Source organism: Coregonus clupeaformis, chromosome 26 (genome assembly GCF_020615455.1).
Source record: "Coregonus clupeaformis isolate EN_2021a chromosome 26, ASM2061545v1, whole genome shotgun sequence".
In the NCBI taxonomy this organism is placed as follows: domain Eukaryota; kingdom Metazoa; phylum Chordata; class Actinopteri; order Salmoniformes; family Salmonidae; genus Coregonus; species Coregonus clupeaformis.
The window spans coordinates 44,967,091-45,039,179 of record NC_059217.1 but is presented as its reverse complement, the minus strand read 5'-3'; the positions used below and the strand labels follow the sequence as shown (position 1 = coordinate 45,039,179).

General features: G+C 44.1%; 1 protein-coding gene across 2 annotated transcripts; it reads left to right on the top strand.

Moving 5' to 3' along the window:
* Positions 1–11,966: 11,966 nt before the first annotated feature.
* On the top strand, positions 11,967–69,722 carry kcnc1b (potassium voltage-gated channel, Shaw-related subfamily, member 1b). 2 transcript variants are annotated; one of them, XM_041849814.2, is made up of 4 exons: positions 11,967–13,470; positions 49,902–50,886; positions 55,621–55,797; positions 64,089–64,578. In XM_041849814.2, the coding sequence occupies exons 1-4, from the start codon at positions 12,889–12,891 to the stop codon at positions 64,253–64,255; spliced, it is 1,911 nt and encodes a 636-aa protein (XP_041705748.1). In that variant the 5' UTR covers positions 11,967–12,888; the 3' UTR covers positions 64,256–64,578. The 2 variants fall into 2 exon arrangements, with proteins under 2 accessions (XP_041705748.1, XP_041705749.1); XM_041849815.2 differs by lacking the exon at positions 64,089–64,578 and adding an exon at positions 68,959–69,722 and having other exon boundaries at positions 11,968–13,470.
* Positions 69,723–72,089: the final 2,367 nt, after the last annotated feature.

Genomic DNA, 72,089 nt, shown 5'->3' with positions numbered 1-72,089 from the left:
CCACCATCAGAACTGAAACATATCAGCCAGGTCCACCATCAGAACTGAAACAAATCAGCCAGGTCCACCATCAGAACTGAAACAAATCAGCCAGGTCCACCATCCGAACTGAAACAAATCAGCCAGGTCCACCATCAGACTTGAAACAAATCAGCCAGGTCCACCATCAGAACTGAAACAAATCAGCCAGGTCCACCATCAGAACTGAAACAAATCAGCCAAGTCCACCATCAGAACTGAAACAAATCAGCCAGGTCCACCATCAGAACTGAAACAAATCAGCCAGGTCCACCATCCGAACTGAAACAAATCAGCCAGGTCCACCATCCTAACTGAAACAAATTAGCCAAGTCCACCATCAGAACTGAAAAATCAATGTGGCCCCCCTGACAATTGTCAAAGATATTGATGTCGGGCACCCCCCAAGAGATAAAGTACAATTTCAACCCTAAAACAGTCAGCCACACAGAAACAAACCATTAGAAACCTTTTGTTAAGAGACTTGGGAGACTTGGCACGAAGGTGGATTTTCTAAAAACTTTCCCTTGGGCTGCTTTGTTTTGACAAATCACTCTTCAAAGGACTTTGCTGTTCAAAGGACTGTTTACTGCTGTTCAAAGGCTGTTTCAATTAATAACATAAATCACTATTTGTAGTTTTGAAGCAGGCCATGCTGCCTGTTGCTTGACAGTGAACACAGTACAGCATCATCTGTAACACTTTCAGTGCTTCCAATGAGATCAAGGCTTCTTTCATCACAGTCTCTTTCATGTCAGCACACTTCAGTTACGTCCCTAATGGCACCCTATTCCCTATATAGTGCACTACTTTTGACCAGGACTCTGTTAAAAAGTGGTGCACTATATAAGGAATAGGGTGCCATTTGCAACACAGCCCCTCATTCCCAGTAATGTCCTCCTGCCACAGACACAGAGGCTCAGCTCTGACCCTTCTGACATAGTTTAGTTTATCAGCTCGCAGGCAACCAGTGGAGGCTCCTCGGAGGAGGAAGGGGAGGACCACCATCCTCAGTGAATTTCATAAAAATCAAAACTGTAAAATATTTAAAAAGTTATCCTTCTTAGATAAAACTACACTAAATATAGTCACATGTCAACAAATAATTGATTTTAAAAAACACTGTTTTGCAATGAAGGTCTACAGTAGCCTCAACAGCACTCTGTAGGGTAGCACCATGGTGTAGCCGGAGGACAGCTAGCTTCTGTCCTCCTCTGGGTACATAGACTTCAATAGAAAACTAGGAGGCTCATGGTTCTCATCCACTTCCATAGACTTACACAGTAATTATGACAACGTCCGGAGGACGTCCTCCAACCTATCAGAGCTCTTGCAGCATGAACTGACATTTTGTCCACCCAATCAAAGGATCAGAGAATGAATCTAGTACTGAAAGCATAAGCTACAGAGTGCATAAATATGGTGTGTAGTTGTCTCAAAGAGAGAGAAAGACAATAGTCGAACAGTTTTGAACAAATTAATTTCTTCAAAAATGAAGGACAAGCAAGAGAGAGATAGAGAGATTGTCTTTTTTATTTTTACTTTCAGGTTAACTTACTTAGCTAGCAAATGCAGCTAGCTAGTTTAGCCTACTCAAACACCCGGCTCAAACAAATGTGTTGTTAGCTAGCTGGCTATGACTATCCAACACAACACTGGAACTCTTCCAAGTCAAGGTAAGCTTTTTGTTTTACTAATTTATTGCCACCGAGGCCCGCCGGTGTAACTGCTTACTGACTATACAATGTAACGTTACTGCATGATTGTAGCGGGTTTACTAACGCATTAGTTCTATAAGCTATGCTGACTAGGACGTTACTTTAGCTAATATGGTGACAACTATGTAGGCTGTGTGTAGTGGTTATGAAATGGTTTCGCTTCGAATGTTTTTTTCGCCTGGTCACATACAGCTGATGTGTTGTGCATTGAAGTCCACAAACGAAGGGAAAAGGGGCGAGGGGGAGACCTCGTAGATGCGAGAAGGAATACAATGTGGCTGCTATGAAAGTGAACTGTGTTTGCGCTTGATCCGGGGTGTATTCATTCCGCCCATTCTGTTGAAAAACTTTTCTTAAACGGAAGCAAACGGAACGAAACGGGGATAAACATACCTGAATTTGTCCAATAGAAATTATCGTTTGCAACTGTTGATTAACTAATGATTACACCCTAGATCAGCTAGATGCAGGTAAGAGTGTGCAAGGCGGTATTGAATGTGTCACTGTCTGTCCATGTGAGTGTCTGTCACCTCAAAATGTTCTCTCAACCTGTGCGCACCTACGTTGTAAACTTTCATTCATGGGCATACAGTGGGGAAAAAAAGTATTTAGTCAGCCACCAATTGTGCAAGTTCTCCCACTTAAAAAGATGAGAGAGGCCTGTAATTTTCATCATAGGTACACGTCAACTATTTTCTTTCCAGAAAATCACATTGTAGGATTTTTAATGAATTTATTTGCAAATTATGGTGGAAAATAAGTATTTGGTCACCTACAAACAAGCAAGATTTCTGGCTCTCACAGACCTGTAACTTCTTCTTTAAGAGGCTCCTCTGTCCTCCACTCGTTACCTGTATTAATGGCACCTGTTTGAACTTGTTATCTGCATAAAGACACCTGTCCACAACCTCAAACAGTCACATTCCAAACTCCACTATGGCCAAGACCAAAGAGCTGTCAAAGGACACCAGAAACAAAATTGTAGACCTGCACCAGGCTGGGAAGACTGAATCTGCAATAGGTAAGCAGCTTGGTTTGAAGAAATCAACTGTGGGAGCAATTATTAGGAAATGGAAGACATATAAGACCACTGATAATCTCCCTAGATCTGGGGCTCCACGCAAGATCTCACCCCGTGGGGTCAAAATGATCACAAGAACGGTGAGCAAAAATCCCAGAACCACACAGGGGGACCTAGTGAATGACCTGCAGAGAGCTGGGACCAAAGTAACAAAGCCTACCATCAGTAACACACTACGCCGCCAGGGACTCAAATCCTGCAGTGCAAGACGTGTCCCCCTGCTTAAGCCAGTACATGTCCAGGCCTGTCTGAAGTTTGCTAGAGTGCATTTGGATGATCCAGAAGATGATTGGGAGAATGTCATATGGTCAGATTAAACCAAAATATAACTTTTTGCTAAAAACTCAACTCGTCGTGTTTGGAGGACAAAGAATGCTGAGTTGCATCCAAAGAACACCATACCTACTGTGAAGCATGGGGGTGGAAACATCATGCTTTGGGGCTGTTTTTCTGCAAAGGGACCAGACGACTTTTCCGTGTAAAGGAAAGAATGAATGGGGCCATGTATCGTAAATTTAGAGTGAAAACCTCCTTCCATCAGCAAGGGCATTGAAGATGAAATGTGTCTGGGTCTTTCAGCATGACAATGATCCCAAACACACCGCCCGGGCAACGAAGGAGTGGCTTCGTAAGAAGCATTTCAAGGTCCTGGAGTGGCCTAGCCAGTCTCCAGATCTCAACCCCATAGAAAATCTTTGGAGGGAGTTGAAAGTCCGTGTTGCCCAGCGACAGCCCCAAAACATCACTGCTCTAGAGGAGATCTGCATGGAGGAATGGGCCAAAATACCAGCAACAGTGTGTGAAAACCTTGTGAAGACTTACAGAAAACGTTTGACCTGTGTCATTGCCAACAAAGGGTATATAACAAAGTATTGAGAAACTTTTGTTATTGACCAAATACTTATTTTCCACCATAATTTGCAAATAAATTCATACAAAATCCTACAATGTGATTTTCTGGAATATTTTTTCTCATTTTGTCTGTCATAGTTGATGTGTACCTATGATGACAATTACAGGCCTGTCTCATCTTTTTAAGTGGGAGAACTTGCACAATTGGTGGCTGACTAAATACTTTTTTCCCCACTGTACATTGTAGCAACCTCATGATGGGTATAGGGACATTTAGAGTATCATGTAGTAGCCTAAACCTATCAATGTTACATTGAGCTGGATGAATGGAATATGAATGACAGTCATCCAACATGCTGTAATAGAAATAAGCATTGCATTAAGGCATCACTACAGACCCTGGTTGGATTGGATTGGTTGGATCTCGGTCTATGTTGCAGACGACCGGGAGACTCATGAAGCGGCACACAATTGGCCCAGCGTCGTCCGGGTTAAGGGGACGTTTTGGCCGGCCGGGATGTCCTTGTCCCATCGCGCTCTAGCGACTCCTGTGGCGGGCCGGGCGCAGTGCACGCTGACACGGCCGCCAGTTGTACGGTGTTTCCTCCAACACATTGGTGCGGCTGGCTTCCGGGTTAAGCGAGCAGTGTGTCAAGAAGCAGTGCGGCTTGGCAGGGTCGTGTTTCGGAGGACACATGGCTCTCGACCTTTGCCGCTCCCGAGTCCATACGGCACTTGCAGCGATGGGACAATTACCCCCCCAAAAAAAGGGGGTGAAAAATAATAATAATAATTTAAATAAGGCAACAACATAGGGTTATATTACTATATACTATACTATTGTTCGTACACTGCTCAAAAAAATAAAGGGAACACTTAAACAACACAATATAACTCCAAGTCAATCACACTTCTGTGAAATCAAACTGTCCACTTAGGAAGCAACACTGATTGACAATAAATTTCACATGCTGTTGTGCAAATGGAATAGACAACAGGTGGAAATTATAGGCAATTAGCAAGACACCCCCAATAAAGGACTGTTTTGCAGGTGGTGACCACAGACCACTTCTCAGTTCCTATGCTTCCTGGCTGATGTTTTGGTCACTTTTGAATGCTGGCGGTGCTTTCACTCTAGTGGTAGCATGAGACGGAGTCTACAACCCACACAAGTGGCTCAGGTAGTGCAGCTCATCCAGGATGGCACATCAATGCGAGCTGTGGCAAGAAGGTTTGCTGTGTCTGTCAGCGTAGTGTCCAGAGCATGGAGGCGCTACCAGGAGACAGGCCAATACATCAGGAGACGTGGAGGAGGCCGTAGGAGGGCAACAACCCAGCAGCAGGACTGCTACCTCCGCCTTTGTGCAAGGAGGAGCAGGAGGAGCACTGCCAGAGCCCTGCAAAATGACCTCCAGCAGGCCACAAATGTGCATGTGTCTGCTCAAACGGTCAGAAACAGACTCCATGAGGGTGGTGTGAGGGCCCGACGTGCTCTTCACAGATGAAAGCAGGTTCACACTGAGCACATGTGACAGACGTGACAGAGTCTGGAGACGCCGTGGAGAACGTTCTGCTGCCTGCAACATCCTCCAGCATGACCGGTTTGGCGGTGGGTCAGTCATGGTGTGGGGTGGCATTTCTTTGGGGGGCCGCACAGCCCTCCATGTGCTCGCCAGAGGTAGCCTGACTGCCATTAGGTACCGAGATGAGATCCTCAGACCCCTTGTGAGACCATATGCTGGTGCGGTTGGCCCTGGGTTCCTCCTAATGCAAGACAATGCTAGACCTCATGTGGCTGGAGTGTGTCAGCAGTTCCTGCAAGAGGAAGGCATTGATGCTATGGACTGGCCCGCCCGTTCCCCAGACCTGAATCCAATTGAGCACATCTGGGACATCATGTCTCGCTCCATCCACCAACGCCACGTTGCACCACAGACTGTCCAGGAGTTGGCGGATGCTTTAGTCCAGGTCTGGGAGGAGATCCCTCAGGAGACCATCCGCCACCTCATCAGGAGCATGCCCAGGCGTTGTAGGGAGGTCATACAGGCACGTGGAGGCCACACACACTACTGAGCCTCATTTTGACTTGTTTTAAGGACATTACATCAAAGTTGGATCAGCCTGTAGTGTGGTTTTCCACTTTAATTTTGAGGGTGACTCCAAATCCAGACCTCCATGGGTTGATAAATTTGATTTCCATTGATCATTTTTATGTGATTTTGTTGTCAGCACATTCAACTATGTAAAGAAAAAAGTATTTAATAAGATTATTTCATTCATTCAGATCTAGGATGTGTTATTTTAGTGTTCCCTTAATTTTTTTGAGCAGTGTATATAAATCAGAGTACATCAGTGTACAGTGCCTTGGGAAAAGTATTCAGACCCCTTGACTTCTTCCACATTTTGTTACGTTACAGCCTCATTCTAAAATTGATGAAATCGTTCTTTTCCCTCATCAACCTACACACAATACCCCATAATGACAAAGCAAAAACAGGTTTTTAGATTTAGTTTTGCTAATTTATAAAAAATAAAAAACAGAAATATCACATTTACGTAAGTATTCAGACCCTTTACTCAGTACTTTGTTGAAGCACCTTTGGCAGCAATTACAGCCTCAAGTCTTCTTGGGTATGACGCTTCAAGCTTGGCACACATGTATTTGGGGAGTTTCTCCCATTCTTCTCTGCAGAGCCTCAAGCTCTGTTAGGTTAGATGGGGAGCGTTGCTCCACAGCTATTTCCAGGTCTCTCCAGAGATGTTTGATCGGGTTCAAGTCTGGACTCTGGCTGGGCCACTCAAGGACATTCAGAGACTTGTCGCAAAGCCACTCCTGCGTTGTCTTGGCTGTGTGCTTAGGGTCGTTGTCTTGTTGGAAGGTGAACCTTCGCCCTAGTCTGAGGTCCTGAGCGCTTTGGAGCAGGCTTTCATCAAGGATCTCTCTATTCTTTGCTCCGTTCATCTTTGCCTCGATCCTGACTAGTCTCCCAGTCGCTGCTGCTGAAAAACACCCCCACAACATGATGCTGCCACCACCATGCTTCACCGTAGGGATGGTGCCAGGTTTCCTCCAGACGTGACGCTTGGCATTCAGGCCAAAGAGTTGAATCTTCGTTTCATCAGACCAGAGAATCTTGTTTCTCATGGTCTGAGAGTCTTTAGGTGCCTTTTGGCAAACTCCAAGCGGGCTGTCATGTGCCTTTTACTGAGGAGTGGCTTCCGTCTGGCCACTACCATAAAGGCCTGATTGGTGGAGTGCTGCAGAGATGGTTGTCCTTCTGGAATGTTCTCCCATCTCCACAGAGGAACTCTAGAGCTCTGTCAGAGTGACCATCGAGTTCTTGGTCACCTCCCTGACCAAGGCCCTTCTCCCCCGATTGCTCAGTTTGGCCAGGCGGTCAGCGCTACGAAGAGTCTTGGTGGTTACAAACTTCTTCCATTTAAGAATGATGGAGGCCACTGTGTTCTTGGGTACCTTCAATGCTGCAATCCTGTCTCTGAGCTCTACAGACAATTCCTTCGACATCATGGCTTGGTATTTGATCTGATATGCACTGTCAACTGTGGCACCTTATATAGACAGGTGTGTCCCTTTCCAAATCATGTCCAATCACTTGAATTTACCACAGGTGGACTCCAATCAAGTTGTAGAAACATCTCAAGGATAATCAATGGAAACAGGATGCACCTGAGCTCAATTTCGAGTCTCATAGCAATGGGTCTGAATACTTATGTAAATACGTTTTTTATTTGTAATACATTTGTAAAAATGTCTAAAAACCTGTTTTCGCTTCGTCATTATGGGGTATTGTGTGTAGATTGCTGAGGATTTTTTATTTCTTTATTCATTTTAGAATAAGGCTGTTACGTAACAAAATGTGGAAAAAGTCAAAGGGTCTGAATACTTTCCGAAGGAACCGTATATCAGCCCCTTGCGGCCTCAATCCTTAATTATGTTGCAACAGCCACCGAAGCTCAGCTCTAAACCTCTTGATGTTGGAATTGGAATTGGAATTGGAATTGGAATCAGAATTTCAGTTTACTACCTGAATCGACTGAAGTGAAATGGAATTCACCCCAACCCTGATATCATGCAGCTCACATGGCATGCCCGTATATCTTTGCCAGCTCACATGGTCCGTATATCTTTGCCAGGTCATGTAAACAGTAAACATGAACAAGGAGTACAGGAGGGGACTAAACATGGCCCCCTGAGGGGCCCCCCGTGTTGTGGGTCAGCGTGGCGGATGTGTTGTTGCCTACCCACACTACCTGGGGGCGGCCCGTCAAGAAGTCCAGGATCCAGTTGCAGATGGAGGGGTTCAGTCCCAGGGTCCTTAGCTTAGTGATGAGCTTGGAGGGCACTATGGTGTTGAACGCTGAGCTGTAGTCTAATGAACAGCATTCACGCGTAGGTGTTATTTTTGTCCAAGTGGGAAAGGGCAGTGTGGAGTGCAATAGAGGTTGCGTCATCTTCGGGCGGTATGCGAATTGGAGTAAGTCTAGGGTTTCTGGGATAATGGTGTTGATGTGAGCCAAGACCAGCCTTTCAAAGCACTTCATGGCTACAGACGTGAGTGCTATGGGTCGCTAGTCATTTAGGCAGGTTACCTTAGTGTTCTTGGGCACAGGGACTATGGTGGTCTGCTTGAAACATGTTGGACTCAGACAGGGAGAGGTTGAAAATGTCAGTGAAGACACTTGCCAGTTGGTCAGTGCATGCTCTGAGTACGCGTCCTGGTAATCCGTCTGGACCTGCGGCCTTGTGAATGTTGACCTGTTTAAAGGTCTTACTCACATCAGCTACGGAGAGCGTGATCACACAGTGGTCCGGAACAGCTGGTGCTCTCAAGCATGGTTCAGTGTTGCTAGCCTCAAAGCGAGCATAGAAGGCACTTAGCTCGTCTGGTAGGCTCGCATCACTGGGCAGCTCTCGGCTGGATTTCCCTTTGTAATCCGTGATAGTTTGCAAGCCCTGCCACATCCGACGAGCTTCAGAGCCGGTGTAGTAGGATTTGATCTAGAATCGGCTTCCTATTTCGCAACAAAGCCTCATTCACTCATGCTGCTAAACATACCGATCCTTGACTTCGGCGATGTCATTTACAAAATAGCTTCCAACACTCTACTCAGCAAATTGGATGTAGTCTATCACAGTGCCATCCGTTTTGTCACCAAAGCACCATATATTACCCACCATTGTGACCTGTACACTCTCGTTGGCTGGCCCCCACTACATATTCGTCACCAAACCCACTGGCTCCAGGTCATCTATAAATCCCTTCTAGGCAAATCCCCGCCTTATCTTAGCTCATTGGTCACCATAGCAACACCCACCCGTAGTATGCGTTCCAGCAGGTATATCTCACTGGTCATCCCCAAAGCCAACACCTCCTTTGGTCGCCATTCCTTCCAGTTCTCTGCTGCAAATGACTGGAACGAACTGCAAAAATCTCTGAAGCTGGAGACTCTTATCTCCCTCACTATCTTTAAGCATCAGTTGTCAGAGTAGCTTACCGATCACTGCACCTGTACACAGCCCATCTGTAATTAGCCCACCCAACTGCCTCATCCCCATATTGTTATTTACATTGTTATTTATTTTGCTAATTTGCACCCCAGTTTCTCTATTTGCACATCATCTTCTGCACATCTATCACTCCAGTGTTAATACTAAATTATAATTGTAATTATTTTGCACTATGGCCTATTTATTGCCTTACCTCCATAACTTACTACATTTGCACACACTGTATATATATTTTCTATTGTGTTATTGACTGTGTCACGATCGTTATAGGAACCGGACCAAGGCGCAGCGTGATAGGCGTACATCTTTTAATGAGTACTTTACACGAACAACAAAACAACAAAACGATACGTGAAGTCCTAAGGTAAACACAACACAAACCTCTCCGGAACAAGATCCCACAATACTAAAGTGCCTACAGCTGTCTCTGATTGGGAACCACCCTGGCCAATATAGATATAAACGATCTAGAACTGAAACCAAAACATAGAAAATCCACACCCTGGCTCAACATTTAAGAGTACCCAGAGCCAGGGCGTGACAGACTGTACGTTTAGTTTATTCCATATGTAACTCTGTGTTGTTGTTTTTTTTTCCGCACTGCTTTGCTTTATATAGTCCAGTGTGTGCTAAAGAAACAGTCCTGTCGCTTAGCATCGTCTTCATTGGACCACTTCCGTATTGAGCGTGTAACTGGTACAGTGAGGGAAAAAAAGTATTTGATCCCCTGCTGATTTTGTACGTTTGCCCACTGACAAAGAAATTATCAGTCTATAATTTTAATGGTAGGTTTATTTGAACAGTGAGAGACAGAATAAAAACAAAAAAATCCAGAAAAACTAATGTCATAAATGTTATAAATTGACTTGCATTTTAATGAGGGAAATAAGTGTTTGACCCCCTCTCAATACAGGTAACGAGCTGAGATTAGGAGCATTCACTCAGATATCATATTAGCATAAAACATGGCAAAATGTGTAGAATTGCAGGAAATTAATTGTAAAACTGCAACTTTTTTCTCTCCACCCCCATGGCAAAATGAGTAGAATTGCATGAAATGTGTTATACAATTTTATCGATGGCAATTTGAATGCACAAAGAAATGTACTACATTTGCACACACCGTGACGAGATCCTGAGGCCCATTGTCGTGCCATTCATCCGCCGCCATCACCTCATGTTTCAGCACGATGATGGCACGGCCCCATGTCGCAATGATCTGTACACAATTCCTGGAAGCTGAAAATGTCCCAGTTCTTCAATGGCCTGCATACTCACCAGACATGTGATCCATTGAACATGTTTGGGATGCTCTGGATCAACGTGTACGACAGCGTGTTCCAGTTCCTGCCAATATCCCGCAACTTCGCACAGCCATTGAAGAGGAGGGGGACAACATTCCACAGGTCACAATCAACAGCCTGATCAACTCTATGCGAAGGAGATGTGTCGCACTGCATGAGGCAAATGGTGGTCACACCAGAGACTGACTGGTTTTCTGATCCACGCCCCGACACTTTTTTTTAAGGTATCTGTGACCAACAGATGGAAATCTGTATTCCCAGTCATGTGAAATCCATAGATTAGGGCCTTATGAATTTATTTCAATTGACTGATTTCCTTATATGAACTATAACTCAGTAACATCTTTGAAATTGTTGCATGTTGCGTTTATATTTTTGTTCAGTATACAATAGCGCTCTCTGTTGGCTATGGCCATAATGACACCATAATGATTTTATTATAGGCTACCATATGGTGGAGAGAGGTAATTGAATTCAGAGGCTGTTTTGGCATCACTGGCTGTCTTTTTTTTCTTCACCTTTATTTAACCAGGTAAGCCAGTTGAGAACAAGTTCTCATTTACAACTGCGACCTGGCCAAGATAAAGCAAAGCAGTGCGATAAAAACAACAACAACACAGAATTACATATGGGGTAAAACAAAACGTACAGTCAATAACACAATAGCAAATCTATATACAGTGTGTGCAAATGTAGTAAGTTATGGAGGTAAGGCAATAAATAGGCCATCTTTATTCATACAAAATCACGTTGTATGAAAAGTGGAACACATTGCACATTTCCATAAACTCTCTCTATTCATTTATATTCTGTTTTTTGTTTATATTAATTTATAATCGTTTTTCTTTTTTGGGGGGGGGGGTATTTCGTTAAGCACTATGAAACGCATCCCCTGTACGAAATTTGCTCTATAAATAAAGTTACATTTGATTCAAAGGCATAAATTAATTTACGTGTTTTATGTAGGATGGGATGGGGCGTTTAGCCAAATGATTTGATGGTCATATCCAGCAAGACCTCAAAATAAAACCAATTGACTATGTCAGACTGTCGGTTTGGACAATAGTCCAAAAATACTTAGGCTACCGTAAGAAATAACGACGCGGAGGAAGGAAAAGGGCCGGGGCTGCCTGGTGAATGCATTAACTCCATGACAGACAGTCAATTTCAACAAAATAATAGTTATGACTTGGCATGCTCCATTCACTGCTTCATTTGAGACGAGTTAAAACTAAGGAGGTTGGGAAGCAGCTGTCAACAATGATTACTTCCTAGCTCATATTTTTTTTTTTTTGGGACATTTCGTGATTCTAGCCTGACAGTCCTCCTTCCTCTTCTTATACTTTTATTTTTTATTTTTCTTCTTCTTCCACGGTGTTTGCAGAACCAACGCTCTTCGAGTTCGAGGCAATTGTAAAGAGAATCGTTCCCCACAGCGAGCACTAGCTGGTCAGAGCACAAATAAAGAGAACAGAGGACGTGGGCGTGCCTCCTTGCCTTCCGTCGTTTCTTCTCCAGACTTCACACGGTGAACACGGTTGACTGCTCGCCCTCCTGCAGGCTCTAAGCACGAGGGAATCACAGGCATCGGTCCGCCAAATGCATACATCAAAACAACAATTACCGGCTGAAGATAAATATACAGTCACTCACAGGCGTGTCGCCTGATCTATACAGCTATCGGTTTCGTTCAACGGGAAAAATGGATTTTTCTGTGTCGTTTTGGGGAGGAGGTAAGCGAAAGTAGATACATGAGAGGAAGGGTAGCAGTCTGAATAGCAAGGAGGGTGTCTCCGAGAGAGAGAGGGAGGGAGGGAGGGAGAGAGAGAGAAAGAGAGTGACTGGTGCTGTCCTTTCAGAACCACGGAAAGCAGTCACCCCCGGCACAGCAGGCACCTTGCTGCCCGTGGATGTCATAAACTGGTTCTACCCAAACCACCACAACAGGAGGAGAGTTGCGTTGGATTCGGATTTTAAAAAATGAAAAACACCAATTTTATCATCTTCTTTACTTCTCGGATTTATACCACTATGAGTTGACGTCCATTGTTTATGGGAAGCCATTGGCTACAATCATTTTGGATTTAAATGTTACCCTCCAGTAGGTCTGGTTGGTGATTGATTTCCACGACAGGTTGGAGAACCATTGGGGCATCTGGCATCATCAGTGGGCATATGTGCTAAATTAGGCCTATACATTTATTCTTTGAGGATCTGTAGCCTGTAATAGCAGCAGCCTACTCTCTCCCCCCCTCCCCTGGTAATCCCGGGTGTGCATGTGTTGCACTTGCAAGCGTTCTCCCTCCCTCCCGTTGAGGCGTGCGGTGCTCGTAGAGTTGCCGTTGTGATGCCGGGAACTTGCTGGAGACATGCCTAAGGGACGCAATGGGCTTGAGCGATGAAAAGGATCGCATTGTGATAAACGTGGGAGGGATCAAACATCAGACATACCGCGGTACCCTGCGTACCCTGCCCGGCACCCGCTTATCCTGGCTCGCCGAACCCGACGCGCCTAGCCACTTCGACTGGGACGACAAACATGAGGAATTCTTCTTCGACCGCCACCCGGCTGTTTTCGCACATATCCTTAATTATTACCGGACAGGTAAACTGCACTGCCCTGCGGATGTCTGCGGACCACTGTATGAGGAGGAACTGGCCTTCTGGGGCATCGACGAGACGGACGTGGAGCCGTGCTGTTGGATGACCTATAGCCAGCATCGGGAGGCGGAAGAGGCGCTTGATAGTTTTGGTGGGGGGGCACTGCTCGACCTGACTGGTAACGATGATCCAGACCCGGAGGTTGCGGCCGACCAGGGGGACGGGGTTGGTGATGAGGCAGATGAGATGACGAGGAGGCTGGCGCAGGGGGACTCTCCAGACGCCAAGGCAGGGGGACTTTGGGGCCGCTGGCAGAAACGCATGTGGGCTCTGTTTGAAGACCCCTACTCCTCTAAATATGCAAGGGTGAGTAGGAGAGAGATTTCTCTACATGTATATTTTCCTCTCCAGGTGATATGTTTTTAATGATGAATGAATGAGAGATTGACAGAGATGCAGATTGATAGTGTCTCCAGCCATGTAATGTGGCTAAGGTCTGTGTGAGCGTGACCTTGAGATGGTAGGCTAGTCCACTCCCCAGGGAGCTCCACAGCAGGAGACTGTTTTAACAGTGAGGTAGGCAGGAAGAAATATTCACCAATGAATCCTCTGATTTGACAGATGGCATTTATAACCAGGCCATAACGACTAGCCTACTTTAACCCCTACATGTCAGCAAACAGAGAAAGCTGTCTGAATCCTATTGTGACTCTTATATCCCTGCCACACTATTGAGCTGAGCCGAACCAAGCCAAGCTGAGCCGAACCAAGCCAAGCTGAGCCGAACCAAGCCAAGCTGAGCCGAACCAAGCCAAGCTGGCCTGGTTAAGGTTGGCACGATAGTGTGAAAAGGTACTACAGGTCTTTGGACCCAGAACCTCTTGGACATGAGACTACATGGTGTGTTGACATGAATGATGTCCGCAAGCAAACAGAGAAAAACGTGTCTGAATGAATACCATTATGAGCCCAGCAGGTCTTTGGGCTGAGACCTCCTGGACTAGCCTGGTGCCAGATCTGTCTGTGCTGTCTTGCTAAGTGTGACAATGGCCATAGAAGTTTTGCAAGACAGCGCCAACCAGCAGGCTACTCCTGGACATGAGAATAAAATACCTGAGTGGGGTGTGGTTAGAATACCTGGGAGGTGTGGCCTGGGGTGTTTAGCGTTCTATGTACCGGTGCGAGCGTGCGTTTTGAATTCCACCCACTGCTATTCTAACACACCATCTCCTCATACCTTTCCTGTCAGTCGTTCACTGTCCTATCTAATCAAAATTCAAAGAATTAAAAACAAATAAATAAAGGAGTGGGACTGCCCCACTCCTAAAACATAATACAAATAATACCTGGGATGTTGACAGTTTGAGAATACCTGGGGTGTTGACAGTTTTAGAATACCTAGGGTGTTGACAGTTTGAGAATACCTGGGGTGTTGACAGTTTGAGAATACCTAGGTTTTTTTTCAGTTTGAGAATACCTGGGATGTTGACAGTTTGAGAATACCTAGGATGTTGACAGTTTGAGAATACCTGGGGTGTTGTCAGCAGGGTTGGAGTCAATTCTGAATTTAGTTGTGAATTGCTCTTTAATTCCAATTAAAATATTGCATTTTAATTGAATTTTAATTGGCCACACCCCACAGGAATCAGAATTTGAATAGAATTTGAATTAAAGGAAGTAGAATTTGATTCAATGAAATTGAAATAGTTTATTTTTCAACACATCACCATAGTAATGTTTATTTTGATATCATGTATAGGTTACCACTACCACGTAGCATAAGGTTAAAACATTTCATTTTTAAAACGAATTCTCTTAAAACATTTTTAAGTAATTAAAGTGGTCTGGAAATATTCTAAGATCATGTTGTGGGTTGTCTACAATAATTAATAATCCCCTTAATGTTTTAAAATATCAGAATGCATTTTCCAGAATGCATTAGATCAAATAATGCAGTATAGAGGGAATCTAACATCTCATGACAAATAAAAATACAGTGTGACACCTTTGAGTTATTATCAAACTAATATTTGAAATGGTATGTGTATTCTTTTCATTAATAAGTGGCATATGCTTTTGATAAAATATTTGTCAAATGATACTTTCATGTTTCATGTCTTAGTTTAATTGGTTTGAATTGCTTTGAATGAAATTATATTCCTTCAATTCAAATTCTATTACAATTCTGATTCCATTGTTTGAATTGAACTAAATTCTGAAATTCTGAATTGACCCCAACCCTGGTTGGCAATATGAGAATACTTGGGATGTTGGCAGTTTGGTTAGAATACCTGGGATGTTGACAGTTTGAGAATACCTGGGATGTTGACAGTTTGAGAATACCTGGGATGTTGACAGTTTGAGGATACCTGGGATGTTGACAGTTTGAGAATACCTGGGATGTTGACAGTTTGAGAATACCTGGGATGTTGACAGTTTGAGAATACATGGGATGTTGACAGTTTGGTTAGAATACCTGGGATGTTGACAGTTTGGTTAGAATACCTGTCTGAGTGGATGTTGGATATTGGTTAAACAGTTCAGTTCAGCCTATTTAGTGCACCAGATCTTTAGCACCACCAGCAACAGTAGCCTACCTAATGGCAGATCTCCAGACTGATACAGAACGCAAGTTGGGAGAGGTGACAGTCTTGGACCTGTTTTTTTACGGGCAGGCTTCCTTTTGACCTGGCCCTGGTCCAATGCCCCTTGATGTCGATGATAATAAAACACGTTTGCACCTCTTGCTGCTCCTGCAGCTGTGTAACGTGGTGATTGGTCTAATTACAGGATTAAGGAGCCGGGCACACGGCCAATCAACATGCAGTTAACACTCTGATGGAATCACACACTATAAAAATAAGCGTTATTAAGGTCCAAATACAAAAACCCAGTTCAGGTCAGAAATACAGTAGATTATTAAGTGAGTAGCAGTTCATATTGAAATTGCTGGAGTTGTTGATTGATTGGTCATGCCTTACTGGCCGTTGTTGTGTGGTAGACAGGGGAGATGAGTTGATGAGTGATGATTATTAAACAGAGTGAAAGGAGCCTACACCACCCACACAATAACTACGCAGTTTCCATATTTCAGTGTGAAAGCCAATACATATATATTTTTTAAATGATAGGTGCAGTGAAATGTGTTGTTTTACAGGGTCAGCCATAGCAGTACAGCACCCCTGGAGCAAACTAGGGTTAAGTGCCTCGCTCAAGGGCACATGGACCGATTTATCACTGTGTCAGCTCAGGTATTCGAACTAGCGACCTTTCGGTTACTGGCCCAACACTCGAACCGCCCATACATTTCAGTGTGAGCAAGACAAAACCTCAGTAGACTGAAGTTTGACAGAGCTTCACAGAGCACAGCATGTGGTTAATTAGATCAGTGTCTGTTAATTACAGACTGTAGGATTCACATCACAGTGGAACAGCCCCCTACCACTCATTTAGCAGACGCTCTTATCCAGAGCAACTAGGGTTAAGTGCCTTGCTCAAGGGCACATCAACAGATTCTTCACCTAGTCGGCTTGGGGATTCAAACCAGCGACCTTTCAGTTACTGGCCCAACGCTCTTAACTGCTAGGCTACCTGCCGCCTACCACTGTCTGCCCTGTCACTCCTAGAGACATCAACAGCCTGGAATTAGCCAACCAGGACAAAATCATAGAAATATAATCTAGTCATTATCAAATAATTGTATTTCTATAGGCAAAACCTGAATGTTCAGTGAATGGCCTGGCAAATGCTGCTTTATAGCTGTCTCTCCCCAGGGGCATCAACAGGGATTAGCCAATTAGCAAACCAGGGCCAAACAAGCCGCAGTGATCATCACTATAGGCCAGAATCATGTTCATTGTATGTCCTGTCAAAGACAGCTAATGTAGGTGCTGCCTTATGCCTGTCACTCCCAGCTAATGTAAGGGGCTGCCTTATGCCTGTCACTCCCAGCTAATGTAAGGGGGCTGCCTTATGCCTGTCACTCCCAGCTAATGTAGGTGCTGCCTTATGCCTGTCACTCCCAGCTAATGTAAGGGGGCTGCCTTATGCCTGTCACTCCCAGCTAATGTAGGTGCTGCCTTATGCCTGTCACTCCCAGCTAATGTAAGGGGGCTGCCTTTTGAGCTGAAATCAAACCCTAATCACTCTTTGGCCTGTCACTCCCAACTAATGTAAGGGGGCTGCCTTATGCCTGTCACTCCCAGCTAATGTAAGGGGGCTGCCTTATGCCTGTCACTCCCAGCTAATGTAAGGGGCTGCCTTATGCCTGTCACTCCCAGCTAATGTAAGGGGGCTGCCTTATGCCTGTCACTCCCAGCTAATGTAAGGGGGCTGCCTTATGCCTGTCACTCCCAGCTAATGTAAGGGGCTGCCTTATGCCTGTCACTCCTAGGAACATCAACAGGGATTAGCTAGACCGGGTAGTGTTCATTAGGGCATTCATGTTTTAAAACGGAAAACTAAAATGAGTGTTTCCTATTGGACAAGTCCCAGGTAGATCCCTCCCCCTGTTTCAGTCTGTTTGCTTCCGTTTGGTGCCTAATGAACACGAGCCAGGCCAAAACCTCCCTTAGTGATCACCATCAAAGGCCAGAATGTTTACTGTATGACCTGGCAAAGATATACGGGCATGCCATGTGAGCTGCATGATATCAGGGTTGGGTTCAATTCCATTTCAATTCAGTCAATGCAAAATCAAATCAAATCAAATGTATTGGTCACTTACACATGGTTAGCAGATGTTATTGCGAGTGTAGCAAAATGCTTATGCTTCTAGTTCCGACAGTGCAGCAATATCTAGCAAGTAATAATTAACAGTTCCACAACAAATATCTAATACACACAAATCTAAGTAAAGGAATGGAATAAGAATATATAAATATATGGATGAGCAATGTCATTATCAGAGTGGCATAGTCTAAGATGCAATAGATAGTACAGAATACAGTATATACATATGAGATGGGTAATGCAAGATATGTAAACATTATTAAAGTGGCATTATTATAGTGACTAGTGTTCCATTTATTAAAGTGGCCAGTGATTTTCAAGTCTGTATGTAGGCAGCAGCGCCCTTGTGCTAGTGATGACTTGCCCTCATGGGTTGAGGATCAAAGATTCCTGCTAGGCAAAGGTTTGAACACCCCCTTTCCTGGGGGCCAGTTTTATGACTTAACAGCCGGTCATTAACAGTTTGCAGAAAAGTACTCCTTTTGGTCTCTAGGGAATAAAGAATTTCCCTGTGAGACAAAGGAAGTCTTCCGCCAAGACTCCAACATCCAAAAGTGGATAATGAAACAATATTCCTATTTAAAATAATGTGGGAAATGGTCAGTGGGGATCTAAAGAATAATCATGTCATATTGTTTATTATTTTGTGATGTCATTAAGGATGGTATCAAGTAATAAATGTAACTCGGAAAGTGTACATATTCTATCTATCAAGTTTACATCTAAATGTTGTAGAAAATATATGATTAAGTATGAGAGTATTTTGGTGAAGATAGGAATGTGATTTTAGTCTTCTAATGAGATAATAGTTTTTCATATAAACTATAATAATAATAATATGCCATTTAGCAGACGCTTTTATCCAATGCGACTTACAGTCATGTGTGCATACATTTTTAAGTATGGGGGATCCCGGGGATCGAACCCACTACCCTGGCGTTACAAGCGCCATGCTCTACCAATTGAGCTACAGAGGACCACAACTATGCACAGTGACTAGCCACGCCCCGAGTGACATCAGAGATCGTGTAAACATGATGAAATGCCCCTTTTACCCGAGTGCATAAAAAGCCTTGAAAAACAAATCATCCTTTAGACCAGCAGATGTGAAGCGTGAGCCAAACGTTGCAAATGGTTGAATTTCTACAAGACCAAGAAGCGTGAAGCTGAAGCTACACGTTACAAAATGGTTAGACCAGAAAGACCAGAAAACGTGAGACGTTAGTCCACACGTTTGAAATGGAGAAACTCTGAAACTCTCAACCTCTACACGAGGTGAAGAAGAAGACAATGCACTAGACCTTATCATCTCAGTCTGCAGCTGGCATGTATAGTCGTCTAGAGAACTTTCACTAAAGACACGAGAGAGGAGAGGACAATCCCTCTCAGACAACCGCTGGTACATCTGAAGTATCTATTCTAACAGATCAACTCTATGAACTACAGGGTACGCTGAAGTATACGTTTTAACCACCACTACGACCAGAAACTCTACCAAGGACATTGGGATCTCTGGTGGGCAAACCAGAGTCCTACATCATCAACTCAACTATCGAGGACAGCTACACGTAAATACATGTTGCATTTCTAATCTGAATTAGCGATTATTAGGGTGCATAAGTATTATGATTACTTTCCAAAGTAACTACGATAGTTTGAATCTCTGTCTCTCCCTTCCACTCTGACCCTGCTTCTACCCAAGCAGTCATGCGATTGTGTATGTGTATTTGTATTGTGTTATTATTTAGTTAGTTAGTAAATATATATTTAAGCCAATTTGTGTATTGCTGATTAATCAATAAGGTTAGGGTTCTTGCAGGTTCAAGGATTATGCGACATTCAGAATGAGACTGATAAGCGGTAATTATTTAATAAGTGACTGTTATCGATATATATATAACATACAGTTGAAGTCGGAAGTTTACATACACCTTAGCCAAATACATTTAAACTCAGTTTTTCACAGTTCCTGACATTTAATCCTAGTAAAAATTCCCTGTTTTAGGTCAGTTAGGATCACCACTTTTTTTTAAGAATGTGAAATGTCAGAATAATAGTAGAGAGAATGATTTATTTCAGCTTTTATTTATTTCATCACATTCCCAGAGGGTCAGAAGTTACACTCAATTAGTATTTGGTAGCATTGCCTTTAAATTGTTTAACTTGGGTCAAACGTTTTGGGTAGCCTTCCACAAGCTTCCCACAATAAGTTGGGTGAATTTTGGCCCATTCCTGCTGACAGAGCTGGTGTAACTGAGTCAGGTTTGTAGGCCTCCTTGCTCCCACACGCCTTTTCAGTTCTGCCCACAAATGTTCTAAAGGATTGAGGTCAGGGCTTTGTGATGGCCACTCCAATACCTTGACTTTGTTGTCCTTAAGCCATTTTGCCACAACTTTGGAAGTATGCTTGGGGTCATTGTCCATTTGGAAGGACCCATTTGCGACCAAGCTTTAACTTCCTGACTGACGTCTTGAGATGTTGCTTCAATATATCCACATAATTTTCCTTCCTCATGATGCCATCTATTTTGTGAAGTGCACCAGTCCCTCCTGCAGCAAAGCACCCCCATAGCATGATGCTGCCACCCCCGTGCTTCACGGTTGGGATGGTGTTCTTCGGCTTGCAAGCGACCCCCTTTTTCCTCCAAACATAACGATGGTCATTATGGCCAAACAGTTCTATTTTTGTTTCATCAGACCAGAGGACATTTCTCCAAAAAGTACGATCTTTGTCCCCATGTGCAGTTGCAAACCGTAGTCTGGCTTTTTTATGGCGGTTATGGAGCAGTGGCTTCTTCCTTGCTGAGTGGCCTTTCAGGTTATGTCGATATAGGACTCGTTTTACTGTGGATATAGATACTTTTGTACCTGTTTGCTCCAGCACCTTCACAAGGTTATTCTGGGATTGATTTGCACTTTTCGCACCAAAGTACGTTCATCTCTAGGAGACAGAACGCGTCTCCTTCCTGAGCGGTATGGCGGCTGCGTGGTCCCATGGTGTTTATACTTGCGTACTATTGTTTGTACAGATGAACGTGGTACCTTCAAGGCGTTTGGAAATTGCTCCCAAGGATGAACCAGACTTGTGGAGGTCTACCATTTTTTTCTGAGGTCTTGGCTGATTTCTTTTGATTTTCCCATGATGTCAAGCAAAGAGGCACTGAGTTTGAAGGTAAGCCTTGAAATACATCCACAGGTACGCCTCAAATTGACTCAAATGATGTCAATTAGCCTATCAGAAGCTTCTAAAGCCATGACATCATTTTCTGGAATTTTCCAAGCTGTTTAAAGACACAGTCAACTTAGTGTATGTAAACTTCTGACCCACTGGAATTGTGATACAGTGAATTATAAGTGAAATAATCTGTCTGTAAACAATTGTTGGAAAAATTATTTGTGTCATGCACAAAGTAGATGTCCTAACCGACTTGCCAAAACTATAGTTTGTTAACAAGAAATTAGTGGAGTGGTTGAAAAACAAGTTTTAATGACTCCAACTTAAGTGTATGTGAACTTCAGATGGTAACTCCTTAAACAACTTCTTCCGTGGTGCCCCAAATTCCTAATGAGTTAATTGTTACATGATTAATTTAATCGAGTGACAATTAAACATAGTTAGGTGATTCGATAAATAACAGTCATACATTAAAATAAGTCACGTCACGACAGATGGCTGTTTAACAGTCTGATGTTCTTGAGATAGAGGTTGTTTTTCAGTCTCTCGGTCACAGCTTTGATGCGATTCAGGTAGTAAACTGAAATTCTGATTCCAATTCCAATTCCAATATCAAGAGGTTTAGAGCTGAGCTTCGGTGGCTGTTGCAACAGAATTAAGGCTTGAGGCCGCAAGGGGCTGATATACGGTGCCTTTGGAAAGTATTCATACCCTTTTACTTATTCCACATTTTTTTACGTTACAGACTTATTCAAAAATTTATAAAATATTTAAAAAACTCAGCAATCTACACATAATACCCCATAATGACAAAGCAAAAACAGGTTTTTAGACATTTTTACAAATGTATTACGAATAAAAAACATATTTACACAAGTATTCAGACCCTTTGCGCTGAGACTTGATGGAGTTGACAGTACATGTCAGAGCAAATACCAAGCCATGAGGCCGAAGGAATTGTTCGTAGAGCTCCGAGACAGGATTGCAGCATTGAAGGTCCCCAAGAACACAGTGGCCTCCATCAATCTTAAATGGAAGAAGTTTGTAACCACCAAGACTCTTCCTAGAGCTGGCCGCCCGGCCAAACTGAGCAATCCGGTGAGATGGCCTTGGTCCAGAAAGGTGACCAAGAACTCGAAAAGTCACTCTGATAGAGCTCCAGAGTTCCTCTGTGGAGATGGGAGAACATTCCAGAAGGACAACCATCTCTGCAGCACTCCACCAATCAGGCCTTTATGGTAGTGGCCAGACGGAAGCCACTCTTCAGTAAAAGGCACATGACAGCCCGCTTGGAGTTTGCCAAAAGGCACCTAAAGACTCTCAGACCATGAGAAACAAGATTCTCTGGTCTGATGAAACGAAGATTCAACTCTTTGGCCTGAATGCCAAGTGTCACGTCTGGAGGAAACCTGGCACCATCCCTACGGTGAAGCATGGTGGTGGCAGCATCATGTTGTGGGGATGTTTTTCAGCAGCAGGGACTGGGAGACTAGTCAGGATCGAGGCAAAGATGAACGGAACAAAGAATAGAGAGATCCTTGATGAAAGCCTGCTCCAAAGCGCTCAGGACCTCAGACTGGGGTGAAGGTTCACCTTCCAACTGGACAACGACCCTAAGCACACAGCCAAGACAACGCAGGAATGGCTTCGAGACAAGTCTCTGAATGTCCTTGAGTGGCCCAGCCAGAGTCCAGACTTGAACCCGATCGAACATCTCTGGAGAGACCTGAAAATAGCTGTGCAGCAACGCTCCCCATCCAACCTGACAGAGCTTGAGAGGATCTGCAGAGAAGAATGGGAGAAACTCCCCAAATACAGGTGTGCCACGCTTGTAGCATCATACCCAAGAAGACTTGAGGCTGTAATTGCTGCCAAAGGTGCTTCAACAAAGTACTGATTAAAGGGTTTGAATACTTACGTAAATGTGATACTTCTGTTTTTAATTTTTTATAAATGAGCAAAACAAAATCTAAAAACCAATGTTTGCCTTCATTATGGGGTATTGTGTGTAGGTTGAAGAGGGGGAAAAACTATTTAATCAATTTTAGAATAAGGCTGTAACCTAACAAAATGTGGAAAAAGTCAAGGGGTCTGAATACTTTTCCGAAGTCACTGTACACTTTTGTACTCTGATTTATATACAAACAATAGTATAGTATGTTATACACTAATATAACCCTATGTTGTTGCCTTATTTAGATTTTTTATTTATTTTTTCACCCCCGTTTTTTGGGGGGGGTAATTGGTAGTTACAGTCTTGTCCCATCGCTGCATGTCCCGTACGGACTCGGGAGCGGCGAAGGTCGAGAGCCATGCGTCCTCCGAAACACGACCCTGCCAAGCCGCACTGCTTCTTGACACACTGCTCGCTTAATCCGGAATCCAGCCGCACCAATGTGTTGGAGGAAACACCGTACAACTGGGGACCGTGTCAGCGTGCACTGCGCCCGGCCCGCCACAGGAGTCGCTAGAGCGCGATGGGACAAGGACATCCCGGCCGGCCAAACCTTCCCCTAACCCGGACGACGCTGGGCCAATTGTGTGCCGCCTCATGGGTCTCCCGGTCGTCTGCAACATAGACCGGGATCGAACCCGGGTCTGTAGTGATGCCTTAATGCAATGCATGAATGCGATGCAGTGCCTTAGATCGCTGCGCCACTCCGGAGGCCCCGGCAAGGCCTTATTTCTATTACAGCATGTTGGATGACTGTCAGGTTTAGGCTACTACATGATACTCTAAATGTCCCTATACCCATCATGAGGTTGCTACAACCTAGCCCATGAATGAAAGTTCACAACGTAGGTGCGCACAGGTTGAGAGAAAGATTTGAGGTGACAGACACTCACATGGACAGACAGTGACACATTCAATTCCGCCTTGCACACTCTTGCCTGCATCTAGCTGATCTAGGGTGTAATCATTAGTTAATCAACAGTTGCAAACGATAGTTTCTATTGGACAAATTCAGGTATGTTTATCCCCGTTTCATTCCGTTTGCTTCCGTTTAAGAAACGTTTTTCAGCAGAATGGGCGGAATGAATACACCCCGGATCAAGCGCAAACACAGTTCACTTTCATAGCAGCCACATTGTATTCCTTCTCGCATCTACGAGGTCTCCCCATCGCGCCTTTTCCCTTCGTTTGTGGACTTCAATGCACAACACATCAGCTGTATGTGACCAGGCGAAAAAACCATTCGAAGCTAAACCATTTCATAACCACTACACACAGCCTACATAGTTGTCACCATATTAGCTAAAGTAACGTCCTAGTCAGCATAGCTAATATAACTAATGCGTTAGTAAACCCGCTACAATCATGCAGTAACGTTACATTGTATAGTCAGTAAGCAGTTACACCGGAGGGCCTCGGTGGCAATAAATTAGTAAAACCAAAAGCTTACCTTGACTTGGAAGAGTTCCAGTGTTGTGTTGGATAGTCATAGCCAGCTAGCTAACATAGCATCTCTTTGTTTGAGCCGGGTGTTTGAGTAGGCTAAACTAGCTAGCTGCATTTGCTAGCTAAGTAAGTTAACCTGAAAGTAAAAATAAAAAAGACAATCTTTCTATCTCTCTCTTGCTTGTCCTTCATTTTTGAAGAAATTAATTTGTTCAAAACTGTTCGACTATTGTCTTTCTCTCTCTCTTTGAGACAACTACACACCATATTTTATGCACTGCAGTGCTAGCTATCTGTAGCTTATGCTTTCAGTACTAGATTCATTCTCTGATCCTTTGATTGGGTGGACAAAATGTCAGTTCATGCTGCAAGAGCTCTGATAGGTTGGAGGACGTCCTCCGGACGTTGTCATAATTACTGTGTAAGTCTATGGAAGTGGATGAGAACCATGAGCCTCCTAGTTTTCTATTGAAGTCTATGTACCCAGAGGAGGACAGAAGCTAGCTGTCCTCCGGCTACACCATGGTGCTACCCTACAGAGTGCTGTTGAGGCTACTGTAGACCTTCATTGCAAAACTGTGTTTTTTTAAATCAATTATTTGTTGACATGTGACTATATTTAGTGTAGTTTTATCTAAGAAGGATAACTTTTTAAATATTTTACAGTTTTGATTTTTATGAAATTCACTGAGGATGGTGGTCCTCCCCTTCCTCCTCCGAGGAGCCTCCACTGGTTGCCTGCGAGCTGATAAACTAAACTATGTCAGAAGGGTCAGAGCTGAGCCTCTGTGTCTGTGGCAGGAGGACATTACTGGGAATGAGGGGCTGTGTTGCAAATGGCACCCTATTCCTTATATAGTGCACCACTTTTTAACAGAGTCCTGGTCAAAAGTAGTGCACTATATAGGGAATAGGGTGCCATTAGGGACGTAACTGAAGTGTGCTAACATGAAAGAGACTGTGATGAAAGAAGCCTTGATCTCATTGGAAGCACTGAAAGTGTTACAGATGATGCTGTACTGTGTTCACTGCCAAGCAACAGGCAGCATGGCCTGTTTCAAAACTACAAATAGTGATTTATGGTATTAATTGAAACAGCCTTTGAACAGCAGTAAACAGTCCTTTGAACAGCAAAGTCCTTTGAAGAGTGATTTGTCAAAACAAAGCAGCCCAAGGGAAACTTTTTAGAAAATCCACCTTCGTGCCAAGTCTCCCAAGTCTCTTAACAAAAGGTTTCTAATGGTTTGTTTCTGTGTGGCTGACTGTTTTAGGGTTGAAATTGTATTTTTATCTCTTGGGGGGTGGCCGACATCAATATTTAGGGCCACATTGATTTTTGAGTTCTTATGGTGGACCTGGCTGATTTGTTTCAGTTATGATGGTGGACCTGGCTGATTTGTTTCAGTTATGATTGTGGACCTGGCTGATTTGTAATGTGAACCCTGCATGACTCTTTGTGATGGATAACAACGAATCAGACAGAATGGAATGGATGTCCAGAAGACTCCGTCTAACTAGGATTGTGTCCCAAATAGCAGCCTATTCCCTATATAGTGCACTGCTTTTGACCAGAGCCCACAGGGTGCCGTTTGGAACGCATCCTAGGCCTACCGCTCGGTTCCATCTGGTCCATCGACAGAAGAGAAACAGACACAGAAGCTGTAGAGATGTTTCTTTCAGAGTGTGTGTGTGTGTGTGTGTGTGTGTGTGTGTGTGTGTGTGTGTGTGTGTGTGTGTGTGTGTGTGTGTGTGTGTGTGTGATGAATGGTTGATGTTGATGGGTTCTCCTGATTAATAGATGCGGTGCTGCTTCCTAACCCCATAAGCAGAGAAATATAATGACTGGAACTGACAAACCCCATCAGACCAAGGCAATTTGACTGGAACACTCGTGCGTCCCAAATGGCACCCTATTCACTTACTAGGGCCCGATTCCGACCCGAGATAAGCGCGCATAAATGGAACCTAATTCCCTTTTTATGCACTTTTCTCTCTATGCGTATTCTGACCTTCCAATTTAAGCATGAGAATAGCATGCTATTCACCCACTATTCGTTTGGGGTGGAGATCTAATAAATGAAGGTGGTGGAGGTGTGTCTACAGATATGCCGTATTCTGACCTTGAATTGATTCCATCATAATTCCACCACCTTTACACGCGATGAAACAAGGTACTCAGGCTATAGTGATGTAAACCATCCATGGTACTCAGGCTATAGTGACGTAAACCATCCATAGTACTCAGGCTATAGTGACGTAAACCATCCCATGGTACTCAGGCTATAGTGACGTAAACCATCCCATGGTACTCAGGCTATAGTGACATAAACCATCCCATGGTACTCAGGCTATAGTGATGTAAACCATCCATGGTACTCAGGCTATAGTGATGTAAACCATCCATGGTACTCAGGCTATAGTGACGTAAACCATCCATGGTACTCAGGCTATAGTGACGTAAACCATCCCATGGTACTCAGGCTATAGTGACGTAAACCATCCTATGGTACTCAGGCTATAGTGACGTAAACCATCCATGGTACTAAGGCTATAGTGACGTAAACCATCCATGGTACTCAGGCTATAGTGATGTAAACCATCCCATGGTACTCAGGCTATAGTGATGTAAACCATCCATGGTACTCAGGCTATAGTGATGTAAACCATCCCATGGTACTCAGGCTATAGTGACGTAAACCATCCATGGTACTCAGGCTATAGTGATGTAAACCATCCCATGGTACTCAGGCTATAGTGACGTAAACCATCCCATGGTACTCAGGCTATAGTGATGTAAACCATCCATGGTACTCAGGCTATAGTGATGTAAACCATCCATGGTACTCAGGCTATAGTGATGTAAACCATCCATGGTACTCAGGCTATAGTGACGTAAACCATCCATGGTACTCAGGCTATAGTGACGTAAACCATCCATGGTACTCAGGCTATAGTGATGTAAACCATCCCATGGTACTCAGGCTATAGTGACATAAACAATGATGTGTATAAACCCTAGATTGACGATGCTATGTATTGGTCATTGAGAGGCTTTGAAGCCACCGGTCGGCCATATTGTCTCTCCCCAGTAGGAGCAGTTTTCCATAAGAATGAATGGAATTCTACAGTATTTCAATTAAATGTTTCAAGGACTAAATTACATGCATTTAATTTTTGTTGTTGTTATAGTGGGGACAGTACCATTATTACTCTCTAAAAAAAATACTTTATGGAAAATTATATATATTTATATATTTTTTTGTTATGTTTAGCTAACATAATATAATTAAAATATACGCATTAAGGTGTCTGTAATAGAATAAATGTGTCAAAAACGAATGTAGACATGAAAAAATATACCAAAATGGCTGCGCGGTGGCTTCATCCAGGGCTTATATACATCATTTGATGTAAACGATCCATGGTACTTACTGTAAGTGACCGTATGCTAAAGTTAAGCGGGTGATTTGCATGGTATTTACTAATAGTGACCGTATGCTAAAGTTAAGCGGGTGATTTGCATGGTATTTACTGTGTGTTAATATGCAAAATGTGACTCATTTTCAGTAGCATTTTTATAGTACCTAGTGAATGACCTTATGCTAAAGACAAGGGGGTAATTTGCATGTTATTCTCTGTACTGTATGTAATGCTAATTGTCAGGGTCTGATGACTGTGCGTGTGTTGCATTTACTCCCTGGAGTATGAAGCACCACTCAGCTTCACTCATACCCTGACTTGTCTCACTTAGCAACACACACACAAAACCCTCCCAGATGTATCATTAATTCCATTAGTCAGCCCTTAACCAACAGTGCATTTATTTTTAATAAAAAAAGTAAAATAAAACAAACAAAAAAAATTGTTGAGAAAAAAAAGAGCAGAAGTAAAATAAAATAACAGTAGTGAGGCTATATATACAGGGGGGTACCGGTGCAGAGTCAATGTGCGGGGCACCGGCTAGTTGAGGTAGTTGAAGTAATATGTACATGTGGGTAAAGTTAAAGTGACTATGCATAAATAATTCACAGAGTAGCAGCAGCGTAAAAATATGGGGTGGGGGGTGGGGGGTCGGGGTGGGGGGCAGTGCAAATAGTCCGGGTAGCCATGATTAGCTGTTCGGGAGTCTTATGGCTTGGGGGTAGAAGCTGTTGAGAAGTCTTTTGGACCTAGACTTGGCTCTCCGGTACCGCTTGCCGTGTGGAAGTAGAGAGAACAGTCTATGACTAGGGTGGCTGGAGTCTTTGACAATTTTGAGGGCCTTCCTCTGACACCGCCTGGTATAGAGATCCTGGATGGCAGGAAGCTTGGCCCCAGTGATGTACTGGGCCGTACGCACTACCCTCTGTAGTGCCTTGCGGTCGGAGGCCAAGCAGTTGCCATACCAGGCGGTGATGCAACCAGTCAGGATGCTCTCGATGGTGCAGCTGTAGAACTTTTTGAGGATCTGAGGACCCATGCCAAATCTTTTCAGTCTCCTGAAGGGGAATAGGCTTTGTCGTGCCCTCTTCACGACTGTCTTGGTGTGTTTGGACCATGATAGTTTATTGGTGATGTGGACACTAAGGAACTTGAAAGGTCTCAACCTGTTCCACTACAGCCCCGTCGATGAGAATGGGGTCGTTCTCAGTCCACTTTTTTTCCCCCTGTAGTCCACAATCATCTCCTTTGTCTTGGTCACGTTAAGGGAGAGGTTGTTAAAGTTAAGCGGGTGATTTGCAATGGTATTTACTGTAAGTGACCGTATGCTAAAGTTAAGCGGGTGATTTGCATGGTATTTACTGTGTGTTAATATGCAAAATGTGACTCATTTTCAGTAGCATTTTTATAGTACTTAGTGAATGACCTTATGCTAAAGACAAGGGGGTAATTTGCATGTTATTCTCTGTACTGTATGTAATGCTAATTGTCAGGGTCTGATGACTGTGCGTGTGTTGCATTTACTCCCTGGAGTATGAAGCACCACTCAGCTTCACTCATACCCTGACTTGTCTCACTTAGCAACACACACACACACACACACACACACACACACACACACACACACACACACACACACACACACACACACACACACACACACACACACACACACACACACACACAACCCTCCCAGATGTATCATTAATTCCATTAGTCTGCCTGGTTGAAGCATAGACATATCTATCTCTATGGGTACCAGGTTTGGGTTCAGTTACTATCTGAAATCTTTCAAAGACTTTGAGTGTTTTAGCCTGTCTGGCATGGCAGATGGGAGAGGTTAATGACTATTCTAGTAGTTCCATATGTTACAGGCTTTGGTTTTTACCATTTTTTAAAGTATTTTTTGTTTGGACTTTAGCACGTATAGCTCCTTATCACGTAGGGACGCACTGATTGGTGTCACCTCGTTAGTCAGTATGTGTTACAGCTGTGCTGGTTGCCATCTCATTAGTGGGAAGGTGTTACATCTTTCGTTGCCCTATTTTGATTTCTAGAAAAAACATTCCCTTTTGATTTCATTTTGTTCCACTTTGTGGTTTTGCTTCTTGTCTTTCAGTTTTGATGTGGGGGTCTATTGTGTTTGCCTCCTCTGGCGTCTTTTAGGTAACAGTTGTTGTTGCTAGTCAACTTTCAGTGGACACCCCCACGAGTGTCTTTCAGAACCCCTCCTAAAACCCTGTCTATTTCGTTTTGGTTGTTGCCAATGACTCTTTGTTAGTTCCTCCTTCTGTTTGAGTGCCATTATTTGGTGTTCTTGCTGGGGAACGTAACAATGGGGGCTCGTCCGGGATCTTGTTTCCCATGAGTATGGTAGTCGCTCTAATCACCTACTCTGAAGCTCTGCTGTGTCCAGGTATTTGAGTGTTCAGAATACACTTTTGTGGTAGAGTTTCTGTCACTGACATCCACCCTGAGGGGTTATAAGATTGGGAGAATAATTTTTGAAAGTTCCATATGCACAGGCTAATTATCACACAGGCTAATTATCACACAGGCTAATTATCACACAGGCTAATAAAATAAAGCCAGGGACTTTAAGTTGGAAACATTTGTGGAAGAACTCTACATGGGAGATGCTAGATAAATGTACGAAGGTGAATCTGCTCGTCATTGCAAAGCATAATGACATCAAGGTGGCGATCCAAAAGCAGTAGTCAAAGAGTTGATCGGAACTGCTCTGGTGGAGGAGGAAATCCTTCCAGAGAGGGAGGATGATGAAAAGGGTCCTACGGGAAGTAGGGTGAGTCCTGTAGACGTGCAACTGCCGGAGGTAGAACTAAAGGCAAAAATGGGAACAACAGACATGAGAGCTCGAGCACAAGGAAAGGGAACAGGAATGTGAGCATGCCATTCGATTGAGAGATAGATCTGGAAGCACTTCGAATCCAGTCTGGCCATCCTGCACTCTCAACAGAGTTTGGTCTTGGTCGGAACAGCCGACTTGTACCGCCTGTCAATGAAAGGCGCAGGAGAAGATGGCTTCCGTTTTACAGCCCTCTAACCAACTATTGTACTATTATGTGTTTTTTTTGTAATTTATTCTGTAAATAAGATTTCTGCCACCGTCTCTTATGACCAAAAAGAGCTTCTGGATATCAGGACAGCGATTACTCACCTCGTATTGGACGAAGATTTTTTCTTCAACGAGTCGGACGCGAAGGATATTCTACAGACACCCGACAAGGCCCAAATCCCAGTGATTCGCATGAGAAAGAGACAGAGATATCGTGGACGTAGGTCGGGGTGCCTTGTAAGGAACCGACGGCGAGCGAGTATACCTACGAACGGGACGTTCAAAACTGTAATATCTTATGTTTCACCGAGTCGTGGCTGAACGACGATATGGATAGCATATAGCTGGCGGGATATATGCTACATCGGCAGGATAGAACTGCTGACTCCGGTAAGACAAGAGTTGGCGGTCTGTGTATATTTGTAAACAACAGCTGGTGCATAAAATCTAATACTAAGTCTCAAGGTTTTGCTCGCCTGAGGTAGAGCATCTCATGATAAGCTGTAGACCACACTATTTACCAAGAGTGTTTTCATCTAAAAAACTCTAGACCACTGTTCCAGGGATTCTTCCCAGACAGTCTTGAAGAGGGCACGACAAAGGCTATTTCCCCTCAGGAGACTGAAAAGATTTGGCATGGGTCCTCAGATCTTCAAAAAGTTATACAGCTGCACCATCGAGAGCATCCTGACTGGTTGCATCACCGCCTGGTATGGCAACTGCTCGGCCTCCGACCGCAAGGCACTACAGAGGGTAGTGTGTACGGCTCAGTACATCACTGGGGCCAAGCTTCCTGCCATCCAGGACCTCTATACCAGTCAGTATCAGAGGAAGGCCCTAAGAATTGCCAAAGACTCCAGCCACCCTAGTCATAGACTGTTCTCTCTGCTACCGCACGGCAAGCGGTACCGGAGCGCCAAGTCTAGGTCCAAAAGGTTTCTTAACAGCTTCTACCCCCAAGCCATAAGACTCCTGAACAGCTAATCATGGCTACCCGGACTATTTGCATGCATTGCCCCACCACCCCACCCCCAGCCCCTCTTTTACGCTGCTGCTACTCTGTTTATTATCTATGCATAGTCAGTTTAACTCTACCCACATGTACATATTACCTCAATTACCTTGACTAACCGGTGCCCCCGCACATTGACTCTGTACCGGTACCCCCTGTATATAGCCTCCCTACTGTTATTTTATTTTACTGCTGCTCTTTAATGATTAGCTATTTTAATTTTTTTTACTTAGCTATTTTTTACTTAACACTTTTTTTTTTAAAGTAAGCATTTCACTGTTGTATTCGGCGCATGTGGCAAATAAAATTGGATTTTATTTCTATTTTACTCTGTTTGAGTGGATTGTGACATTCCTAAAATGGCCGAGAGATGCCATATCTCTAAAATGGCCGCTGCTCCTCCATAGTGTTCTTGTGGGGAAAAGCTCAGAAAGTGTTTGCTGCTTTGTCTCTTAACCAGAGTTCAGATTATGACACTGTTAAAGCTGCTATCCTTCGGGCTTACGAGCTGGTCCCAGAGGCATACAGACAACAGTTCCCTAAATTACGAAAAGACAGAATAACAAAGCCATGTTCAGTTCGCAAGGGAACAAGCATGCCTTTTTGATCGGTGGTGTGTTTCTCAAGAGGTCAAGGACCTTGAGGATTTAAAGACTTCTAGAGCAGTTCAAGAATTGCCTTCGTGAAAGGGTTGCGACCTACAGTTATGAGCAAAAGGATCTCACTCTTGAGAAAAGCTGCAGTTCTTGCAGATTAGTTTGTGTTGACACATAAAACTACCTTCACAAACAAAGCACCCAGTAGTTCTCCCTACGCAAAAAGCAACCCAGAGAAGTCAGCTCCTACTGCGAGGTTTCAGTCCATTTCTACAGTGCCCAAAGATAAAGATCGGCACAAAACTGTTTTTTTTTCCGTATCCGCCAGTTTAACTCTCTGGTTGGGACTGGTGTATCTCCTAAACAAGATTTTGGATCAGATGTGTATGAACCCTTTGTTTTCAGATGGGTTAGTGTCTCTGCAGAGTGGTGATGCTGTTAAACACCCGGTGAAGATACTGGGAGACACTGGGGCAGCCCAGTTCTTCATGTTTTTGCCGTTGTCTGACACTTCAGCAACTGGTTACAGTGTGTTAGTAGAAGGCGTGGAGATGGGGTTGCATGGAAGTTCCTTTGTATAATGTGGAACTCTAGTCTGATCTTATTTCTGGTTCCGTTGTCATGGCAGCGAGGCCTAGCCTTCCGGTGAATGATTTGACTGGAGGGAAGGTCGTGCCAAATCCTGTCGTTTGTAAGGAATCCAGAGTAGAGGATCCTGATGGGGTTATCAGAAAAGTACCCTAGTGTGTTCCCACAGTGTGCCGTTACATGTGCTATGTCTAAGAAAGTTGCCAGGAGCAAGTCTAGTGTTGAGGAGGATGTCAGTGATCCCACCATGGTCGATCTGTCTTAAGACGTTTATGTGTGATCCTGATTTCGGTAAACATCCTGAGTTGACCTCTCCTTTGAAAACCCCAAAGGTGAGCGAGTTTGTAGGACCGCTGAAGGAAGAGAAGGTCCCTACAGTTGACACTTTGATGTCTAGGAATCAGCTAATTGCTGAACAGAGATACATCCATAGGAGGAGTTTCATGAAGTTCGTGTAGGTTGCTTTGAGAGAGATGGTGTTCTGATGAGGGGAATGGCGTTCCCTGCGGCACTTCTGGGCAAGACGATTGGCCCAGTGTATCTGAAATTGACGTTCCAGTTACACTTCGACAAGAGATACTGAGGTTGGCTCACGATGGTAGTGCGGCAGGCCATTCTTTGGGTCAACAAGACGTACGACCGTATCTTGAATAACTTCTTCCGGCCTGGTCTGAAAACAAGATGTTGTGGCTTACTGTAAACCCTGTTGCGTTTGCCAGCGGACGGCTAAACCAAATCAACCTTTGCACCCTATTACTGCGTATTTAGGAACCTTTCAGCAGGGTTCTGGTGGCTTGTGTTGGTCCTTTGCCCAAAGCCAAGAGTGGTAACCAGTTTCTCTTGACCATCACGTGTGCTGCCACTCATTTCTCTGAGGCCATTCCACTGAGGAAAATCACGGCCTCCCAGTATTGTCAAGGCCATGGTGAAATTATTTTCAACGTTTGGACTTCTGCGGGTAGTGCAGTCGGACCACGGTTCGGATTTCATGTCAAAGGTCTTCCAAGTGCTACAACAGTTGGGTGTAACCCACTGCCCCTCCAGTGCCTACTTCCCAGAGTCTCAAGGTGCTCTTGAGAGATTTCATCAGACTTTGAAGTCTATGTTGAGAGTTTACTGCTTTGAGTTTGAGAGAGACTGGAATGAAGGGGTCTTGTGCTGTTTGCAGTGCGTGAGGTTGTTCAGGAATCTCTCAGTTTTAGTCCGAATGAGCTCGTGTTTGGACATCATGTCAGAGGTCCTTTGAGCTTGCTGAGAGAGAGGTTGTTGTTGGAGGGCGACACCTTAAACACAAAAACAAATCTGTTGTTAGTGCTTTTCGATACAGATTGCACCGCGCCGGTGAGTTTGCCAGTGAGAATCTGGAGAGGGTGCAAATGAAAATGAACGTTTGGTACAATCGAAAGGCCCGAGACTGCACTTTCGATGTAGGTGACCAAGTCCTGGTTTTATTGCCCGTTCTGGGGTCACCGTTGCAGGCTCGCTTTTCAGGCTCTTACCCCCATAGTGAAAAAGATTGCTAATCTGGATTACATCATCGGCACACCGGAGCGCAGGAGAGAATCCTGGTTGTGTCATGTCAACATGTTGAAACCATACTTCACCCGCTACGATCGGGCGGCGAACACGGTGGAAACCATAGTGATGTTCTGCCTGTGGATACTGCTGTCACCGTTGACTATAGTCTTCCTCTAGAGCATGAGGAAAGCCCAATACACCCTGTGCCGGTTGGACAGTTGAGTAACCTGAGTAACCTGCTTGGGACAAGAAACACGAGCAATGGACATTAGACTGGTGGAAATGTGTCCTTTGGTCTGATGAGTCCAAATTTGAGATTTTGTGAGACGCGGTGTGGGTGAACGGATGATCTCCGCATGTGTGGTTCCCACCGTGAAGCATGGAGGAGGAGGTGTGATTGTGCTTTGCTGGTGACACTGTCTGTGATTTATTTAGAATTCAAGGCACACTTAACCAGCATGGCTACCACAGCATTCTGCAGCGGTACACCATCCCATCTGGTTTGCGCTTAGTGGGACTATCATTTGTTTTTCAACAGGACCATGACCCAACACACTTCCAGGCTGTGTAAGGGCTATTTGACCAAGAAGGAGAGTGATGGAGTGCTGCATCAGATGTCCTGGCCTCCACAATCACCCCACCTCAACCCAATTGAGATGGTTTGAGTCGAACCGCAGAGTGAAGGAAAAGCAGCCAACAAGTGCTCAGCATATGTGGGAACTCCTTCAAGACTGTTGGGAAAGCATTCCAGGTGAAGCTGGTTGAGAGAATGCCAAGAGTGTGGAAAGCTGTCATCAAGGCAAAGGGTGGCTATTTTGAAGAATCTAAAATCTATTTTGATTTGTTTAACACTTTTTGGGTTACTACATTATTCCATATGTGTTATTTCATAGTTTTGATGTCTTCACTATTATTCTACAATGTAGAAAATAGTAAAAAATAAAGAAAAACCCTTGAATGAGTAGGTGTGTCCAAACTTTTGACTGGTACTGTATATGAACAAAATATAAACGCAACATGTAAAGTATTGGTCCCATGTTTCATGAGCTGAAATAAAAGATCCCAGAAATGTTCCTAATGCACAAAAAGCTTCTCAAATTTTGTGCACAAATTTGTTTACATCCATGTCAGTGAGCATTTCTCCTTTGCCAAGATAATCATCCACCTGACAGGTGTGGCATATCAATAAGCTGATTTAAACAGCAGAATCATTACACAGGTGCACCTTGTGCTGGGGACAATAAAAGGCCACAAATGTGCAGTACTGTCACACAACACAATGCCACAGATGTCTCAAGTTTTGAGGGAGCATACAATTGGCATGCTGACTGCAGGAATGTCCACCAGAGCTGTTGCCAGACAATTTAATGTTCATTTATCTACCATAAGCCACCTCCAATGTCGTTTTAGAGAATTTGGCAGTACGTCCAACCGGCCTCACAACCGCAGACCACGTGTAACCACGCCACCCCAGGACCTCCACATCCGGCTTCTTCACCTGCGGGATCGTCTGAGACCAGACAGTTGATGAAACTGAGGAGTATTTATGTCTGTAATAAAACCCTTTTGTGGGGAGAAACTCATTCGGATTGGCTGGGCCTGGATCCCAAGTGGGTGGGCCTAAGCCATCCCAGGCCCACCCATGGCCTAATAAATTTATTTCAATTGACTGATTTCCTTAAATGAATTGTAACTCAGTCAAATTGTTGAAATTATTTTTGTTCAGTATAGAAATAATCATGCTCAAATTGAAAAATCATTAAACTAAATAATGAGGACTTCTATCATCCTAATGGAGGCGTAGATTACATCTCACATTCCAGTGTTCCAACTTGTAGCCAATGGCAATGTTCGCTTTAGGTATAACGCCAGGAACAGCTTGTGGATTTGACAGTTCTATCGCAGTTCCACCTCCGACACGGACAAAACAACCGCTATGCGGATGTCGGCTAAAGGTCATCTGATTGAATAGAGCCCCTAAATTGTGTCCCAGATGGCTTTTGACTAGAAAAGTATCGCACTATGTAGGGAGTAGGGTACCATTTGAGATGCAGGCATACTGTACACACACCTCATGCTGAACTGCAGAACGCCTCCTACTGTCAATTATTGATTAGGTGATCAGGTTTCATGACTGTTGGTTTGTGATAGGCTTTCAGCCCATAATGTCTGGAAGAAGGCGATGTTGTATATTAGCTATTGATCAGGACTCCTCCACTCTTCCTCAATATAATATAAGTACTTTATTAATCTCCCAAAGGGGACATTGTATTTATTATTACTTGTATTATTACTCGTCTAATATTTCTCTGTTTTCTCTCCTTCTGCATTGCTGGGAAGGACCCGTAAATAAACATTTCACTGTTAGTTTACACCTGTTGTTTACGAAGCATGTGACAAATAAAATTCGATTTTGATTTGATTTTTCACCTCTCAATATAAGATAGTACTTTATTAATCCCAAAATGGGACATTTCCTCTCTCTCTCAATATAAAATAGTACTTTATTAATCCCAAAATGGGACATTTTCTCTCTCTCTCAATATAATACACCTCATACTGAACTGCAGAACGCCTCCTACTGTCAATTATTGATTAGGTGATCAGGTTTCATGACTGTTGGTTTGTGATAGGCTTTCAGCCCATAATGTCTGGAAGAAGGAGATATTGTATATTAGCTATTGATCAGGACTCCTCCACTCTTCCTCAATATACGGTGGGGAAAAAAAGTATTTAGTCAGCCACCAATTGTGCAAGTTCTCCCACTTAAAAAGATGAGAGAGGCCTGTAATTTTCATCATAGGTACACGTCAACTATGACAGACGAATTGAGAAAATAAAATCCAGAAAATCACATTGTAGGATTTTTTATGAATTTATTTGCAAATTATGGTGGAAAATAAGTATTTGGTCACCTACAAACAAGCAAGATTTCTGGCTCTCACAGACCTGTAACTTCTTCTTTAAGAGGCTCCTCTGTCCTCCACTCGTTACCTGTATTAATGGCACCTGTTTGAACTTGTTATCAGTATAAAAGACACCTGTCCACAACCTCAAACAGTCACACTCCAAACTCCACTATGGCCAAGACCAAAGAGCTGTCAAAGGACACCAGAAACAAAATTGTAGACCTGCACCAGGCTGGGAAGACTGAATCTGCAATAGGTAAGCAGCTTGGTTTGAATAAATCAACTGTAGGAGCAATTATTAGGAAATGGAAGACATACAAGACCACTGATAATCTCCCTCGATCTGGGGCTCCACGCAAGATCTCACCCCGTGGGGTCAAAATGATCACAAGAACGGTGAGCAAAAATCACAGAACCACACGGGGGGACCTAGTGAATGACCTGCAGAGAGCTGGGACCAAAGTAACAAAGCCTACCATCAGTAACACACTACGCCGCCAGGGACTCAAATCCTGCTGTGCCAGACGTGTCCCCCTGCTTAAGCCAGTACATGTCCAGGCCCGTCTGAAGTTTGCTAGAGTGCATTTGGATGATCCAGAAGAGGATTGGGAGAATGTCATATGGTCAGATGAAACCAAAATATAACTTTTTGGTAAAAACTCAACTCGTCGTGTTTGGAGGACAAAGAATGCTGAGTTGCATCCAAAGAACACCATACCTACTGTGAAGCATGGGGGTGGAAACATCATGCTTTGGGGCTGTTTTTCTGCAAAGAGACCAGGACGACTGATCCGTGTAAAGGAAAGAATGAATGGGGCCATGTATCGTGAGATTTTGAGTGAAAACCTCCTTCCATCAGCAAGGGCATTGAAGATGAAACGTGGCTGGGTCTTTCAGCATGACAATGATCCCAAACACACCGCCCGGGCAACGAAGGAGTGGCTTCGTAAGAAGCATTTCAAGGTCCTGGAGTGGCCTAGCCAGTCTCCAGATCTCAACCCCATAGAAAATCTTTGGAGGGAGTTGAAAGTCTGTGTTGCCCAGCGACAGCCCCAAAACATCACTGCTCTAGAGGAGATCTGCTTGGAGGAATGGGCCAAAATACCAGCAACAGTGTGTGAAAACCTTGTGAAGACTTACAGAAAACGTTTGACCTGTGTCATTGCCAACAAAGGGTATATAACAAAGTATTGAGAAACTTTTGTTATTGACCAAATACTTATTTTCCACCATAATTTGCAAATAAAATCATAAAAATCCTACAATGTGATTTTCTGGATTTTTTTCTTCTCATTTTGTCTGTCATCGTGTACCTATGATGACAATTACAGGCCTCTCTCATCTTTTTAAGTGGGAGAACTTACACAATTGGTGGCTGACTAAATACTTTTTTTCCGCACTGTAAGATAGTACTTTATTAATCTCCCAAAGGGGACATTGTATTTACTATTACTTGTATTATTACTCGTCTATTATTTCTCTGTTTTCTCTCTTTCTGCATTGCTGGGAAGGACCCGTAAATAAGCATTTCACTGTTAGTTTACACCTGTTGTTTACGAAGCATGTGACAAATAAAAATCGATTTTGATTTGATTTTTCACCTCTCAATATAAAATAGTACTTTATTAATCCCAAAGTGGGACCCTCTCTCTCTCAATATAAAATAGTACTTTATTAATCCCAAAATGGGACATTTCCTCTCTCTCTCTCTCTCTCTCTCAATACAAAATAGTACTTTATTAATCCCAAAATGGGACATTTCCTCTCTCTCAATATAAAATAGTACTTTATTAATCCCAAAATGGGACATTTCCTCTCTCTCAATATAAAATAGTACTTTATTAATCCCAAAATGGGACATTTCCTCTCTCTCAATATAAAATAGTACTTTATTAATCCCAAAATGGGACATTTCCTCTCTCTCAATATAAAATAGTACTTTATTAATCCCAAAATGGGACATTTCCTCTCTCTCTCAACATAAAATAGTACTTTATTAATCCCAAAATGGGACATTTCCTCTCTCTTAATATAAAATAGTACTTTATTAATCCCAAAATGGGACATTTCCTCTCTCTCAATATAAAATAGTACTTTATTAATCCCAAAATGGGACATTTCCTCTCTCTCAATATAAAATAGTACTTTATTAATCCCAAAATGGGACATTTCTCTCTCTCTCTCTCTTCCTCAGTCTATCCCTCTCAATATAAGATGGGCCGTGGTCAAAAGTAGTGGACCATAAAGGAAATAGGCTGCTATTTAGGACGCAGCCATGGTAACGAGAGATTACACTAGTAGCCATGGTAATGATAGATTACACTGGTAGCCATGGTAACGAGAGATTACACTAGTAGCCATGGTAATGAGAGATTACACTAGTAGCCATGGTAATGAGAGATTACACTAGTAGCCATGGTAACGAGAGATTACACTAGTAGCCATGGTAACGAGAGATTACACTGATGTGGACTGGACAGACTGTATTATAGCCTTCCTGTTGTTACACTGATGTGGACAGACTGTATTATAGTCCTCTGACCTCCCCTGTCTCTCTCCTCCCCCCTCTCTCTCTCTCCTCCCCCTCTCTCTCTCTCCTCTGTCTCTCTCTCTCCTCCTCTCTCCTCCTCCCCCCTCTCTCTCTCCTCCACTCTCTCTCTCCTCCCCCCTCTCTCTCTCCTCTGTCTCTCTCCGCCCCTCTCTCTCTCCTCCTCTCCCTCTCTCTCTCCTCCTCTCTCGCTCTCTCTCCTCCACTCTCTCTCTCCTCCCTCTCTCTCTCCTCTCTCTCCTCTGTCTCTCTCCGCCCCTCTCTCTCCTCCTCCCTCGCTCTCTCTCCTCCCCCCATCTCTCTCCTCCCCTCCTCTCTCTCTCCTCCCCTCTCTCTCCTCCCCTCTCTTTCTCATCCCCCTCCTCTCTCCTTCCCTCTCTCTCTCCTCCATCTCTTGCTCTCTCTCTCTTCTCTCTCTCTCCTCCCCCTCTGTCTCCTCCTCTCTGTCTTTCTTTCTCTCTCTCTCTCTTCCCCTCTCTGTGGTTTTTCACCCAGTAGATAAGGGTGTTTATCAAAATTGGATTTGTTTTCTAATTCTTTGTGGTTCTGTGTAATCTGAGGGAAATATGTGTCTCTAATATGGTCATACATTTGGCAGGAGGTTAGGAAGTGCAGCTCAGTTTCCACCTCATTTTGTGGGCAGTGTGCACATAGCCTGTCTTCTCTTGAGAGCCAGGTCTGCCTACGGCGGCCTTTCTCAATAGCAAGGCTATGCTCACTGAGTCTGTACATAGTCAAAGATTTCCTTAAGTTTGGGTCAGTCACATTGGTCAGGTATTCTGCCACTGTGTACTCTCTGTTTAGGGCCAAATAGCTCTGTGTTTTGTTAATTATTTCCAATGTGTCAAGTAATTCTCTTTTTGTTTTCTCATGATTTGTTTGGGTCTAATTGTGTTGCTGCCTTGGGGCTCTGTGGGGTCTGTTTGTGTTTGTGAACAGAGCCCCAGGACCAGCTTGCTTAGGGGACTCTTCTCCAAGTTCATCTCTCTGTAGGTGATGGCTTTGTTATGGAAGGTTTGGGAATCGCTTCCTTTGAGGTGGTTGTAGATTTGGATAATTAGCGGGTATCGGCCAAATTCTGCTCTGAATGCATTATTTGGTGTTTTACGTTGTACACAGAGGATTCTTTTTTTGCAGAATTCTGCATGCAGAGTCTCAATTTGGTGTTTGTCCCATTTTGTGAATTCTTGGTTGGTGAGCGGACCCCAGACCTCACAACCATGAAGGGCAATGGGTTCTATAACTGATTCCAGTATTTTTAGCCAGATCCTAATTGGTATTGTGACGCCCCTCCCACTCTGTCTGCCGTATTCTCTCTCTTTGCTCTTGTTTCCTTATTAGGATGCCGGTGGGCGGAGTTGGGAGGGTCGTCAGCTACATGGGAAACACCTGGGCCGGGTGTGTCCCAGGATAAATGGACCTCTTCCACATTCATTGAGGAGACTCTCTCCATGCAGACACCTTGATTGATTTTTTGTGGCTTTTTGGTTGTTTGCGTTGGCACCTTTCAACACCTTGCATTATTACATTTAGGCAAAACACTCACTTACACTACTGATTACTGATTACACACACCATTGTTCATTATACTTAGTTTACTTTAGTTAATAAATATATATTTTGGTATTCCTTGTCTCCACGGTGTCTCCCCTTTTGTTACGAACTTTGAGCCGGTTCGTGACAAGTGGGGGCTCGTCCGGGATCTTGAAAGTGTTGTGTTTGGGAGAAAACGTGGAGTTAATGTTAAATTCTGTAGGTGCATTGGTTGTATATTTTTTTTTAGGTTGGTTGAGTTTGATAGGCCCAGTATTGGTTGCCTTTTGTTTTTTTGGGTTGTGTACTGCGTTGGAGAGAGTACATTGGTTAGTTTCCAGGCCCTGCCCAGCCTGGAAACTCTTGCTCTACTCGCTGTGGTCCTCTGTAGCTCAGCTGGTAGAGCACGGCGCTTGTAACGCCAAGGTAGTGGGTTCGATCCCCGGGACCACCCATACACAAAAATGTATGCACGCATGACTGTAAGTCGCTTTGGATAAAAGCGTCTGCTAAATGGCATATTATATTATTATTATTATACATCGGTCTGAGGAGGTGAGTACAATCGGCTGTGTACCTCAGTGGGAGATTTGGATAGGGTAGTGACATTTGCTACCCGGAGCTATAGCCTTTTCCCCTGATAGGCTTAGTGACGTGTTATGTTTTGGAATAAGTTGGGCATGGTTAAATGTTTGTTAGTTTTGTGTGGTGTCTGTGGACTGAGCAGTTGTCTCGGGGGCACATCCGTGGCTTGGTGGAATCTACCAGCGTGCTGGGGGGTTTAATTCCTTGCCAGCGGGCTACAGTGCGTAATTACCCACCGCGAATCCGCACGAAGACTAGGGTTGAGTTATTGTAGGTTTTGGGGAAGCTCCATATCCCATCTCTCTTCTGTGGTGCTCGGTGTGATTGTCATTTCTCTTGTTGTGTCTGGCGTGCTCAGCAGAGGGTTTGAGCGAGATTATTATAATATATATATTTTTTTCTTCTCTTGATTATGGCGTCTAATGTAGATGAGTTCATTCGCTTTCCATCAGATGAACTGTTAGAATTATGTACTAAAGAACAGCTGTTGAAGGTTGCTGAACACTACAAGGTTGAAATTAGTGATAAACGTCTATAAAATTCTATTAGGTTAATATTGAAGGCCAATTTGATGGATGTTACCACTGGGGCAGCCTCTGCTGAGGACTCGTCGTATCCCTGATATGTTACAATGACTGCTCCATCGGTTAGTCAGAGTAGTCTTCTTTTTGAACAGCAGAAATAACTACTTCTGTTACAGCTAGGGCATGATCGTGTAAAATATGAAAGGGAATTGGAATTTAAATATATGCTAAAATCAAGCTGCAACAAGAGCGACTAGAGTTGGTTAGGGAAGGAAAGCTCTCAGGGGAGAGTTTGCTCTGGGAAGGTGACCCAGAGTTACCTAGGGGACGTTCCTCTTTTGGTCGTAACCCAGACACATTTGATATTGTTGGGAACTTACGGTTGTTGCCTCAGTTTTAATGAAAAGGACCCGGAGACATTCTTTTCGTTGTTTGAGCGTGTTGCTAACGCTAGGAGTTGGCCTGATTCTGACCGCACTTTGATGTTGCAGTGTGTGCTGACTGGTAAAGCGCAAGAAGCATATTCAGCTCTTAGTGTAGCCGACAGTGTCAGTTATGATAAGGTTAAAACGGCTGTGTTACAGAGTTACGAATTGGTCCCTGAGGCTTACCGCCAACGATTTAGAACTTTAAAAAGGGAGGATCAGCAGACTCATGTTGAGTTTGCGCGAGAATCATCTTCACAGTTTAATCGCTGGTGTTCCGCCTCTGCAGTTATGACTTTCCAAGGGCTGTGTGATCTGATTATGTTAGAGCAATTTAAGGACACAATCCCTGATCGTATAGCGACGTACGTTAACGAACGAAAAATAAAGACTGTTGCTGAAGCTGCGGTTTTGGCGGATGAATATGTTTTGACTCACAAAAATGTTTTTGCAGAACCCCCGTATTCGGAGTGAGTGGGGGCGTTCACAGAGATTTGGGCCTCGCTCACCGAGATACTTCGGTTCACGGGCAGAGTTTCATTCAACTAGGGTTGAGCCCGATTCCCGTGGTAAAACTGACTTTGGTCAAGAGTGTCACTACTGTCAAGACTTAGGTCATTGGAAAAACGAATGTCCGGTTCTCAGGTCTAGGGGTAAATTCAGTACAGGTGCTTATGTTAAATCTAAGCCTACGGCGTTAGCTGCGCCTGTTCCACATCAGTTCACTCCTGACACATTGTCTCATGCCCAGGGGCATGTGAAAGGCCATATTGATCCAGACTATTTACCTTTCATTACGGAGGGTTTTGTGTCTATGTTAGGAAGTAAGAACCTAGTGCCAGTGAAGATCCTAAGAGACACAGGTGCCTCTGAATCGTTTGTGTTGGAATCTGTGTTACCCTTCTCTGCGGAGACTGATTTGGGGAATAGTGTTCTAATTAGGAGAATAGGTTTGAACACTCTGTCAGTTCCATTGCATAAACTGATGTTGGATTGTGGACTGGTGAAAGGTGAGGTTGTTGTGGCAGACACTGATATGTCTGCCAGACATGCAGAGATGCGATTCGCCACCTGGTAATCAGAAGGGGGAAAGGAGAAGATTAGTTGTGTGTCGTCTGCATAGCAATGATAGGAGAGGCCATGTGAGGATATGACAGAGCCAAGTGACTTGGTGTATAGCGAGAATAGGAGAGGGCCTAGAACTGAGCCCTGGGGGACACCAGTGGTGAGAGCACGTGGTGCGGAGACAGATTCTCACCACGCCACTTGGTAGGAGCGACCTGTCAGGTGGGATGCAATCCAGGAGTGAGCCGCGCCGGAGATGCCCAACTCGGAGAGGGTGGAGAGGAGGATCTGATGGTTCACAGTATCAAAGGCAGCAGACAGGTCTAGAAGGACAAGAGCAGAGGAGAGAGAGTTAGCTTTAGCAGTGCGGAGAGCCTCCGTGACACAGAGAAGAGCAGTCTCAGTTGAATGACCAGTCTTGAAACCTGACTGGTTTGGATCAAAAAGGTCATTCTGAGAGAGATAGCAAGAGAGTTGGCTAAAGACGGCACGCTCAAGAGTTTTAGAGAGAAAAGAAAGAAGGGATACTGGTCTGTAGTTGTTGACATCGGAGGGATCGAGTGTAGGTTTTTTGAGAAGGGGTGCAACTCTCGCTCTCTTGAAGACGGAAGGGACATAGCCAGCGGTCAAGGATGAGTTGATGAGCGATGTGAGGTAAGGGAGAAGGTCTCCGGAAATGGTCTGGAGAAGTGAGGAGGGGATAAGGTCAAGCGGCAGGTTGTTGGGCGGCCGGCCGTCACAAGTCGCAAGATTTCATCTGGAGAGAGAGGGGAGAAAGAAGTCAAAGCATAGGGTAGGGCAGTGTGAGCAGGACCAGCGGTGTCATTTGACTTAACGAGGATCGGATGTCGTCAACCTTCTTTTCAAAATGGTTGACAAAGTCATCCATTTTGAGAGGGAGGAGGGGGGGGGGATTCAGCAGGGAGGAGAAGGTGGCAAAGAGCTTCCTAGGGTTAGAGGCAGATGTTTGGAATTTAGAGTGGTAGAAAGTGGCTTTAGCAGCAGAAACAGAGGAAGAAAATGTAGAGAGGAGGGAGTGAAAAGATGCCAGGTCCGCAGGGAGTCTAGCTTTCCTCCATTTCCGCTCGGCTGCCCGGAGCCCTGTTCTGTGAGCTCGCAATGAGTCGTCAAGCCACGGAGCAGGAGGGGAGGACCGAGCCGGCCGGGAGGATAGGGGACATAGAGAGTCAAAGGATGCAGAAAGGGAGGAGAGGAGGGTTGAGGAGGCAGAATCAGGAGATTGGAGGGAGAAGGATTGAGTAGAGGGAAGAGATGATAGGATGGAAGAGGAGAGAGTAGCGGGAGAGAGAGAGCGAAGGTTGCGACGGCGCATTACCATCTGAGTAGAGGCAGAGTGAGTAGTGTTGGAGGAGAGCGAGAGAGAAAAGGATACAAAGTAGTGGTCGGAGACATGGAGGGGAGTTGCAGTGAGATTAGTGGAAGAACAGCATCTAGTAAAGATGAGGTCAAGCGTATTGCCTGCCTTATGAGTAGGGGTGAGAGGGTGAGGTCAAAAGAGGAGAGGAGTGGAAAGAAGGAGGCAGAGAGAAATGAGTCAAAGGTAGACGTAGGGAGGTTAAAGTCACCCAGAACTGTGAGGGGTGAGCCATCCTCAGGAAAGGAACTTATCAAGGCGTCAAGCTCATTGATGAACTCTCCAAGGGAACCTGGAGGGCGATAAATGATAAGGATATTAAGGTCATTCAAAGTGATCAAGGATCTAATTTCACCTCTAATCTCTTTGGTCAGGTTCTCCAACAGCTCCATATTAAACACAACTTGTCTAGTGCCTATCATGCGCAAAGTCAAGGAGCACTGGAACGTTTCCATCAAACACTTAAGTCTTTGTTGACAGCTTATTATACTGAGATGGATTGGGAGGAGGGGTTGCCTTGGTTACTGTTAGCCGCTAGGGTGGTTTCACAGGAGAGCACAGGTTTTAGTCCAAATGACCTTGTGTTTGGACATAGGGTGCGTGGGCTTTTATCTGTTCTCCAGGATGACTGGAAGTCTCCCGAGCCTCCTCAGTCCCTGTTATCATATGTGTGTGATTTTCGGCGACGCTTGTATGCCGCTGGTGAAATGGCTAAATAGAAGCTATCATCTTCACAGGACAGGATGAAGAGCATATATGATCGCCGAGCTGAGCCTCGTCACTTTAGTCCAGGTGATCAGGTTCTGGCTCTGCTGCCAATTGTTGGTTCTCCTTTTCAAGCCAAGTTTCAAGGTCCATATACAGTGGTGCGCCAGTACACTGAGCAAAATTATCTAGTTGCCACTCCAGAACGGAGGAAAGCACACCAACTGTGCCATGTAAATTTGTTAAAAACCTATTATGCACGTTCCTCTGAGACTGAACAGTGGGAGTCTACAGAGGACGGTAAAACTGTTGTTTTGGCTGATACTGTTATTTCCCTGGGTTCTGGTCATGCTAGGTCTTTGCATGAGGAGGAAGATGTTCCTGGTCCCGACGATTGCATACTGCAGGGTAGATTGAAAAATTCAGAGACACTGGAGATTTTAGATAGCCTTCTTACTCTACCTGTTGATGGGCGGAAAGAGATGGTTGGTCTGATTCTGAGATTTCCAGGGTTGTTTTCTGATACACCTACACGTACAAATGTAATAGAACATGATATTGACATTGGAGATGCTGACCCCATTCGTCAACAGTTCTATAGAGTTTCTTCAGAGAAACTGCGTTGTCTGGATGCTGAGGTCAGGTACATGCTGGAGAGTAAAATAGCAGAGCCTTCTTTCTCCAGTTGGGCTTCTCCCTGTATCTTGGTCAGTAAATCGGATGGAACAAACAGATTTTGTACGGACTACCGTAAGGTAAACGATGTCACTGAGTTTCGGCCTGCGTAATGCACCTGCCACTTTTCAGCGACTTATGAACAGGGTTGTCTCTGGTCTGGCCGGGTGCGCTGTTTATCTGGATGATGTAGTGATATATGCAGATACTTGGGAGGAACACCTGTCCCGTATTCAAGCCTTGTTCGGACGTCTGGCTGCGGGTCGCCTCACGATACATTTGGCTAAATGTGAGTTTGCTCAGGCGACTGTTACATACCTTGGAAAGGTGGTTGGGCAGGGTGAAGTGCGTCCTGTTCGGGCTAAAGTGGTAGCTATTGATGCTTTTCCACCACCAACTACTAAAAAGGAACTGATGCGTTTCTTGGGAATGATTGGGTATTATCGTGGTTTTTGTAGGAACTTCTCTACTGTGGTCTCTCCCTTGACAGATTTGCTGAAAGCTAAGGCTGTGTACGTATGGTCTTCTCGTTGTCAACAGGCTTTCGAAGATGCAAAGAGGTTGCTTACCTCAACTCCGGTGCTGGCTGCTCCTCGTGTGGATTTGTCATTTACCTTGCAGGTGGATGCTAGTCATGTGGGGGCAGGTGCAGTTTTGCTGCAAGCAGATGTGTCTGGGGTTGAGAGGCCTGTTAGTTTATTTTCCAAAAAGTTTAACCATTTATCAGTTGAACTATTCGGTCATTGAAAAAGAAGCGCTAGCACTCATATGGGCGCTGCAACACTTCGAAGTGTATGTCGGGTCGGGAGTAGTACCTATTGTGGACCATAACCCTCTCACCTTTTTGAGGTCCAATGATGTGTCCTAATCAGAGGATAATGAGATGGTGTTTATTTTTACAATCCTTCCATCTAGATGTGCGGCACATCCGGGGGACTGATAACGTGATTGCTGATGCGCTCTCTCGTGCGCCCTGTTCCTGAATGTTTAGGATGCTGAGGTCTGGGGAGGAGGATGTTGGCTGGGGCAAGTGGAGGTGTGAACATGTAACAACTTGTTAATTTGGGACGCAGAGGCTGGTACGTTGTTCCGGGGTCCTTGTTGGTCCCCGGTTTTATGTCTCAATTTGGTGATTGTCCCATTTTGTGAATTCCTTGTTGGTGAGCGGACCCCAGACCTCACAACCATAAAGAGCAATGGGTTCTATAACTGATTCCAGTATTTTTAGCCAGATCCTAATTGGTATTGTGACGCCCCTCCCAGTCTGTCTGCCGTATTCTCTCTCTTTGCTCTTGTTTCCTTATTAGGATGCCGGTGGGCGGAGTTGGGAGGGTTGTCAGCTACATGGGAAACACCTGGGCCGGGTGTGTCCCAGAATAAATGGACCTCTTCCACATTCATTGAGGAGACTCTCTCCATGCAGACACCTTGATTGATTTTGGTTGTGGTATTTTTGTGGCTTTTTGGTTGTTTGCGTTGGCACCTTTCAACACCTTGCATTATTACATTTATGCAAAACACTCACTTACACTACTGATTACTGATTACACACACCATTGTTAATTATGCTTAGTTTACTTTAGTTAATAAATATATATTTTGGTATTCCTTGTCTCCACGGTGTCTCCCTTTTGTTACGAACTTTGAGCCGGTTCGTGACAGTATGTCAAATTTTATGTTCCTTTTGATGGCATACCTTGTCTCTCAGATCGTTCACAGCTTTGTGGAAGTTACCTGTGGCGCTGTTATTTAGGCCGAGGTATGTATAGTTTTTTGTGTGCTCTAGGGCAACGGTGTCTAGATGGAATTTGTATTTGTGGTCCTGGCAACTGGACCTTTTTTGGGAAACCATTATTTTTGTCTTTCTGAGATTAACTGTCAGGGCCCAGGTCTGACAGAATCTGTGCAGAAGATCTAGGTGCTGCTGTAGGCCCTCCTTGGTTGGGGACAGAAGCACCAGATCATCAGCAAACACTAGACGTTTGACTTCAGATTCTAGTAGGGTGAGGTCGGTGCTGCAGACTGTTCTAGTGCCCTCGCCAATTCATTGATATATATGTTGAAGAGGGTGGGGCTTAAGCTGCATCCCTGTATCACCCCACGGCCCCTGTGGAAAGAAATGTGTGTTTTTTGCCAATTTTAACCACACACTTGTTGTTTGTGTACATGGATTTTATAATGTTGTATGTTTTTCCCCAACCCCACTTTCCATCAATTTGTATAGCAGACCCTCATGCCAAATTGAGTCAAAAGCTTTTTTGAAGTCAACAAAGCATGAGAAGACTTTGCCTTTGTTTTGTTTGTATGTCAATAAGGGTGTGCAGGATGAATATGTTGTCTGTTGTACGGTAATTTGGTAAAAAGCCAATATGACATTTGCTCAGTACATTGTTTTCACTGAGGAAATGTACAAGTCTGCTGTTAATGATAATGCAGAGGATCTCCTCCACTCTCTCTCTCCCCTCTCCTCCTCTCTCCTACTCTCTCTCTCCCCTCTCCTACTCTCTCTCTCTCCTGCCCTCTCTCTCTTTCTCTCCTCTCTCTCCCTCTCTCTCTCCTCCCTCTTCCCCTCTCTCTCTCCTCCCCCCTCTCTCTCCCTCTTCCCCTCTACTCCCCGCTCTCCCTCTCTTCCCCCCTCTCTTTCCTCCACTCCCCTCTTTCTCTCCTCCACTCCCCTCTCTTTCTCTCTCTTTCTCTCCTTTCTCTCTCTCTCTCTCTCTCTCTCTCTCTCTCCCTCTCTCTCTCTCTCCCTTCTCTCTCTCCCTCCTCCACAGTGGATAGCCCTGTTCTTCATTCTTCTGTAGTTCTATGTACTTCTCATTAATGTGTTCTCAATGTGTTATTAATGTATTAGGAATGTGTTTTAACGGTACCCTTCAAATAAAGTGAACTCTATCCCCCGTTCTCTCTCTCTCTCTCCCCTCCCCTCCTCCACAGTGGATAGCCCTGGCCTCTCTGTTCTTCATCCTGGTGTCCATCTCCACCTTCTGCCTGGAGACCCACGAGTTCTTCAACCCCATCGTGAACCGCACCGAGCTGGAGCTGGTGGATAACGTGACGGTGGAGCATGTCTACCAGGAGACGGAGACGGTGGTCTACCTCACCTACATCGAGGGCGTCTGCGTGGTCTGGTTTACCTTTGAGTTCATGATGCGAGTCATATTCTGTCCGGACAAGATGGAGTTCATGAAGAAAGCTCTCAACGTTATCGACTTCGTGGCTATCTTACCGTTCTACCTGGAGGTCGGGCTGAGCGGGCTTTCGTCTAAAGCGGCTAAGGATGTTCTGGGGTTCCTGAGGGTGGTGAGGTTTGTCAGGATCCTGCGTATCTTCAAGCTGACCCGTCACTTCGTGGGCCTGAGGGTTCTGGGTCACACGTTACGAGCTAGCACCAATGAGTTCCTCCTCCTCATCATCTTCCTCGCCCTGGGAGTCCTCATCTTCGCCACAATGATCTACTACGCCGAACGGATGGGAGCAGACCCGACCGACCCGCGCGCCAGCGAGCACACGCACTTCAAGAACATCCCCATCGGATTCTGGTGGGCCGTTGTTACCATGACGACCCTTGGCTACGGCGACATGTACCCCCAGACGTGGTCGGGCATGCTGGTCGGCGCACTGTGCGCCCTGTCGGGTGTACTGACCATCGCCATGCCCGTCCCCGTGATCGTCAACAACTTTGGAATGTATTACTCCCTGGCCATGGCGAAGCAGAAGCTACCAAAGAAGAAGAACAAGCATATCCCCCGAGCACCCCAACCGGGATCACCCAACTACTGTAAGTCCAGCATCAACTCTCCTCCGACGCCCCATAAAGCACCGCTCCTTCCTGAAAGCCCGAACTTAGTCCACCCCGTTTTGGCTCTGGCTCAAAACATGGCTCTGACACACGACGACGTCTTCGAAGTAAAGTTTCCAGGTAAGAAACCATGAAAGATGTGTTTGTAAACTGTAAACTAAAGGTTGACAGTCTGTCTTATAGAGTTACCCGTTGTATCTCTTTTTCTGTCCACCTTCCTTTCTTCTCTGTTCTCCTGCAACTCCATCGTTCTCACTGTTAAGTCTGTAGACGCCCTCCCCTCTCCTACCAGTGTCTCAATCATGTGACTCGGCCACATCCGATTAAACAAATGAAATCTCTCATTCAAGGATCAATAAGCTGTATGACTTAACAGAATGATACTCTTGAGAAAGGGAGAAAAGAGGGAGATGGAGTGTGACCATGAGTAATCCCCCTATTGATTCTCTCAGTCCTCCTGGCCCTAATGGCACCCTTTTCCCTATAGTCCTATGGGCCCTGGTCAGAATCAGTGCACTATGTAGGGAATAGGGTGGAGTTTGGGACGAATAGACAACTCCCAGAGCAAGCTGTGCCACTAGAGATCCTGGTTCGAATCCAGGCTCTGTCGCAGCCGGCCGCGACCGGGAGACCCATGGGGCGGCGCACAATTGGTCCAGCGTCGTCCAGGGTAGGGGAGGGAATGGCCGGCAGGGATGCGAAACAAACAAAAAAACATGTATGCACTCACTAACTGTAAGTCGCTCTGGATAAGAGCGTCTGCTAAATGACTAAAATGTAAATAGGGTGCAGTTTGGGACGCAGCCAATGACTCACTGCCGCCTTCCTAGCACTCACACAACCTGTCTGGCATCTGCACCAGCGTCACACACACCCCTATAGATCTGTCACGGGTGATTATGTAAAGTCATGATTATGTAATGATAATGCATAGATTTGTAAGGCTTATGTAAAGATATGTAAGGGATTCCATAAACTAAAGTTCTGGTACAAAGTTAATGATTGTTACCATGTAATCATTTGGCATCGATAACAACAATGTTGTTACTGTAGGAAATTACAGAGGTTCCTGGATAGCTACCGTTCTGTAGGTTTTACCCCAACCCTGTTCCTGGATAGCTACCGTTCTGTAGGTTTTACCCCAACCCTGTTCCTGGATAGCTACCGTTCTGTAGGTTTTACCCCAACCCTGTTCCTGGATAGCTACCGTTCTGTAGGTTTTACCCCAACCCTGTTCCTGGATAGCTACCGTTCTGTAGGTTTTACCCCAACCCTGTTCCTGGATAGCTACCGTTCTGTAGGTTTTACCCCAACCCTGTTCCTGGAGAGCTACCGTTCTGTAGGTTTTACTCCAACCCTGTTCCTGGAGAGCTACCATTCTGTAGGTTTTACTCCAACCCTGTTCCTGGAGAGCTACCGTTCTGTAGGTTTTACTCCAACCCTGTTCCTGGAGAGCTACCGTTCTGTAGGTTTTACTCCAACCCTGTTCCTGGAGCGCTACCGTTCTGTAGGTTTTACCCCAACCCTGTTCCTGGAGAGCTACCCTCCTGTAGGTTTTACCCCAACACTGTTCCTGGATAGCTACCGTCCTGTAGGTTTTCACTCCAACCCTGTTCCTGGAGAGCTACCCTCCTGTAGGTTTTACCCCAACCCTGTTCCTGGAGAGCTACCGTTCTGTAGGTTTTCACTCCAACCCTGTTCCTGGAGAGCTACCATCCTGTAGGTTTTACCCCAACCCTGTTCCTGGAGAGCTACCGTTCTGTAGGTTTTAACTCCAACCTTAATCCATCACACCCGATTCTGATAATTAGCTGGTTGATAAACTGAATCAGGTTAGTTACAACTGGGGTTGGATTGAAAACCTACAGGAGAGTATCTCTCCAGGAACAGGGTTGGACAGCCCTGTCTTAGAGGTGTTGTTGAGAAATGTACTGGACACTATACTTAGTAACTGTATGACACATTAGTGCTGACCATTGATTACATTCACAGGCTACTACTGAGGTACTAGGCTGCTACTGAGGTACTAGGCTGCTACTGAGGTACTAGGCTGTTTCTGAGGTACTAGGCTACTACTGAGGTACTAGGCTGCTACTGAGGTACTAGGCTGCTACTGAGGTACTAGGCTGTTTCTGAGGTACTAGGCTACTACTGAGGTACTAGGCTGCTACTGAGGTACTAGGCTGCTACTGAGGTACTAGGCTGCTACTGAGGTACTAGGCTACTACTGAGGTACTAGGCTGCTACTGAGGTACTAGGCTGCTACTGAGGTACTGGGCTGCTACTGAGGTACTAGGCTGCTACTGAGGTACTAGGCTGCTACTGAGGTACTAGGCTGCTACTGAGGTACTAGGTTACTACTGAGGTACTAGGTTACTACTGAGGTACTAGGCTGCTACTGAGGTACTAGGCTGCTACTGAGGTACTAGGCTGCTACTGAGGTACTAGGCTGCTAGAGGTACTAGGCTACTACTGAGGTACTAGGCTGCTACTGAGGTACTAGGCTGCTACTGCGGTACTAGGCTGCTACTGAGGTACTGGGCTGCTACTGAGGTACTGGGCTGCTACTGAGGTACTAGGCTGCTACTGAGGTACTAGGCTGCTACTGAGGTACTAGGCTACTACTGAGGTACTAGGCTACTACTGAGGTACTAGGCTGCTACTGAGGTACTAGGCTGCTACTGAGGTACTAGGCTGCTACTGAGGTACTAGGCTGCTACTGAGGTACTAGGCTACTACTGAGGTACTAGGCTACTACTGAGGTACTAGGCTACTACTGAGGTACTAGGCTACTACTGAGGTACTAGGCTACTACTGAGGTACTAGGCTGCTAGAGGTACTAGGCTGCTACAGACGTAATAGGCTGCTACTGAGGTACTAGGCTACTACTGAGGTACTGGGCTACTAGAGGTACTAGGCTGCTACTGAGGTACTAGGCTGTTAGAGGTACTAGGCTACTAGAGGTACTAGGCTGCTACTGAGGTACTAGGTTACTACTGAGGTACTAGGCTGCTACTGAGGTACTAGGCTACTAGAGGTACTAGGCTGCTACTGAGGTACTAGGTTACTACTGAGGTACTAGGCTGCTACTGAGGTACTAGGCTACTACTGAGGTACTAGGCTGCTACTGAGGTACTAGGTTACTACTGAGGTACTAGGCTGCTACTGAGGTACTAGGCTACTACTGAGGTACTAGGCTACTACTGAGGTACTAGGTTACTACTGAGGTACTAGGCTGCTACTGAGGTACTAGGCTGCTACTGAGGTACTAGGTTACTACTGAGGTACTAGGCTACTACTGAGGTACTAGGCTGCTACTGAGGTACTAGGCTGCTACTGAGGTACTAGGTTACTACTGAGGTACTAGGCTGCTACTGAGGTACTAGGCTACTACTGAGGTACTAGGCTACTACTGAGGTACTAGGCTGTTAGAGGTACTAGGCTACTACTGAGGTACTAGGCTGCTACTGAGGTACTAGGCTGCTACTGAGGTACTAGGCTACTACTGAGGTACTAGGCTGCTACTGAGGTACTAGGCTGTTACAGGTACTAGGTTACTACTGAGGTACTAGGCTACTACTGAGGTACTAGGCTGTTTCTGAGGTACTAGGCTGCTACTGAGGTACTAGGCTGCTACTGAGGTACTAGGCTGCTACTGAGGTACTAGGCTGTTTCTGAGGTACTAGGTTGCTACTGAGGTACTAGGCTACTACTGAGGTACTAGGCTACTACTGAGGTACTAGGCTGTTTCTGAGGTACTAGGCTGCTACTGAGGTACTAGGCTGCTACTGAGGTACTAGACTGCTACTGAGGTACTAGGCTGCTACTGAGGTACTAGGCTGCTACTGAGGTACTAGGTTACTACTGAGGTACTAGGCTACTACTGAGGTACTAGGCTGCTACTGAGGTACTAGGCTACTACTGAGGTACTAGGCTGTTACTGAGGTACTAGGCTGCTACTGAGGTACTAGGCTGCTACTGAGGTACTAGGCTGCTACTGAGGTACTAGGCTGCTACTGAGGTACTAGGCTGCTACTGAGGTACTAGGCTGCTACTGAGGTACTAGGCTGCTACTGAGGTACTAGGCTGCTACTGAGGTACTAGGCTGCTACTGAGGTACTAGGCTGCTACTGAGGTACTAGGCTGCTACTGAGGTACTAGGCTACTACTGAGGTACTAGGCTACTACTGAGGTACTAGGTTACTACTTGTCAAGAGGGTTGATGTTTTAGGCTAACATATTTTTTTCACATTGACACTATCCCACGTACCATACTAAAATACCATCCATACACCCACCACTACACCCACTAACCATCTGAGTCCATGCACCATCACGCACCAATACTACTGTACACACTGTAGTATCCTAATGCTTCAGATCCTACTGTTGACTGTCGAAATCAGCGATATTATAATTCATTTAGTCAGTAATATTTGATTTGAAGCATGCTAGGATATGTGCAGTACAGAATGTAGCACTTGACATAAAGCTATTGTACCCCATCTTCTAAGATTTTCAAAGTGGGATAATTAAACTGGCAAAGTAGTGGTTTGTTACTAAACCTCATGATTAAACTTTAGCCAGAGCTCAGCACCGATTGAAGGGAGGTTAGCTTCCCAGGGAATACATCAAGTTGTATTGAATTGGATCCCCATATCTCTACTTTCATCTTCTCTAGTCTTTTGTTTGGCAGTTGGACAAGCAGCATTTCAAATGCTTTTTTTGATCAGTGTTTGATTGTGTTGTCTGGATCTCCCAGAGAGATTTTCTAAATTTAAATAATAATAATAATGTTCTTATAGGTGTTCTAATTCTATTTCTGTTGAATCTCTTGTGTCTGTCTGTCTGAAGATTCCAAGCTGAATGGGGAGGCGGCCAACGCAGCACTAGCCAATGAGGACTGTCCTCATATAGACCAGGCCATCTCGCCAGAGGAGATCTTCAGCCCCAGTGAGCGAGAACGGCCTTGTTGTCTCGTCACCACAGCTGCAGAACGACCCAACCACACGGGGGGAAGAGTCAGGAGGGGTACGTACACCTACAGTAACAGCCAAACACAGCCCAACCACACAGGGGGAGGAGGGAGGAGAGTTACGTACTGTAACAGCCAAACACAGGCCACTATCAAACGTGTTGCGTTCCCTACGACTTGATTATTCACAACCACAGACACAACGTCAACCTGTGGTCTGACACACACAGACCGCAGGTTGACGTTTATTGTCATGAGTCTTGTCCTGGAGCCAGAACTGAGCGATTTCCCCTTAGATTGGCCAGCTGCAAAGTTAAAATTGGCTATTTTGTAAAAATGTATGAAAACAAAAATGTGCTTTTTTTGGTCTTAATTTAAATAAATAAAAATCTACTTCATTCATCTCCAGCACCATCCCAACATCAACAAATGTGAAAATGGCGCGTTTCTAAGTTTTTGTAGTAAATAATATAGTGTTTCCAATGACATCATCAACCAATTAGTAGGCAATTAGTAGGCAATTAGTAGGCAATGCCCACTCACAATTGGTTAAAATCACACAATGCACACAGATGATGTCATCGGTAACACTTATCTTCCTCTTATCTTTTTTTTACTACAAAACAGATTTTTTTTTCACACACGTTGATGTTGGGGTGGTGCTGGAAATGATGAATTTGAAGCTGAACATTTTTTTTTAAATTTCCCTTTAAAGGTTAGGGTTGGGCATTAGGTTTAGCAGTGTGGTTAAGGGTAGGGTTAAAATCTGATTTTACTAGCTAGTAATTCAGCAGAGCTGCCTCCAGAACAAGATACATGATGAAAAACGCTAACCTGACACACAGACGCACGTGCATGTACACACACACACACACACACACACACACACACACACACACACACAACCACCTCTGTAGCTCAATTTGTAGAGCTTTGCGCTTGTAACGCCACCCATACGTAAAAATGTATGCGCACATGACTGTAAGTCGCTTTGGATAAAAGCGTCTGCTAAATGGCTTATTATTATTATTACACACACACACACACACACACACACACACACACACACACACACACACACACACACACACACACACACACACACACAGGGCTTGGCAATATACAGCTGCGGAAAAAATTTAAGAGACCACTGCAAAATTATCAGTTTCTCTGGTTTTACTATTTATAGGTATGTGTTTGGGGAAAAATAACATTTTTGGTTTATTCAATAATCTACTGACAACATTTCTCCCAAATAAAAATATTGTCATTTAGAGCATTTATTTGCAGAAAATGACAACTGGTCAAAATAACAAAATATGCAGTTTTTGTCAGACCTCGAATAATGCAAAGAAAATAAGTTATGTTCATTTTTTAAACAACACAATAGTAATGTTTTAACTTAGGAAGAGTTCAGAAATCAATATTTGGTGGAATAACCCTGATTTTCAAACACAGCTTTCATGCGTCTTGGCATGCTCTCCACCAGTCTTTCACGTTGATGTTGGATGACTTTATGCCACTCCTGGCGCAAAAATTCAAGCAGCTCGGCTTTGTTTGATGGCTTGTGACCATCCATCTTCCTCTTGATCACATTCCAGAAGTTTTCAATGGGGTTCAGGTCTGGAGATTGGGCTGGCCATGACAGGGTCTTGATCTGGTGGTCCTCCATCCACACCTTGATTGACCTGGCTGTGTGGCATGGCGCATTGTCCTGCTGGAAAAACCAATCTTCAGAGTTGGGGAACAATGTCAGAGCAAAAGGAAGCAAGTTTTCTTCCAGGACAACCTTGTATGTGGCTTGATTCATGCGTCCTTCACAAAGACAAATCTGCCCGATTCCAGCCTTGCTGAAGCACCCCCAGATCATCACCGATCCTCCACCAAATTTCACAGTGGGTGCGAGACACTGTGGCTTGTAGGCCTCTCCAGGTCTCTGTCTAACCATTAGACGACCAGGTGTTGGGCAAAGCTGAAAATTGGACTCATCAGAGAAGATTACCTTACTCCTCTACGGTCCAATCCTTATGGTCTTTTGCAAACCTCAGCCTGGCTCTTCTTTGCTTCTCATTGATGAAGGGCTTTTTTCTAGCTTTGCACGACTTCAGCCCTGCCCCTAGGAGCCTGTTTCGAACCATCCTCGCCGTGCACTTCACTCCAGCTGCCGTTCGCCATTCTTTTTGTAGGTCACTTGATGTCATCCTACAGTTGTTGAGTGACATTCGAATGAGTTGGCGGTCATCCCGGTCAGTAGAGTTGTTTTCGCCCTCTGCCGGTCTGTAGCTTTGTTGTCCCCAATGTCTGCTGCTTGACCTTGTTTTTATGAACCGCCGTCTTTGACATTTTAAGGATGGAAGCAACCTGACGCTCACTGTATCCCTCTGCCAGTAAAGCCAGAATTGACCCCTTCTTTTCCTCACTCAAAACTTTCCTTTTCAACTCTTTTGGCATGGTCAATAGTTATTTTTTGATTCATATTACTTTTGAGGTACTATTAGCACTGTTTTTGCCATCCAGCTGGTGCTATTGCAAGAGGATAGTGATGACCACAGCAGTGGTTTTTATACTTTTCCTCGTTAAATAAGATTTGGTTCAGGTGATCACCTAATCAGTACCTAATTCAGTAGAATGAGGTGTGCCTGTGTTGGAATTCAACAGACACTGGAATGGAATGGCTGTCATACATGTAGAGATGCTGATTTAAGAAAAATTTGCAGTGGTCTCTTAATTTTTTTCCACAGCTGTATATAACGATATTTTCATACAGTGCTAAATTAAATGAAAAGTTGTACAAATTGTTGTACTTCACTGTCAGCTTTGTCCTAGTTTGGTTGAGGAGAAAACTATCAGAATTTAGAACGATATTAAAACTACTTAGAACTCATTTGTTGCCCTATAAGGGTCATGCACTACTCATAAAACATATTCCAAACTTTTATTATTCCGAAACATAAAATACCACCACACTGTCCAAAATGAGAAAAATATTGGGATATTATGTTTTGGCGATATCACCCAGCCCTACACCCGCACCCACCCAACCACGCACACACACCCACCCACACATACCCACCCACCCACACACACCCACCCACACCCACCTGCATTCTGGGAAGTCCCAGGGTCTCGTTCTCAAGGGTTCCCTGATCACAGTAAAACAACAATCAAAATACAATGTGAAACAAAACAACAATCAAAATACAATGTGAAACAAAACAACAATCAAAATACAATGTGAAACAAAACAACAATCAAATACAATGTGAAACAAAACAACAATCAAAATACAATGTGAAACAAAACAACAATCAAAATACAATGTGAAACAAAACAACAATCAAAATACAATGTGAAACAAAACAACAATCAAAATACAATGTGAAACAAAACAACAATCAAAATACAGCCCAACACAAAATGTAAGAAAAGCAGTTAAATTCCTCAGCCACGAGGTCCTCAGCCACGAGGTCCTCAACTACTAGGTCCTCAGCCACTTGGTTCTCAGCCACGAGGTCCTCAGCCACTTGGTTCTCAGCTACGGGTTCCTCAGCCACGAGGTCCTCAGCCACGAGGTCCTCAGCCACGAGGTCCTCAGCCACGAGGTCCTCAGCCACTAGGTCCTCAGCCACTAGGTCCTCAGCCACTAGGTCCTCGGCCACTAGGTCCTCAGCCACGAGGTCCTCAGCCAATACGTCCTCAACTACGAGGTCCTCAGCCACTAGTCCTCAACTACGAGGTCCTCAGCCACTAGTCCTCAGCCACTAGGTTCTCAGCCACGAGGTCCTCAGCCATGAGGTCCTCAGCCACGAGGTCCTCAGCCACTAGTCCTCAACTACGAGGTCCTCAGCCACTAGTCCTCAGCCACTAGTCCTCAGCCACTAGGTCCTCAGCCACTAGTCCTCAGCCACGAGGTCCTCAGCCACGAGGTCCTCAGCCACTAGTCTTCAACTACGAGGTCCTCAGCCACTAGGTCCTCAACTACTAGTCTCTCAGCCACTAGTCCTCAGCCACTAGGTCCTCAGCCACGAGGTCCTCAGCCACGAGGTCCTCAGCCACGAGGTCCTCAGCCACAAGGGACTCAACCAACTCTTTAAACTGCCAGAGCGGCACCACAACATCCAACTGTAATGAGTTTTGTAAATTGTTCCAGCAAATCTCCATTCTGGTTTGACCTCCTTTTATAGATCTGCATTCTGGTTAGACGTCTCACTCCTAACAATAGATAGCAGTCACTTTACAAAGGTTTTGTCTGACTTTTGACCAACGTCTTTTTTTAAAGGCTTTGTAGATTCAACTTGTACTTCCTGTAGCTCTGGAGACGAGGGCTCTGACCTCCTTAGAACATAACGGGTCATTGAAGACGCACTCCAGCTATGTTTTTACTTTTCCCGTTGAAAAGCGATATCCCAGTATAAATATAGTAATGTACACACACTTAAGCGTAAAAAATAATGTTTTGAGCTTAACACATTTTGGGGGGGACTCTATTGCGAAAGCCAGGGACTTCTAAAAAATACTTTGGCAAAAACCGATGGTCAGGACATTACTGGGCATTATTGAATAGCCCATGAGGCCATCAGATTGAGTTTTGTATCCAAATAATATAATAATAATATAATATGCCATTTAGCAGACGCTTTTATCCAAAGCGACTTACAGTCATGCGTGCATACATTTTTGTGTATTTGTGGTCCCGGGGATCGAACCCACTACCTTGGCGTTACAAGCGCCGTGCTCTACCAGCTGAGCTACAGAGGACACAAATGGCACCATATTCTCTTTATAGTGTATTACTTTTGATCAGGGCCCATTTTGTCCTATATATATATATATTTTTTTTTAACCCCAGCCCCTGTCCCCGCAGGAGGCCTTCTGCCTTTTGGTAGGCCGTCACTGTAAATAAGAATTTGTTCTTAACTGACTTGCCTAGTTAAATAAAGGTTACATAAAAAATAAAATGTATATAATAGACCAATCAGACGGGAAGATTCCCTTAGGCAGGCCTGAAGGTGTAATGGTTGGTTTAATGTCTTATAATCCTGACATTGGATAGAATAAAGCACTTTTATTTGAACGTGATCCTTTTGGAAGTTGCGTTGCAGCTATGATGTAGAGCCTAACTATCTTGGTGGACAGGCTTTCATGAAAAAGAGTCAACAATGTACAGTATATACTTGCAGTTATATCTCAGGAGAGCACCAGGATACATATAGCTGTAGGGATATAGAACCATCAACACCTCAATCAGCCGTTTCAATTTTGCAAAACAAACATCTTAAAATATTACGTTAAAACCTCCAGATCAACATGCTCTCTTAAACACTGACAAACAGTATTATATAATATCCTATAGTTCACACTGACAAACAGTATTATATAATATCCTATAGTTCACACTGACAAACAGTATTATATAATATCCTATAGTTCACACTGACAAACAGTATTATATAATATCCTATAGTTCACACTGACAAACAGTATTATATAATATCCTATAGTTCACACTGACAAACAGTATTATATAATATCCTATAGTTCACACTGACAAACAGTATTATATAATATCCTATAGTTCACACTGACGGAAACAGTATTGTATAATATCCTATAGTTCACACTGACGGAAACAGTATCGTATAATATCCTATAGTTCACACTGACGGAAACAGTATTGTATAATATCCTATAGTTCACACTGACGGAAACAGTATCGTATAATATCCTATAGTTCACACTGACGGAAACAGTATCGTATAATATCCTATAGTTCACACTGACTGAAGCTTAAACTCAAGCACAATCACCATATCTTATCTTCTCTAGAAGAAGCCCAATCCCTCTATATGTTGTTGGCAGCAGACTGCCAACAATATATATATCATACATAATGTAGCTACCATATTTTACACAAGACAACCAATTGTATAATTTTTCTATGAAATAAAATGTGCTTGTGAAGAAAGTGTTGATGTATGTTTTGTTTGTGTTTTACTGGGCTGTATCATGTCTGTTTGTGTTTTACTGGCCTGTATCATGGATGTCTGTGTTTTACTGGCCTGTATCATGGATGTCTGTGTTTTACTGGCCTGTATCATGTATGTTTGTGTTTTACTGGCCTGTATCATGTATGTTTGTGTTTTACTGGCCTGTATCATGAATGTTTGTTCTACTAATGATAATCATGTTGACTATGAATCAGCTTGTCATTATGGCGCATGCCCTGTCTTGCTGATGGGTGTTATTAGTGTGGTGATGGTGGAGCAAACACAAAAGGAGTACAGGGTTATGAGGTTACTCAAGAACAACATTTAAATAATACCAACTGATTTGTATATTTATATATTTTTTAATTTAACCAGATTTGCAATGACAACCTGAAATTGTAGCATTTATTTGATATTGCATGACTACGCCAACTCTAATCCAGACTATTTTAACTGGTATCTAAAAGATATTGTGCTATTGGGGTTAGATCCAACAGTGACCTAACAAATCTCCTATTGCCATCGATGCATCATTTATGCAAAACCTCAAATTAGGAGATTCATCTCTTGGCTTTTAGTAAATATAGATCTAGTGAAATTGGAACACAAGACGAAATCCCAAAGTATACAGGGAGAGTAACAATATACTGTAGCAGACTGCCAACATATTCTCCAATATACTGTAGCAGACTGCCAACATATTCTCCAATATACTGTAGCAGACTGCCAACATATTCTCCAATATACTGTAGCAGACTGCCGACATATTCTCCAATATACTGCAGCAGACTGCCAACATATTCTCCAATATACTGCAGCAGACTGCCAACATATTCTCCAATATACTGTAGCAGACTGCCAACATATTCGCCAATATACTGTAGCAGACTCTCAACATATTCTCCAATATACTGTAGCAGACTGCCAACATATTCTCCAATATACTGTAGCAGACTGCCAACATATTCTCCAATATACTGTAGCAGACTGCCAACATATTCTCCAATATACTGTAGCAGACTGCCAACATATTCTCCAATATACTGTAGCAGACTGCCAACATATTCTCCAATATACTGTAGCAGACTGCCAACATATTCTCCAATATACTGCAGCAGACTGCCAACATATTCTCCAATATACTGTAGCAGACTGCCAACATATTCTCCAATATACTGCAGCAGACTGCCAACATATTCTCCAATATACTGCAGCAGACTGCCAACATATTCTCCAATATACTGTAGCAGACTGCCAACATATTCTCCAATATACTGCAGCAGACTGCCAACATATTCTCCAATATACTGTAGCAGACTGCCAACATATTCTCCAATATACTGTAGCAGACTGCCAACATATTCTCCAATATACTGCAGCAGACTGCCAACATATTCTCCAATATACTGTAGCAGACTGCCAACATATTCTCCAATATACTGTAGCAGACTGCCAACATATTCTCCAATATACTGCAGCAGACTGCCAACATATTCTCCAATATACTGCAGCAGACTGCCAACATATTCTCCAATATACTGTAGCAGACTGCCAACATATTCTCCAATATACTGTAGCAGACTGCCAACATATTCTCCAATATACTGTAGCAGACTGCCAACATAGTATACCCCACTCAGGTGGCGTAGTTGTCTGTCAACATGTGTTGTCTGCTCTTCTAAACCATTCCAGTACCACCCTTTGCATGCATGCCGTTGAACTAGCTACTGCTTCATCTGATGCAGTCAATGCATACAGGTACTACTGACACAGTCAATGCATACAGGTACTACTGACACAGTCAATGCATGGACAATAATGCTGTTGTTGACCTCACTGGCTGACTGACTGAAATCTGTTGACTTTTGTGTTTGGAGGAAAACAAAAAGAAGAAAGCAACAGGTTGTAAGAAATAAAGAAAAACATTCATATTGGCTTGTACTGTACTCAAAACACTGCAATGTACTGTACTCAAAACACTGCAATGTACTGTACACAAAACACTGCAATGTACTGTACTCAAAACACTGCAATGTACTGTACTCAAAACACTGCAATGTATTGTACTCAAAACACTGCAATGTTCTGTACTCAAAACACTGCATTGTATTGTGCTCAAAACACTGCAATGCACTGTGCTCAAAACACTGCAATGTACTGTACGCAAAACACTGCAATGTACTGTACGCAAAACACTGCAATGTACTGTACGCAAAACACTGCAATGTACTGTACTCAAAACACTGCAATGTACTGTACTCAAAACTTTCAGTGCACTGTACTCAAAACTTTCAGTGTACTATACTCAAAACACTCTGCACTGTACTGTACTCAAAACACTCTCTGTTTTCCAACTGAAGGTTATGACAAGCCTTGGAGCGCCCTAAACAGCATGTCTGGCATGAGCGTGAGCGGCCTGGGCGGCCATGACACCTCTGGAGTGTCGTCCTCCTGCGTTTCCGCCCTGCCCTGCAGTCCATCCTGTCTCATCCAGCACTCACACTCCCCCATCCCATCCATTCTCTGAACTCTAGCATGGTTCACTAGGAGACTTTGGCCCTGTCCACACTCAACCCCTAGCGGTAGCCACTACCTGCTAAACACTTGTGGAGATCTGATTGGATAGGTGTAGGCAATATGGTGATAGCTCCACCTGGCCTATCAGAGGGCAAGGTGGAGTTCTCACCATATATTATTGCTTAATTAAGCCTCTCCAATCCTCTCAGATCTCCACAAGTGTCTATGGGATGTTTCTGGATAAATCTTATCACTATGTGACCTGTCCCCTCTCTACTGCTCCCCCCTCTCTACTGCTCTCCCCTCTCTCCTGCTCTCCCCTCTCTCCTGCTCTCCCCTCTCTCCTGCTCCCCCCTCTCTACTGCTCTCCCCTCTCTCCTGCTCTCCCCTCTCTCCTGCTCTCCCCTCTCTCCTGCTCCCCCCTCTCTACTGCTCCCCCCTCTCTCCTGCTCTCCCCTCTCTCCTGCTCTCCCCTCTCTCCTGCTCTCCCCTCTCTACTGCTCTCCCCTCTCTCCTGCTCTCCCCTCTCTCCTGCTCTCCCCTCTCTACTGCTCTCCCCTCTCTCCTGCTCTCCCCTCTCTACTGCTCTCCCCTCTCTACTGCTCTCCCCTCTCTACTGCTCTCCCCTCTCTACTCCTCTCCCCTCTCTCCTGCTCTCCCCTCTCTCCTGCTCTCCCTCTCTCCTCCTCTCCCCTCTCTACTGCTCCCCCCTCTCTCCTGCTCTCCCCTCTCTACTGCTCTCCCCTCTCTCCTGCTCTCCCCTCTCTACTGCTCCCCCCTCTCTCCTGCTCCCCCCTCTCTACTGCTCTCCCCTCTCTACTGCTCCCCCCTCTCTACTGCTCTCCCCTCTCTACTGCTCTCTCCTGCTCTCTCCTGCTCTCTCCTCTCTCCTGCTCTCTCCTGCTCTCTCCTCTCCCCTCTCTACTGCTCTCCCCTCTCTACTGCTCTCCCCTCTCTACTGCTCTCTCCTGCTCTCTCCTGCTCTCTCCTCTCCCCTCTCTACTGCTCTCCCCTCTCTACTCTCTCCTCTCTCATCTCTACTGCTCTCCCCTCTCTACTCTCTCCTCTCTCTTCTCTCCTGCTCTCTCTTCTCTTCTGCTCTCTCTTCTCTCCTGCTCTCTCTTCTCTCCTGCTCTCCCCTCTCTACTGCTCTCTCCTGCTCTCCCCTCTCTACTGCTCTCCCCTCTCTACTGCTCTCCCCTCTCTACTGCTCTCTCCTCTCTCCTCCTCTCTCCTGCTCTTCTCTACTGCTCTCTCCTCTCTACTCCTCTCTACTGCTCTCTCCTCCTCTCCTCCTCTCTCCTGCTCTCTCCTCTCTCCTCCTCTCTACTGCTCTCTCCTCCTCTCTCCTGCTCTCTCCTCTCTCCTGCTCTTCTCTACTGCTCTCTCCTCTCTACTCCTCTCTACTGCTCTCTCCTCCTCTCCTCCTCTCTCCTGCTCTCTCCTCTCTCCTCCTCTCTACTGCTCTCTCCTCCTCTCTCCTGCTCTCTCCTCTCTCCTGCTCTTCTCTACTGCTCTCTCCTCTCTACTCCTCTCTACTGCTCTCTCCTCCTCTCCTCCTCTCTCCTGCTCTCTCCTCTCTCCTCCTCTCTACTGCTCTCTCCTCCTCTCTCCTGCTCTGTCCTCTCTACTGCTCTCTCCTCTCTACTCCTCTCTACTGCTCTCTCCTCCTCTCCTCCTCTCTCTTCCTCTCTCCTCCTCCTCTCCTCCTCTCTTTAGTTTTACTCTTGCCCTTACTCCTGCTTTCCTTTCTTCTTCTTCTCTTTTTTCTGTCCCCAATTTGTCTCCAAATTTAAATAATGGTACAAATACTCCCAAGACAAGGTGTTAGCTTGGGAGTGTCATCAGCTCCAGTCCATGTTCAGTACATTGCCACACAGGCCTCTTTGCATGGATTGCCTAGTTCAGCTTCAGAGCTAGCTAGAGTAAAGCATTGATGATATACTAGTGTGATATCTGATTCTACAGGATGTAATCCCCTATTGTCTAGTTCTACTACCTTTCTATCATTGCCTGTTGCTTTTGATCTCTCATACTTTGACTTTCCGTTCCATATTAATAACATCTGCTTTTTAAAACAAAAAACTTGTGAAACAAAGACAATTTCATAAGATGTATTTAACCCCTGCTTTAAAATGTTTCTGATGCTGAAGCTATGGTTTTACTTGGGAGCGCACAGCTGTTTTTGCGGCCCAAATGGCACCCTATTCCCTACATAGTGGACTACTTTAGACCAGAGCCCTACAGGCCCTGGTCAAATGTTGTGCACTTTATAGGGAATAGGGTGCCATTTGGGACACAGAGAAGTTGTTGAGTATCTCCCATTTAAGTATTTATTTGTTACAAAGTGAAGACGTTCTAAATACAGGATGTGTGTGATGAGACAGACTTTATAACTCTGAAAGTGCCAGTACAGATTTCAAACCTGGAATGAATAGAGATCTAGAATGATGATTCTAGAATGAGGAAGATATCTATAATGATGATGATTCTAGAATGAGGAAGATATCTAGAATGATGATGAATCTAGAATGAGGAAATGGTGACGATTTTTCTGATACTAGTGATGATGATACGTTCGTTGTCAACAGAAACTAAACTTTCGTTTCATTTGCATGTGTTGCATGAGATATTATGTTCAACGAGAAGCTAACTGTATCACATGTAAGAAAAATATTTTGCTTTCTTTCAAAAGATTCTAACTTTTATTATGCACATTTTGAAGCAGCTTATTCTATAGCAAGAGACTCATAGCAGAACAATTCATGTAGCTGTCATTTTTTACCCAAATTCAGGGATCGTTTACTTACTATGTGGTTTTAGGAAATCATTTATATAGGAACCTACTTTCAAAAGAGGAACACGACTTAATATACCAAACGTTAAATGAAAATATTTACTAGTGAGATAATATGAACTGTTTGCAGACATGATGATATATCGTTAACATCTGTAGGAATATGTATTTTTTCAGCCCCAATACTTATATACTAAAACATAGAGAAAAAGCACTTTAACAAGTCTTTAGTTGACTTATTTATCAGTAACGTTAATCCTAATAAAATATATCCTGTTTTATTTTGGCAAGGTTTTCCGTTTCCTTTTGTCTGATCATGTCTCTGCTGTGGTGGTGCTTGATGTTAACTGTTAAAGCCTTGTGAAGATAACATGTCAAAAGAGATACAGGTGAACTAACTATATGGTCGTATGTAATGCAATTATATAAGGGTCCAGTACAGTACAGTATGGGGTTTTGGGGGATATTGGGGAAAGTACATGCATGTATTTTACATTATGCAAAAGAAAATAATTCAAATACAAGATGTAAATAAAATAAAAAGTCATTGCATGAAATAAATTTTGTATACAACAGTGTTTTAGACTCTGTTTTTATTTAACAGACAAAACATGCATTCATGTTTGTAACTTTTTGCGCTAGCATATATAGCTAGTGCTTTGGCCCGTTGTATAGCCAACAGTACTTGTGTGCGGGGTCAAAGAGTTCTTCCATGAGTTCAGACTATGGGAGCATGGCAACTACTGACTGAACCCCCTGTACACATACTGACTGAACCCCTGTACAACAACAGCATGATCTGGGCATGAATATTAACATTCTCAAGAATCCAACCTTTTGTTTGCAAACAAACAGTGTGTCTCCTCCGTCTGATGCCTTTGCCTTGAATCGAAGCATGGGAAATACATGGTCAACCTGACACCTTTACCATGATGAGAAACAGAGCACATTTTATTTACCGTCATTCCATCACCTGCCCCCCTACACTGTTCTAGTAGAGGTAGCCTAGCCTAGCCACCTGCCCCCTACACTGTTCTAGTAGAGGTAGCCTAGCCTAGCCACCTGCCCCCCTACACTGTTCTAGTAGAGGTAGCCTAGCCTAGCCACCTGCCCCCCTACACTGTTCTAGTAGAGGTAGCCTAGCCACCTGCCCCCTACACTGTTCTAGTAGAGGTAGCCTAGCCACCTGCCCCCTACACTGTTCTAGTAGAGGTAGCCTAGCCACCTGCCCCCCTACACTGTTCTAGTAGAGGTAGCCTAGCCTAGCCATCTGCCCCCCTACACTGTTCTAGTAGAGGTAGCCTAGCCATCTGCCCCCCTACACTGTTCTAGTAGAGGTAGCCTAGCCACCTGCCCCCCTACACTGTTCTAGTAGAGGTAGCCTAGCCTAGCCACCTGCCCCACTACACTGTTCTAGTAGAGGTAGCCTAGCCACCTGCCCCCCTACACTGTTCTAGTAGAGGTAGCCTAGCCTAGCCATCTGCCCCCTACACTGTTCTAGTAGAGGTAGCCTAGCCACCTGCCCCCCTACACTGTTCTAGTAGAGGTAGCCTAGCCACCTGCCCCCCTACACTGTTCTAGTAGAGGTAGCCTAGCCTAGCCTCTACACTGTTCTAGTAGAGGTAGCCTAGCCACCTGCCCCCTACACTGTTCTAGTAGAGGTAGCCTAGCCACCTGCCCCCCTACACTGTTCTAGTAGAGGTAGCCTAGCCACCTGCCCCCTACACTGTTCTAGTAGAGGTAGCCTAGCCTAGCCACCTGTTCTAGTAGAGGTAGCCTAGCCTAGCCAAGCCACCTGTTCTAGTAGAGGTAGCCACCTGCCCTGTCCTTCATCTCCATCATTTCGTCCTATCCCTCATACATAATTTGTTGTAATAATTGTTTGTGTTGTTGTTTTGTTTTTGATATGTTTGTAGAGACCACCCAGCGACAGCCCCGGAGCAGACCACCAGCATCAGATTCAGTTTGTGTAATGAACCATGGTGTTCCCACCACTATATGTCTATCCCATAATAAGACCCCCCCACCCCAACGCCAGCCCCCCACCTGATAATACAGTAGCTTTGTTTGTTGTGTGTATAAAATGAGGAGTTTTAAACAAATGGGTGTTACACTGGCAACCTGTACATCACAGACCAAATGGCACCCTATTCCCTATGTAGTGCACTAGTTTTGAACAGGGTTATACCCACCTATGCAGGCCCTGGTCAAAAGCAGTGCACTACATAGGGAATAGTGAAGCCATTCGGTTTTAAGACACATCCTAACTCAGCATAGATGTAGCACAGAGGGAGTGTTGTTGTCAAGCCTTAGGGTAGCTCAGTATCTGTGACTGGTTATTGTGCTGTAACGTGCTGTAATGCTCTGTGCCTATTTTGTGCCTAGTGCCTGTATATTAGCTTTCGTGTGCAGAAGTTGTGTACTAGTATTCCCAAATGTTTTTTGATTGATTATCAAATATTTGTGTGCTGCTTCTGTTAAAAAAAAAAAAAATGTTTTTGCTTCGATAACTAGAATGAGATTCTAGAACGAGATTCTATTTCTAGAATCCTCAACAAATTATCAGCAAGTGTATAGTAAATTGCACTGTCATAGTCACTTCTGAATGACAATAATAATGATAGAGGATCATATTAATAATAATATTAATATTAATAATAACAATGAGGATCATATTAATAAGAATAAGAATAATAATACCAATTAATAATAACAATAATAATGATAATGAGGATAATATTAATACTAAGATTAATAATGATGATCATATTAATATATATATATTAATAATGATAGAGGGTAATATTATTAATAACAATAATGATAATAATCAGAATAATAATAATAATAATAATAATAAAAATAATAATAATCATAATAATATTCATAATAATGGTAATAATAATAATAATAGCCTTTTGCACCGTTTGCACCTGTGAACTTTAACATTCCTTTCATTATAACTGAATATATCAAAGTTAGGAATTAAATACTGTATGTCCACACAGGAGACCAAACACAATGACGTGCAATATCATTATTAACAAAAACACACCACTCATTCCTTTTCTGTTGATCACGAAGCCAAGGCATTATATAACGGCCAGATCTGGTGGTTAAGCAAATTCCCCTTTAGGGCTAACTTCCTGATAGAAATGCCACACATATTTATGCATATCAAGTATCAACATAAGATTGCAGTTGAATAACATCGAGTACATCTTATTCAACGTCACGGCTGTAGGCTGAAAATACCAATTAGCTACAGTAGGCCTATATTTTCAACCAACATCATTTTTTGTTTTTACTTTTAGCATGTGAGGGCACTTAATAGGTGAACCAACATAACCTTAAAATCATAGCCAGAACATTGTCACTCATCGTAGTGGAAAAGTGCCTCGGTTTTGCTTAATCATCCCGGGGGGAATTTATCTTAACCAACATGGAAGACCGGTCAGTATGGTTGTTCAGCTGTCAGCCACATCAACGATCAGCAGTACAACATCTGAAAGCTCCCTGTTCCACTGTTAGTTTCACATTCTACCAACAGACAACGTAACAAACCCACAACGTATAGGATATTCAAAGGTGAATTAACATACAATAAGATGAAGATGAGGACTAGTCGTTGGTTGTAAAAGCATCATTTGGTAATACTTCACCTAACGTCTGCAGGGATAATGGTTTACTACTTGTTATAAGCATACATGAACCTTTTAAAAATGTCTTATTATATGGCTTATAATATCTTATGTTTCTGTATGTGTAAAATGTACGACCCCACTCTAAATGACTAAAGGAGTCACAATGAATAATGTAATAAGACATTGCTGAATAACCGCGTCATAATGCATTATACCTGCAGGCTTTAATTCAAGTGTTATTGACCAATTTACATCCTTTGTAATATTAAATACAGTAGCTATTGTTATCCAGTGGTTATTAAGGGACCAACATTTTTATGAAACCACTGCAAAACACACTGCCTACTGACTGACAATTTCCTGAGATGTTTGATGTGCTTCCTGACATGGCTGCTGATGGAACTCTCACTGAGCACAATTGGGGGGAAACTATGGTGTCCAACATGGAACAAACAACAGGGTCGTGTTCATTAGGCAGCAAACGGAGTGAAACGTGGAGGGACTTCTTCAAAATTGTCCAATAATAGAAACTCATTTTTGTATTCCGTTGCGTGCCCTAATGAATAGGACCCAGCAGTAATCCTTTATAACAGAATAATTAACCCAACAAACAGGAAACTAACGTGGGCCGTTTTTTGTGAAACCGGAACAGTGTGTGTTTGGTTTGAACATCGTACATTTTGTGCATATAGTTATTTAAATTAAAAACAAACAAGGTGTTCGTTCCCTTCAGTGATCGTTTCAACTGGTTTGTTGTTTAAGGATTTCTGTGTATTTTTTTCTGACCAGTTCAGACCAGTTCAGACCAGTTCTAACCAGTTCAGAGTCAAACTTGTACAATAAATAGTGATGTGTAATAAAAAAACACATACAATTATTTTTCAGTGTGTTTATTTTTTTGAAGGTTATTTGTTTATGGTGATTTTGTGTCCATTTTTTAGTCAGTGACATCACTGCTTTTAGGCTCCCTCCCAATCTCACATCGTCATTTCTTTGCATAAATAAAAGTACACAATGTAATAGTGATATATTCTGCTAACTGTAGGATCGCTGATGAGAATGCACAGAAAGATACCTTCAGACAGTCAAGGGCCATTGAAATTGGAAAAATTGTAACAAGAAATTAATTTGACAGAATACCTACAGTATTTCAATGAAGACATTTACCAGCCATCCAATCCTTATATCACCTCTTATCCATGGGCTGAAAAATGTCAGTAAATATGACAAATATCACCCATATAACCCCATAGGCATGGTATAGTATTTAGACCCCTTGACTTCTTCCACATTTTGTTACGTTACAGTCTTATTCTAAAATCGATTAAATACATGTTTTTCTTAATCTACACACAATACCCCATAATGACAAAGCGAAACCAGGTTTTTATACAAATTTGTCT

Bases quoted from the DNA above. Each gene is read 5' to 3' on its own strand.
- kcnc1b (XM_041849814.2), top strand. From the start codon at position 12,889: ATGGGCTTGAGCGATGAAAAGGATCGCATTGTGATAAACGTGGGAGGG. The intron at 50,887-55,620 runs GTAAGAAACCAT...GTCTGTCTGAAG, and splicing joins CTTCGAAGTAAAGTTTCCAG to ATTCCAAGCTGAATGGGGAG. The intron at 55,798-64,088 runs GTACGTACACCT...TTCCAACTGAAG, and splicing joins GGGGGGAAGAGTCAGGAGGG to GTTATGACAAGCCTTGGAGC.